Source organism: Pseudoliparis swirei, chromosome 1 (assembly GCF_029220125.1).
Source record: "Pseudoliparis swirei isolate HS2019 ecotype Mariana Trench chromosome 1, NWPU_hadal_v1, whole genome shotgun sequence".
In the NCBI taxonomy this organism is placed as follows: Eukaryota; Metazoa; Chordata; class Actinopteri; order Perciformes; family Liparidae; genus Pseudoliparis; species Pseudoliparis swirei.
The window spans coordinates 2906037-2978125 of NC_079388.1; the positions used below are offsets into that span (position 1 = coordinate 2906037).

At 46.1% G+C, this 72089-nt stretch overlaps 2 protein-coding genes and 1 long non-coding RNA gene across 4 annotated transcripts in view; 2 read left to right on the forward strand and 1 right to left on the reverse strand.

Annotated features, from left to right (window-relative positions):
- Positions 1–6689: 6689 nt before the first annotated feature.
- LOC130194740 (uncharacterized) lies at positions 6690–9286 on the reverse strand. Its single transcript, XR_008831948.1, has 3 exons — positions 9198–9286; positions 8277–8411; positions 6690–7211 (listed from the first exon to the last, which is right to left on the reverse strand). It is a non-coding gene; the product is annotated as an uncharacterized LOC130194740 (long non-coding RNA).
- Positions 9287–10112: 826 nt separating this feature from the next.
- On the forward strand, positions 10113–53669 carry erf (Ets2 repressor factor). Its single transcript, XM_056415693.1, has 5 exons — positions 10113–10756; positions 38507–38741; positions 45914–46026; positions 48962–49812; positions 49925–53669. The coding sequence occupies exons 1-5, from the start codon at positions 10735–10737 to the stop codon at positions 50591–50593; spliced, it is 1890 nt and encodes a 629-aa protein (XP_056271668.1). The 5' UTR covers positions 10113–10734; the 3' UTR covers positions 50594–53669.
- Positions 53670–61970: 8301 nt separating this feature from the next.
- cica (capicua transcriptional repressor a) overlaps positions 61971–72089 on the forward strand; it is a 47760-nt gene continuing 37641 nt past the window's right edge. For both annotated transcript variants that reach the window (XM_056424575.1, XM_056424656.1), the window contains exons 1-2: positions 61971–62107; positions 65700–69367. In XM_056424575.1, the coding sequence (XP_056280550.1) occupies positions 65906–69367 (3462 nt within the window). In that variant the 5' untranslated portion in view covers positions 61971–62107; positions 65700–65905. The remainder of the gene's footprint in view (positions 62108–65699; positions 69368–72089) is intronic.

Here is a 72089-nt window from a genome sequence, read left to right on the forward strand (position 1 = left end):
CAGTTGATCCAGAATGCTGCAGCTCGTGTTCTCACTAAAACTAAGAAAAGAGATCACATCACTCCTGCACTAGCTGCTCTGCACTGGCTCCCAGTAAAATCAAGAATCACTTTTAAAATTCTTCTCTTAACCTACAAAGCCTTGATTGGTGATGCTCCATCATATCTTAAGGAGCTTGTCGTACCATATTGCCCCACTAGAGAGCTACGCTCACTAAATGCGGGACTACTTGTAGTTCCTAGAGTCTTAAAAAGTAGAATGGGAGCCAGAGCCTTTAGTTATCAAGCTCCTCTTTTATGGAACCAGCTTCCAATTTCAGTCCGGGAGGCAGACACAGTCACCTCGTTTAAGAGTAGACTTAAGACCTTCCTCTTTGACAGAGCTTATAGTTAGGGCTGAATCAGGTTTGCCCTGGTCCAGCCCCTTGATATGCTGCTATAGGCTTATAGCTGCCGGGGGACGTTTTAGGATGCACTGAGTACCTATCTCCTCTTTTTTCTCTCCTTAAGGATGAATTTTCATCTCTCAATCACACGTTACTAACTCTGCTTTCTCCCCGGAAGTCCTTTTGACTTTACGTCTCATGGGGTCATCGGACCCTATGAGACGGCATAGATCCTATCTGCCTGATGGATCATCGAGGTCTGGGTCGTGGAATTCCTGCTCATGACTACGCCACTGTCCTGTTGAGACTCCGCCCACTCCTCCTCCCCACCGCCATCTGCCTGATGGATCGTGGAGGTCTCCATCGTGGAATATGCCTACTATGAACTATTCATACACTCTGTCATATTCATTGAATGTATTTTAACTCTAAATCTGTCCTTCTGTACACATTACATCTATTGCATCTGTCCATCCTAGGAGAGGGATCCTCCTCTGTTGCTCTCCTGCAGATTTCTTCCCTTTTTTTCCCCCCTGAAGGGTTATTTGGGAGTTTTTCCTGGTCCGATGTGAGGTTTTGGGGCAGGGATGTCTATGTGTACAGATTGTAAAGCACTCCGAGACAAATTTGTAATTTGTGAAATTGGGCTATACAAATAAACTGAATTGAATTGAATTGATTGGCTGCTGTCTGCTGACGGCGGTCATTACCACCTCATGACCCGGGGGCGACCCGGTGACCAGTTAGTCACGACCAGCCCACCCATTCACACGCACGTGGCCGTCAGCTCCCCCGCTGGGCCTTTGTTGCCGTGGTGTCTGCGTCACAGTCTGCCCGGCAACGCTCCTGTTGCATCAACAAGACGTGGTTTCCACTTTTAAAACGCGGCTCCACTTCCTGTGGTTATCCCCGCCATCATACAACTTAGTTTGTTTTCTCTATAAAACTGTGCTTTGTTGTTGCATTTTTATTTTTTATTGAATCAAACTTTTATTGATTTCTTTCATTTTTTTAAACACACAATAGGACAAATCCAAAAGGGCAGAACACACAACAGGATGCTTGTTCAGACGCATTCCCCCAGTGTGCTGGCCGAGAAGGGCGACCGTATGACATCACTATTATCTAAAGAGCCTTTATTAATTAATATTAAGGCCAACTATTCTTTCAAGTTTTCAAACCAGTCAATATAGAAGAGCAATGTTTCTGATTGGTGGAACTCGTACCGGATCAGTGTCATGATGAGTCTTTATCAATGAAGTTATATGTCCATTAAAGAATCTATACTTTTATTTCTGCACAAACCAAAAGTTTTATGATGCGGGTTTGGTGGGAAGATGGATTTTTATTTGTATCTCATTCATCTCACCTCCTACACAGCACCGCGTAAGACGAACATCTACCTGACGACAACCAGAAATGTGCATTATATTATAATTATATTATTACATTATTACAGTACATGTCTCAGAAAATTAGAATATTGTGATGAAGTTCTTTATTTTCTGAAATTAAAAAAAAAAACAAAAATGTCATGCATTCTGGATGCATACAAATTAAATCAAACGTTATATTGTTAATGTTACATTAAATTATGTTTAGCAGACAGCAGCCACCACACAAACACTTACACAAAAGGCTTTTGGTCTGAACGCTGAAATATATCAGAAGATAATTCACATAATGCACATTATTACAAACAGTTATAGGTTTAATGTTACATTAAAGAAGATAATACACATAATAACATTAATACAAACAGTTATAGGTTTAATGTTACATTAAAGAAGATAATACACATAACATTATTAAAAAGTTATTGGTTTAATGTTACATTAAAGAAGATAAGACACATAATAACATTATTACAAACAGTTATAGGTTTAATGTTACATTAAAGAAGATCATGGCACATGAGCCGCTCCCGCTTATTCTAAAATAAAAAATTAATAAGATGTGTGTGTGTGCCGGCCCATTCGGACACGAGGTTTTTTCTCTTTCTCTCTCCCTCATTTTTGCAGACGAGACGAATTGTTGGCGAATGTTTCAACTCAACTGACTGTCGAGGTGGTGTGCAGCGGCCAAAATATGTGAGCTACGTGGAAGACTGGAAGCTTTTCTGGGATCTGATGATCTGATGAGGAGAGACGGCATCCATCCCACGTTGGACGGAGCGCGTCTCGTTTCTGCAAACATGACCAAGTTGATCAACGGACAGCCATATCTGTGACAACGCAGGGTTCATGTCAGAAAGCAGAAACAGAGGAGCCCCACGCCCCTGTCATCCCTGTCACCCAGTGTCCCCCATAGCACATCCCTCCCCCGGGGCCTCCCCCCCTCACCCAGTCCCTCCCAGAGCTCCATAGAGACTGTGTCTGTCCCACGGCCACTTAAACTTCAATTAATTCTATCAAAAGAAAGCAGAAGAGGAGTCGTACACAATAACCTTATTCAAGTTAACACCATTATTTCAGCAGTGCAACAAAACAGGACTATTAAATGTGGTCTCCTAAATATTCGATCTGTCATCTAAAGGTGTGTTACTAAATGATTTAATATCAGATAATCACATTGATTTATGTTGTCTCACTGAAACCTGGCTGAGCCATGAAGAATATGTCTGCCTAAATGAATCGACTCCTCCAAGTCATATTAATACTCACATTCCTCGAGGCACCGGTCGAGGAGGTGGAGTAGCAGCCATCTTTGAATCAAGCCTATTAATTAATCCTAAACCTAAATTACACTACACCTCATTTGAAAGCCTTGTTCTTAGTCTTTCACATCCAACCTGGAAAACACTACAGCCAATTCTATTTGTGATTCTGTACCGGCCACCAGGTCCATATTCAGAGTTTATATCTGAATTCTCAGAATTTATATCAAGATTGGTTCTTAAAACTGATAAAGTTATTATTGTAGGAGATTTTAATATCCATGTGGATGTTGATAATGATTGCCTTAGTGCTGCATTCATCTCCTTGTTGGACTCGATTGGCTTCTGTCAGAGAGTACAGAAACCCACTCACAGCTTTGGCCACACGCTTGATCTTGTTCTTACTTATGGCGTTGACATTGAGCATTTGAACGTCTTCCCACAGAATCCTCTTCTGTCAGACCACAACCTCATAACTTTTGAATTTATACTACCGGAGTGTACTCCGTTAGTCAAAAGTTTCTACACCAGCTGTCTAACTGACAGTGCTGTAGTTAAATTTAAAGAAGCGATTCCTTCTGCATTTGATTCAATACCACGTCTCAATATAACAGAGGACTCCTGGTCTAACTTTAGTCCGTCCCAGATTGATCATCTTGTTGACAGTGCCACAGGCTCTCTGAGAATGACACTGGACTCGATAGCCCCTCTGAAGAAGAAGACAGTGAGGAAGAGGAGGTTTGCTCCCTGGTATAACCCTCAGACCCGCAAACTAAAGCAAACGTCACGAAAGCTTGAAAGCATATGGCGTTCAACTAATCTGGAAGAATCCCGCTTAGTTTGGCGAGATAGTCTTAAAACATATAAGAAGGCCCTCCGTAATGCCAGAGCAGCCTATTACTCATCAGTAATAGAGAAAATAAGAACAACCCCAGGTTTCTCTTCAGCACTGTAGCCAGGCTGACAGAGAGTCACAGCTCTGTGGAGCCAAGTATTCCTATAAACCTCAGTGGTAATGACTTCATGAACTTCTTTAATGAAAAGATTTTAACTATTAGGGACAAGATTAATAATCTCTTGCCCTTAACCAGTGCCAATCTGTCCTCAAGTGGAATGGCCTTGGAAACCGCTGTTTGCCCTGGTGTATATTTGGATGGCTTTTCTCCCATCAACCGTGACCAATTATCTTCAACGGTTTCTACTTCTAACACATCTACCTGTCTCTTGGACCCCATCCCGACGAGGCTGCTTAAAGACGTTTTGCCTTTAATTGGCGGCTCTCTATTAGATATTATCAATGTGTCTCTGCTAACAGGCCACGTACCACACTCCTTCAAAGTGGCTGTTATTAAACCTCTCCTGAAGAAGCCCACTCTGGATCCAGAGGTGTTGGCTAACTACAGACCGATCTCTAACCTCCCCTTCCTCTCCAAGATCCTTGAGAAAGTGGTCGCAAATCAGTTGTGTGACTTTCTACATCATAATAGTTTATTTGAGAAATTTCAATCAGGATTTAGAAAACACCACAGCACCGAGACGGCACTGGTGAAAATTACAAATGACCTCTTAATGGCATCAGATAAAGGACTCCTCTCTGTACTGGTTTTGTTAGACCTTAGTGCTGCATTCGACACCATTGACCATGACATCCTGTTACAGAGACTGGAGCAGTCGATTGGCATTTCAGGCACGGCACTAATTTGGTTTAAATCCTATTTATCAGATCGATCACAATTTGTATTTGTAAACAATGACGCCTCGATAACCACCAACGTTAATCACGGAGTTCCACAAGGTTCTGTGCTTGGACCAATTTTATTTACCTTATACATGCTGCCTTTGGGCAATATTATCAGGAAACACTCCATAAACTTTCATTGTTATGCAGATGATACTCAACTATATCTATCGATAAAACCAGAGGAGAGCAACCAACTCGATAAAATTCAAGCATGTCTTAAAGACATAAAAACATGGATGACCTGCAACTTCTTGATGTTAAACTCAGACAAAACCGAAGTAATTTTAATCGGCCCTGAGCACCTCAGAGATCAATTATCTGGTGATGTGGTTTCTGTAGACGGCATTGCCCTGGCATCCAACACCACTGTAAAGAATCTTGGCGTTATCTTTGATCGGGACTTGTCCTTTAACACCCACGTAAAGCAAATCTCAAGGACTGCATTCTTTCATCTGCGTAATATTTCAAAAATCAGGCACATCTTGTCTCAAAGAGATGCAGAAAAATTGGTTCACGCGTTCGTTACTTCGAGACTGGATTACTGCAACTCCTTATTATCAGGCTGCTCTAATAAATCTCTTAGGTCCCTCCAGTTGATCCAGAATGCTGCAGCTCGTGTTCTCACTAAAACTAAGAAAAGAGATCACATCACTCCTGCACTAGCTGCTCTGCACTGGCTCCCACTAAAATCAAGAATCACTTTTAAAATTCTTCTCTTAACGTACAAAGCCTTGATTGGTGATGCACCATCATATCTTAAGGAGCTTGTAGTACCATATTGCCCCACTAGAGAGCTACGCTCACTAAATGCGGGACTACTTGTAGTTCCTAGAGTCTTAAAAGTAGAATGGGAGCCAGAGCCTTTAGTTATCAAGCTCCTCTTCTATGGAACCAGCTTCCACCTTCAGTCCGGGAGGCAGACACAGTCACCTCGTTTAAGAGTCGACTGAAGACTTTCCTCTTTGACAGAGCTTATAGTTAGGACTGAATCAGGTTCACCTGGTCCAGCCCCTTGATATGCTGCTATAGGCTTATAGCTGCCGGGGGACGTTTTAGGATACACTGAGTACCTATCTCCTCTTTTTTCTCTCCTTAGGGATACATTTTCATCTCTCAATCACACGTTACTAACTCTGCTTTCTCCCCGGAGTCCTTTTGACTTCACGTCTCATGGGGTCATCGGACCCTATGAGACGGCATAGATCCTATCTGCTGATGGATCATCGAGGTCTGGGTCGTGGAATTCCTGCTCCTGACTACGCCACTGTCCTGTTGAGACTCCGCCCACTCCTCCTCCCCACCGCCATCTGCCTGATGGATCGTGGAGGTCGCCATCGTGGAATATGCCTACTATGAACTATTCATACACTCTGTCACATTCATTAAATGTATTTAAACTCTAAATCTGTCCTTCTGGTCACATGACATCTATTGTTCTGTCCATCCTGGAGAGGGATCCTCCTCTGTTGCTCTCCTGAAGGTTTCTTCCCTTTTTTTCCCCCTGAAGGGTTATTTGGGAGTTTTTCCTGGTCCGATGTGAGGTTTTGGGGCAGGGATGTCTATGTGTACAGATTGTAAAGCACTCCGAGACAAATTTGTAATTTGTGAAATTGGGCTATACAAATAAACTGAATTGAATTGAATTGAATTTACATAATACACATTATTATAAACAGTTCTAGGTTTAACGTTACATTAAAGAAGATAATTTACATTATGCATATTATTACAAACAGTTATAGGTTTAACGTTACATTAAAGAAGATAATACACATAATAACATTATTAAAAATGTATTGGTTTAACGTTACATTAAAGAAGATAATTCACATTATTATAAACAGTTATAGGTTTAATGTTACATTAAAGAAGATGATTCACATTATTATGAACAGTTATAGGTTTAATGTTACAATAAAGAATATAATTCACATAATGACATTATTAAACAGTTATAGGTTTAATGTTACATTAAAGAAGATAATTCACATTATTACAAACAGTTATAGGTTTAACGTTACAATAAAGAATATAATTCACATAATGACATTATAACGTGTCATCCAGCATAACGCTGTGATCCAAAGCGAGTTACACAATGTCTGTTGGTGTGAATGCAGCGCTGCTTGAGGCAGTGTGTGATGATGAGGTGTCCATACAGGTGGTCTTCAAGCTGCTTCACTATATTTAAATGCTTGTGTTTCAATGTGAAGTCCAAACATGTCGCATTTGTAAATAAGTGTTGGATTATAATCCAGTAGCAGTCCTCCCTGGTCGTCCGTGGGGACGTCCCCGGTGTCAACGCACTGAAGTGGTGGCGCTCGCTCACGCTTCACTTCCTCAGGGTGTGTGTGCCCGGCGCGTCCTCGTGGAGCCGCAGGTCGAGAGGGGAGGAGAGGACGACAACCAGTCGCCTTCACAGAGGACGTCTGGGGGAAATACACAGATATAACATTTACAACTAGAACGGGCACTCGGTAGAGCGCATACCTTCGCATATCACAAGATTGGGCATTGAATTATGAACATGTTGGCATTAGTTGCATGCCAATTGGATATAAATTGACCGTGCTATGGTAAAAAGAAGATTTTGACCTTTTCATGACCTTGACCTTTGACCCGATCGATCCCAAAATCTAATCAAATGGTCCCCGGATAATAACCAATCATCCCACTGAATTTCATGCGATTAGGTTTAGTATTTTTTGTGTTATGCGAATAACACGCATACAAATAATAAATGAATAAATAAATACACGGCGATCAAAACATAACCTTCCGCATTTTCAATGCGAAGGTAATAACTCTATAAACCTGTTCGCTGTCTCATTGTGCACCCTGAAGCAGCTCTACGTGATGTACATGTGCTGTTCATCCTGGGAGATTTAAACATGTCTTCCTCCTATTCATATTTGAGTTCATTTGTAATTTTGAAAAGGTAATAATTCTCCTCAGGTGTGAATGGTTGCTTGTGTTATTAGTCCGATAGTGAACTCAAAATGGGTTTTGGACTGTTGGTCCGACATTAAAAAATTATATATATTTTAAGACGCAATTTCTTCTAGTTTCTGAATGAATCTGATTAAAGGATGAAAAGGAACGTTGGACATTTTAGGAAATACATTTATTTGATTTCTTGCAGACAGCTGGATGAGAAGATCCATACAGCTTTCAGATTGGTGTGTTAGTTAGTTTAGTTTAGCACGAAGACTGGAAATGGAGGAAAACGAGGACATATGAGAAAAAGAGATGTAGCTTGTTAAATTAGTGAGCTGGTAGGCCTATTGTATTACCCATGGAAAGATCCAGGCTAGCTGTTTCCCTCTGCTTCCAGTCTTTGTGCTAAGCTAAGCTAATCAGACTTAAATTGAGGAGACGGACCGGTGCTCATCACACTCTTTGCAAAAAGGGAAAAATTCCCAAAATGTCAAACGATACTTATGATCTACAAACAACAGATGAAAACATAATGAACATAACACACACACACACACCTGTCGACTGCTTGTGGTGTAGTTGATGACGAGAAGCATCATGCGGGTCAACTGGTGAGGAGAGGAGGAAGTGAGGTACAGAGGATGGAGATGAGAGGCACAGGCCAAAAGAAAGTAGGAGGTGAAGTCACAGAGCTGAGGAGGAGGAGGAGGAGGAGGAGGAAGGATCCACGCAGAGCAGAGGAGTGAAAGAGCAGTAGGAGTGTGATGTATGGGGGCCGAGGAGGAGAAGAAGTGGAGGAGAGGAGTGACAGCAGAAAGAGATGTTTTTTATTCCTTTTTCTGTTGTATTGTTATCGTGCCTATCCGTATGTGTGTGTGTGTGTGTGTGTGTGTGTGCGCGTGACTATGTGACAATCGTATGAAATACTTCACCCACCGGCTGGCCTTCACCTCCCACACACTGCCACTCAAAGTAAATGAGCAGAGCAGAAGAGAGAGAGCGAGGGAGAGGTGGATGGATGGGGGAAAGAAAACAAGTGCGATGACTGATTGGGTAAGAAAGAAGGGGAAGAGGAGGAAAAAGGGAGGCGCAGCCTACAATCCACACTCATTCTCCTCCACTTCATTTCCTTCCAACACGCTCTTCAGCTCGGCCTGCTCCTCGCTCTCCAGCTCACACTCTTGAGTAATTACTGCTACTTTCTTTCTCTCTCTCTCCTTCGCTCTCTCTCTCTCTCTGTGCTGCCTCCTCAGAGCTAATACAAGTGCTGAAGGGCCTTTCATTAGGTGTGTGTGTGTGTGTGTGTGTGTGTGTGTGTGTGTGTGTGTGTGTGTGTGTGTGTGTGTGTGTGTGTGTGTGTGTGTGTGTGTGTGTGTGTGTGTGTGTGTGTGTGTGTGCCTGATGTCCTCTCATCATTTCAGTCGATGCAAATGTCTCACCCGGCCACCGTCCGTTCCTACAGGAACAAAATCACCCACCTGTTAATTGGCCCTTTCCTTCCCTTCCTTCCTTTCCTTCCCCTTGTGTACTTGACGGGTGGCATTGGCGGCTCCCTGGCAGCTTACAGGTAAACACGGCGCCTCTCTCGCGGCAGCGGGTCTCCACAGCAACGCCGTGACGCGCCAACCGGGAGCGAGCGGGGTGACGCGCTGCAGGCAGCGGCGGCGGCGATAACTCCGGGCGGCCGAGCCGCGACCGGTCGTGATCGAAGATCGTCTAATGAGATATTTACTCGGATTACACGATTTAAATATATGACCTGGTCTTAAAACTCTTAACAAGCATGTGTGAGTGTTAGACCTTCCATGTGTGATGCAATCCTAACAACCTTGGGATGTTTTAATAGTGGTTAGGCACTGTGGCATGTTGTGTTTTTACCGTGATATTTATTTTATAGTGTGTATTTTATATCCTGATTCTGACAAAAAACATGTTACAATCTCATCTGTTTTTTGTTTAATATTAAATGTAACCCCCCCCCCCCCCTCCCAAAATGCTCTAATCAAGAGTGTGTGTTGTTGTTTTGAAACATATTCTACTATACATTTATTACAAGAATCTTTGCACCTCTACCCTGATGATTTTCCACATGTACACGCACATAAACGATCTTTGGCAACAAGTGGGCGTTCGGTTCTTCACCCCTTCCCTCCCTCCGTGGGTCAGCGTGGGCGGCCCCGTGTGGCAGGAGGAGAGCGAAACACGACACCCGACAGAAGAAGAAGGACACGGGCGGCAGAGAGAGAGAGAGAGAGAGAGAGAGAGAGAGAGAGAGAGAGAGAGAGAGAGAGAGAGAGAGAGAGAGAGAGAGAGAGAGAGAGAGAGAGAGAGAGAGAGAGAGAGAGAGAGAGAGAGAGAGAGAGAGAGAGAGAGAGATGAATGCAGTGGAAAAAGAAAAAGTCTGCGGGAGATAGAAGCGAGGCGCAGAGAAACAAGAGGGTCGGCTCTGCTCGTTTCGGTTCCGTGGAGACGCGCCGCTGCGGGGGCTGCCGGTGAGGATGGTGATGTGGAGAGGACTCGACCCCGCGACATCGTCTCAACACCAGGGATGAATATTTAGACTTGTCGCATTCCGCTGCTCCTGCACGACCGACGGCAGCGCGACTCCTCCAAACTTCGACCTGCGCCATTCAGACCCGGGCGACCTCCTCCCTCCTCCCCTCAGAGGCTCGGGGGCAACTTTTTTTTTTTGGCATCAGACTGCTGCGTGAAAAATATTCCGGCACATAACTTTTTTTTTCTTCCAACAAGTGTGTCGAGATAAAAACGCGCGCGCCTCGGTGAAGTTTAGCCGCTTTCTCTTTTCAACTCCCACAAAACCGAGCCAACGGTCGGTCGGTCGGTGGGTCGGCGGGGGGGGGCAGGTTCTACCCTCACGCGCCGCTCGTGAGAACAACACCGGAGGAAGGAGTGGGGTGTCACTGCTAACGGCGCTAGCGCACTCGGCTACACGCGAGCTAACGAGAGTCCAAAGTTCCGAGAGTCGACGTGGAAAGTGACCGGAGCAGCGCGGAGATGAAGACCCCGGCGGACCCCGGTGAGTTTGACGCTTCCCGCGTACCGACTTCAACTTTCTGACCGTTTGTTCCTCCAACTGCAAACAACGGCGTTAGCTTCGGTGGCTAGCTGGTTAGCACGCTGACCAGAACTCGGCTCTCCGGGGAAAGTGAGACCGACTTATGGCGTTCGGGTGGATCCGTCCCGAGCCGCCGGTTATTGTTTAGGAAAGAGTACACAATAGAGGCGAGCTCACGTGCACGTTTATTTTCAGAGCCAACCATGCCATTGAAAAATAAAACTTTTAATGTCCACGATATTTAAGTTGAAGCTCCTGTGCGGAGCTATGTACATTAGAGTTAGCGTGGCGGTGCGGGTCAGTGAACGGACCGCGAGAGAGTTGCGTTCACGGTCTGTTTCATGTCCCTACTCAGACGACTCTTAATTCAGTGCAACAACTGCTTTAATTGAGCTTTTAGGCAACACCACATGGAGCAGCTCGTACGTGACATAAACTTTATGTAGTGCACGTACACGATGTAATTAAATCTGCAGGAGAAAACTGATGAACAAGGAATAAAAGAGATAACAGATTGTCTATAACAGATTTAAAAACATGTGGTAGCAAAGATACACAAATAAAAAGATTTAAAAAATAAAAGCTGAAAGAATTGATAGTTATTTTGAGAATAGATTTTATATTTTGTTCTATTTAACCAAGTGAATCCCATTGAGATTAACAATCTCTTTTTCGAGGGTGACCTGAACAATATGTGCAGCAACATATGAAACACAGTTACAAACAAAAAACACAGAACAGGACAAGTTGAAAGAAGATAATACTTTTCTGTGGTTGCAGTGTGTTGGCTGAAGCTGTTCTGTCAGCTATTTATTTTAAGGAAGTGACAAAGCAAAGTACACACACTTCATGATTTGTATTCACATTGGAGATTTTTTTATTTGCAAGCTGGCAATCTGACTTCATTCATCACTCCATCACAGCCCACTGCAGTGAGCCAGGTAGAAAGTGACTGTTTGATTGGGTCAGCGCTGATAAGTCTGAGGTTGAAGCGGAGGTTATCCGAGATCCTGGATAACACGCTGCCTGGGTCCTGGTGTGAGATCCTGAAATTCAATTAGGAAACATAGTGCGTCCCTTTGTTTACAAGAGTTCTGTGTTTTCTTTTGCACTTTGCTGGCGATCCCATTTGACCGCCTTGATGGAGGCAGAAGAAGCGTGTCCGGGTAGAAGGTTTCAGAAGTTTTTACATAGATTTTGAAGCTACTTTTTCAAATGCTGCTCGTTTTTCTTCAAGCCGTTCTCACTATCATTTAAATTATCATGATTGTTCCATCCACAGCTTTGATAAAACACTTCTACTAGATGTTTAAGAGGGGGAATGCCACTCTACATCATCAAGCATCACACACCTTTAGATCTATGGGCTTTTTCAGATTTTTTAATTTCACAAACAATTGTGGTAAAACTATCGCGAGCACCTTTTTTCCGAGGGATATGTTTTTGTCAGATCTGTAGCCATGTGGGAACGTGACTATCTCACACTTGGGGGAGGGCATGAAGTGGTGAAATGAGTTTAAGTGGTAAACGTCATCTGTTTGCTGCTGTATTTTTCTTCTTCTGGGCGCCTCATGTGTGGTAAATCCCCCGAAAATGTGACGGTAGAACTAAAGGTCATGACCCCTGGAAGGACTTAAAGAACATCTTGACCTCGAGCTCGCATGCAGAAAGCTCTCTGCAGGCCTGGAGCTGTTATACACTCCTGATGTGCATCCGATGCTAGACATACGTCTAGTTTTTTATATTTTTACCTTCGCATTCGAGAATGCGGAAGGTTATGTTTTGATCGCTGTGTATTTATTTGTATGCGTGTTATTCGCATAACTCAAAAAGTATTAAACCGAATCGCATGACATTTGGTGGGATGATTGGTTATTATCCGGGGAGCATTTGATTAGATTTTGGGATCGGTCGGGTCAAAGGTCAAGGTCATGAAAAGGTACCAAAAAAGTGGCTCCGGCTAAGGTATGCGCTCTACCGAGTGCCGTTCTAGTTCTTTCTTGCAGTCCGGCCGCAATCTTTACAAATAACATTTTAGGATGTTTCCGAATATGCAAAATTAATCGTAACCCTTTTTTTTAGCGCCGCAGTCCGACTAGCATTCCACCGCAGCCATCATCAAGCGTCTGAACATTGTATTCCTGCCTCATGACTCTCACCATCCAGAGGATCAAGGTTATGCTGCACTTTCATAGAGTTCTGAAAGTAGACAGTCTTGTTTTAGTCATGTGTCTTCCAGCGGAGTACAACTCCCTTTTGGCTATTTATAAATGGTTTTTCTGGTTTAGTAAATGCTGTTGAGCCAAAACAAACAATAACAGCAGCTTACAGAGATCAACTTGTTGGTGTCTGTTAAATGAAGGCTGGCCTGGCTTGTGGTGTTTTTTTGTGTCGGTCGTTCCCATTGTCGTTGTTTTGTGATTCCTACCAACTTCCTTTAATTTCTGGGGACTAAAACACAAATGACATGACATCGCTGGTGTTTTTGTAAGAAGGCCACGTCGATACCAAAGGATCCCATTGGGTCACCGTGCTGGGCCTCCACATTACATTATGCATGTGCTACAGACTCTGTGTCTGAGTGTCCCTCGCTGGAGCAGCCTGTTGACTATGTTATGTATATATGGGTCAACCCGCCACTCCTCCTATCAGGTGTGTGTGTGTGTGTGTGTGTGTGTGTGTGTGTGTGTGTGTGTGTGTGTGTGTGTGTGTGTGTGTGTGTGTGTGTGTGTGTGTGTGTGTGTGTGTGTGTGTGTGTGTGTGTGTGTGTGTGTGTGTGTGTGTGTGTGTGTGTGTGTGTGTGTGTGTGCGCCCCATATGTCCCGTCAAAGCGAGCTCTACCTGACGTTGACGTGGTCACAACAAAGCGAGTGTTTGACTTTTACCAGCGAGACCAAATTGCCCTTTTGAGAAGGATTATTCGGTTGTGGGCAGGTTGAGTCGGCCTGTTGTGATTGCAGGAAGAACGACGAGAGTTTTTTAATTTAATGCAGATTCAAATGGCTCTAATAACACCGGTGAGGTAACCGACTGACGCTGTTGGTTTCCTTTGGGAAGGACTCCGTTGCCTGACTGTCTCACCATTATACATACATTGACACACTTGCTGGCGGCTCAAGTGTTCAGGGATGTGGTTGTGCAGTGTCTGTGCTTCAGGACGGCCCGTCTGCTGCGTGATGAAGTTCACTCGCGTGCGGGGCCGTTGAAGACGAGCACGGCGCTCGGCCTGCGGCGTTGTCACTCGCACATTTCTCAAGGAACCGCTCATAGGATCCACTGAACACTGGGCCCTGGGCTTCCCAACTGAAGGGGCCCCAAACATCCATACAGCTAATGAAATCTTGAGATTAAAGCGTCTTTGTGTACTTAGAAAAGTGCTATAGAAGTCTGAATTATTATTGTTATTATTGCATGTTTTATTGTTACTATTCTAACTCATTGCACACCCAAAATAACTTGCAAAAGGCCCAGAAAGCACTTAAAAGGATTAAACTCACCTTTTATACTACGTACTGTGTACTTCTACTTCAGAAGAAATCATTGTACTGCTTAGTCTAAAGGTTTTACTGGTTATGTTGTAGATTTAGATTTAAATCTATTCAAAATACCATCCAGCATTAGAACTAAGAGCTCCATCTTTAAAAGACGTAAAGTACATTAAAGTGTGCTAAAATTGCCTCCTTGACTCTTCACTATAAAAGTGTAGCCTCCTCCTCCTCTCACTGCAAACACCAGCAGGCCCGGCGAGAGAGAGGGGAGGAAGGAAAAGGCAAGATGGCGCCAACTCTGGGCCCCAAATTCCTAAATCCTCCCCTGAAAAACAACTAGAGGTCATTTCCAAAAAGGAGTATCGGTAGCTTGCTTTGACAAAACTACTTCCGCTCATAAACAGGGTTCGTACGGTCATGGAAAACCTGGAAAAGTCATGGAATTTTAAAGTGGTCATTTCCAGGCCTGGAAAAGTCATGGAAAAAACGTAAATCATAAAAGTTTTGGAAAAGTCATGGAAATTTTTTATAATCACATGTTAATTTACACGGAGTTTAAAATAGTTGATATGTTTTTTAAAGAAAGACGCTCAAAATATAAGCCGGCGTACGCTCTCGATACGCAACATGTTCTAAATTGTTCATGTTTATACCGAGATTTCAGTTTGGTCATGGACATTTGTTTTAAAGTCCTGGAAATGCATCGGCCAACATGTGTCAGAACCCTGATGAAGTCGAGCACGGGTGTCGTTAGCGCAGGTGTTCTCTGGCGGTAACTTTATTCGGGTTAGTTTCACGTCTTTTACAGTCGGTAAACAGTCACACTGAATGACTCTGGGTTGCACTCTGCCTCCAGTTGGCGAGAGGGTTGTGTACCGGAAACCGGTGCCAATGTGGTACCGGTTCCAATACAACCGGTATCACCCGGACCGAAACGCAACGCACATTTCGGTGCTTCTTTCCGGTGCCTGAGCCGATTGAAATTGAAAAAAACTATTGTTGTGAACTTCTCAGGTGACTCCGCCCTGTCAGCAGGTTACGAGCCTCTCATATGTAACTCTGACAGCGGAGGCTGCGCCGTGTGTGACTAGTGAGCCGTGTGGAGCACACCAGCGTCAGGCTGGGCGCGACGGGGAGACCGTCATCGGTCCCCCTGAACACGGGGAGACCGATGATGACGAGCAGCCTGAACTCACATTAGTACCGTAACGTTGATTGCAAGTCTTGCATTCATAAAAGTAGCCCAAGAAATAATAAATTAGCCATTATAACCATGTTTAAGCTAGCTCGTAGCTAGCGCTAGCTACGAGCTACGAGCTACGAGCGTGACAGTCTGCTAGCAGATGTGTTGATGTCCAGCGGTCCCGGCTGTTTACCCGGTGTTACCGGGAATATAATGACGGAGGAATAAAGACCGCGGGGCGTCACTTTGTTTCAGTGTAACTCTCGCTGTCAGAAGCAACACTTTATGTGTCACATGTCATCTTCAGTCCCTCTGATTGGTTGTTCTCTTTGCCCATCAACACAGTGACAGGTTAACCCTATAAGGGCTGCACATGACGATACATATCACATCATATAATGGAGAACATATATTGTGTTTGTTAACAGTCTGATATCCGTTGTTTGTCAGTGCTCCATGATAACGGCTTCTACAGGGAATATGGCCAAAGAGGTTTTTAATGTCCTCATTGTGCGTTTAAAAAAAAGTATCGGTTCAGGCACCGTTTAGGCACCGGTATCGTTTTAAAAGTACCGGTTTAGCACCGGTATCGGAAAAAACCCAAACGATACCCATCCCTAGTTGGCGCTCCACTCGCGTTGACACCAGAGAAGTGACCAAGGGTTTTGGTCGTGAAGGGACCGGCTGTCCGCGATCTGCCCACGGCGGACGCCATGCGGCACTCTCGCTGCGTAGTCCTGAAGCTCCGCCCCCTTTTTGCAACACAAAGCGCTCTTTTCTTGTCGTTTCAACTAGGGCTGCAACTAACGATTATTTTGATAATCGATTAATCGGTTGATTATTTTATCGATTAATCGGATAAAAAAACAAAAAAACTTTCATTTTCAACCCTTTATTCAAAACAGGGTCCGTACGGTCATGGAAAACCTGGAAAAGTCATGGAATTTTTAAATGGCTATTAGCAGGCCTAGAAAAGTAATTGGAAAAAATAAAATCCCAAAATATTTGGAAAAGTAATGAAAATTTGTTTTATTCCAATTTTAATTTACACGGTATATATACGTTATGCTTTGGAATTCTCATTGTTAGTTTAAATACTACATCTTCTCACTTTGTCACGTATAGACAGAGTTTTCACAAAATGTTTAATCATGGAAATTTGGTTTAAAGTCATGGAAAGGTCCTGGAGATCCACTGGTCAGCATGTGGATGAACCTGTTCACTGGTCACCATGGTGATGAACCTGTTCACTGGTCAGCATGTGGATGAACCGTCACAAACAGACTGACAGCTTTCCTCTCCTGAGCAGTGGTCCCCATGTGGCCCCCTGAACAATATCAGAGACGCGTTCCGATTTATTATTTTTTTCACCTGGCCCGCTGCCGTTGAGATTGCAGTGAGACGCAGAAAAAATGTGAAGTGGTGCTCTTCTTCGCAATAAAACATCTTTGATGGACGTGTCGCGTCTCGGCCAATCAGCGTTCAGATGTCGACAGCGTTTGGGAAGTTAGGTTAGCTTGAATGTTAGTCCTCTACATCTGCTGCTGTCACGCTGCACGGTGTATCGATACTAACAAAGTACCCGTACGTTAAAAACGATGTGATTTAGCATATTTTTAGTATCGATACTTCATTAAAAGAGCGATCAGAGCGCACGCGCTGCTCCGCTCCGTTAAATGTCTGCACGCGCAGCGCACACAGCGAGTGGCGTCGTGGCTTATCTCCGTTGCCTTTCTCCGTGGAAAAATATTTTGCGCTATCCGCCACGGAATAAATAACCACGTTTTCTACGTTATACTCATGAGGAAATGCCACACACGTCGTGACATGTAGCACCCTGGTGTCTGGGTTCATAACGTCACCCGGAGGCGCACTCAGCTCCGTGAATGTCTCCGACTACGTGAAGGACTTCCGCATCCAGCGCCACGTGAGCAGCAGCAGCCAATTAGATTAATCAACAGCGGAGCAGCTCAGCGCTGATTGGCTCTCACAACGCAGCATTCTCTCCTCTCGCTCCGCTCTGATTTCTCCTGCGCCGCTCTGCGCTCAAATCTACTTTGTTTATACTCCGTGACTTATTGAGCGCCGTAATAATCGCGCGACACAACGAATCGATAATGAAATTCGTTGCCAACTATTTTAATAATCGATTTTTATCGATTTTATCGATTCGTTGTTGCAGCCCTAGTTTCAACGTTTATTCACATCGAGCGCCGAATTCAACCGAAGCGCGTTCAGGGATGCTCGGCAACACACACGCAGTGTGAAGTCGCTCGGCCGAGTGGGTTTGAGGTGTGTAGGACGACAGACGCACACCGGCGCCTCGCTTAGAAGTAGCGTGCGGCAAGTCTGCTGCCACCTGTGCAGCGTTTACGGTTTAACTGTCCTGCACATGACAGAATAATGGATTGTGATTACGATGAGTTGTGTTGTGCTACCGTGCGTTGGGCGAATAGATTTCATGGTGTTCTATTCAAAGTTTTATTTTGATATTTGTGGCAATGCAATTTTTAGTTGTAATATTTTTGTTTTGTTTTCTCCTTGTTTTTTATTTTATGATGTTAAAAAAACCATCATCCTTGTGTGGTGTTTTTATAAGGTTATACATGTGTATTTTCTTTTTGTAAAATAAGACTTTCAGTATAACAAACTGTAAATGCTTGCTTTTTCACCATAAATATCATGTAAAAAAAAAATTGTAACTAAGAATACATCTTTAAAAAAAGAAGCTATTTTTAGTTTTTCAAAAGCAAGTGCATATGTTTGCTTTTTAAATAACGACAACCAGATCCTGGGTCTCTTGAGTTTGCAGCACCAGTCTGGCAGGCCGTAAATATGCCGGTGCGGACCAGGTTTCAGGACGCTCCAATAGATGATAAATCCTGACAAATTCCATTGAGGTGGAAATCACCCCCCCCCCCCCCCCCAAAAAAACTAAATACCAGTGTCCCTCACAGGATGCACCACTTTCCCTGGTTTTCCCTCCCATTATGTGGTTTCTGTGAGCCACCGGGTCAAAGCGAGCGGTTGACCTGATGGCATTCCTAAATTACTGCCGAGCCCCGGGGCGAGCGGGCCCTGGAAAAAGTCTGGTCGCAGAGTGACGCCAGCATTTCTCTGGTGTGTTGTTAAGCGGCGGCCCGGGGCCGCGTTGCTAACGAGCGCCTCTTGACGTGTGCGTGTGTGTGTGTGTGTGTGTGCGTGTGTGTGTGTGTGTCCCACCCATACGAAGCGTAGAGAACAGACAACAGCTTGCACGGGCTGGGACATGCTGGCCAAACAAACACGGGGGCCTCACACAGGAAGGCCTGGCCGTCGGGCCGAGCGCTGACGGTGGTCTACGCCTGCCGCGATGTTTTTATTCAGATATAGACGCGGTCTGATTATCGCTCGCTGTCCTTCAAATTGCTGGATTGTTTTTTGTGCTATTCACCCGTTTGTGTAATGTGAGCGTCACTGATTTGATGTGAGGTGTTTCTATTGAACATGTCTCAAAAGATGCTCCAGTTTTTTCCCTCACGCTTCTCTTTCTGGTGGATACGTTTGGCACCATATTATGTTGACATGAAATCCATAAAGAAGGCGATATTTATATATATACAGGACTGTCTCAGAAAATTAGAATATTGTGATAAAGTTCTTTATTTTCTGTAATGCAATTAAAAAAACAAAAATGTCATGCATTCTGGATTCATTACAAATCAACTGAAATATTGCAAGCCTTTTATTCTTTTAATATTGCTGATTATGGCTTACAGCTTAAGAAAACTCTAAAATCCTATCTCATAAAATTTTAATATTTCCTCAGACCAAGTAAAAAAAGATTTATAACAGCTGAGTGTTTGTCAAGGCTCAGGAAACCCTTGCAGGTGTTTCGAGTTAATTAGACAATTCAAGTGATTTGTTTAATACCCTACTAGTATACTTTTTCATGATATTCTAATATTTAGAGATAGGATATTGGAGTTTTCTTAAGCTGTAAGCCATAATCAGCAATATTAAAAGAATAAAAGGCTTGCAATATTTCAGTTGATTTGTAATGAATCCAGAATGCATGACATTTTTGTTTATTTAATTGCATTACAGAAAATAAAGAACTTCATCACAATATTCTAATTTTCTGAGACAGTCCTGTATATAATATCTCTATCCGAGCAACTCGTTCACAGGCTGTGTTTGAGGCTTTATTTTAACGGGTATTTCAGCAGGCACACATGATTTGAATCGAGTGTAAAACCATGAGGAATTATCAATTTGCGACGTTGCGTTTTTCTTTTATTGCATCCACATGCATCGTCGGCTGCGACCGCGATCGGGACGGCTGCTGATGAAATGTTGCTCCACGGTGGCGACCACTGGGACCATCAATCACTCTCTACTTTGTCCCCTTTTCATAAACAAATACATCACTGTGGATCTACATGTTGCCAAGACAACTTTGAGCAAAATGCACACAGACTGCCTGAACGTGATCAGTCCAGCTGTGGGGCAGGATGCAGATGGAACGTCAGCATACTTTTTTTTCCGCTGGAGAACAAATGATTTGTTGCACCCCCTCCTCGTATTGAGATATCTCTGTACACCAGGGCATCGGGCCGACTACCGAACGGCTCTCTGAAGGGTTTGAGTTGAGAGGAGAAGCTCTCGCTCTTTGATTTTGAGGGGCTGAATGAAGACCTGACATTTATGTTGTTGATACTGAAGTTGACCGAATCCTATTTTATTGTGTTATTAGCAGGAATGGTAAAACTACAGGAGGTGACCCCGAGTCGTCAGCTGTTTGATCTGAGCCAGATCCCACTGGCCAGCTCCCAGTGGGATTAACACACCAGAAAGGCCTAAGAGCAACACGATCAAAGTATCCTGTTAATTATCAAAGCACTTCAGTATCTATGAGCGATCCCTTTATTCTCACAACTCTTACAGTCACATATCTCGGCCAATAGTTTTTCCACGGATCAATAAGCAAAAAGGAAAAATCCAGAAATGCACATACATATATATATATATTTGTGCATTTCTGGATTTTTTAAAATTTATATATATGTATTATATATATTTGTGCATTTCTGGATTTTTCTTTTATATATATATATATATGCATGGCTTAGAATAAGTGCTTTTTATTTATCTCACCACTTTTTTTTGTCCAAAGATTGTCCTCATGGTCTTAAATGTCTGTCGGCCACCCTGCTCACATTGGTATCTGTAGGCATTTACGATTCAGTAACCCCCCCCCCCAGGTCAAGTGGAGCCCACGACTCGGTCAGAAAAGGACGGCTTCTGCAGCGCGGCAGATATCTGTTTTCTGGCGTGAGCAGTTTAAAATCCCTTTTAAGTAAACGTGCCTGCTTTAATCTGGCGTTTCATCGATATCTGGAGCCTAAACAAAGTGATGACGCGAGGAATAAAGCTCTGTCCTCCACCGCGTTCTCAGGAAGTGACTCATCACGTCTGCGTAAAGCTCTGAAAGCCACCGTTCATCCAAAAAATAATGCTGACGGGCCTTTTTGTGCCCTTGGAGCTCCTTTTCTCTATTTATTTATTTTTTGACTTTAAAAACAAAAATCAAATAAAGGCCGTGCTTTCTTTCTCCGTAGCTGTTTTGACTGGAGTCATCCGAACCCAGAGAGGTGCGCCCGTGTGTTATGGCTGTCGCCCTCGCGGGGAACACGTCTGTCTGGCGCTGTTTTAACGGCCGCGCGGTTCGAGGTGGGTCTCCGCGAGCGAGTCTGTGGGTCTGCAGAGAGGATAAGTGGACCGACCGGGTGTGGCCGCATAGCGCCGCCCACGTCACTCTGGTCGCCGCCAGCTTTTCGGGGAGTCTGTTTTAGCTCAGAGGGGCGGCGAGGTGTCGTCTGCCAGGTTGTGTTCTGGCAATGAAGAGCGCTCCGGTCGGCGGCGACCTCTCGGTCACGACGTGTTTTCACAATGAAATGGAAGCATCGCGCTGAAATCCAACTGTGGCGTTCGTTGCGACATCAGTGGAAAGACTTCAGTCCGAAAACAAATCTGTTGATCTGGAAACCAGTTGTAAAATGATCAGGGTCCGTACGCTCATGGAAAACCTGGAAAAGTCATGGAATTTTAAAATGGTCATTTCCAGGCCTGGAAAAGTCCTGGAAAAAACCTCAAATCATAAAAGTTTTGGAAAAGTCATGGACATTTTTTATAATCAGGTGTTCATTTACTCTGAGTTTAAAATAATTAATATGTTTTTTAAAGAAAGACGCTCAAAATACAAGCCAGCGTACGCTCTCGATACGCAACATGTTCTAAATTGTTCATGTTTATACCGAGATTTCAGTTTGGTCATGGAAATTTAGTTAAAAGTCATGGTAAAGTCCTGGAAATGCATCGGTCAACATGTGTAAGAACCCTGAATGATGTCAAATAAATTGGATGTGTTTTTCTTTTTTAAAAGAAGAAAAAAGGACCACCTCAAGAGCCACGGAGGGAGAAGGGAGCTCTGCCAGCAGGTCGCAGGGAGGAAAACATTTTGGGTGTTTTGCGGTTGTTTGGACGAAGTTGATCCAACCCAGACTTCTCCTGCCCGGTACACTTGTTGGCGGTGCACCTGCATTTTTTTTTACGCCCACACTGCCCGATTTGTAAAATGTGAGACGTACAGCTTTCAGACACGCCAATTTGAATTAATATTCTCATAAATGTGAATCTCGGTAGTTCTCCAAAGAACACTGTTAAACTGTGAGGGGCTGTGGTGCTTCGCTGGGGTTCGTTCAGTAGTGCTGGCCAAAGGCCGCAGTGCAAATAAAAAAAAGTTTGGCACCTGATTTCTGCCGAGGTGCCTCGCTTCACCGGACAACGACGCGCTTAATGGAGTTTCTTCAAGAGGCTTTTTGCATGAAAGCGGGAGGGAAGAGACGCGGCGCGGCTGCAAGGAAAGACCTGTGCTTGTGAGAGTGCCCTCGTATTCCAAGTGTATTAAACCCAAAGCTGACACACATCTGGGTGGGCTCGGGGATAGTTCTCATCTATGAAACCAACACCTCCAGCTGATTTTGAAAGCACAGATGAATCTGGCAGCACAAGGACTCACCCAGAATCCCACTGTGTGCCCAAGACGAGAGGCAGCTGCTGGACGGGGCCTTGAGATGACGCTTCATCCGATCCCACGCGCTGGGGATCGAACCAATAACCGTCTCCTCTGGGTTGTAAATTGTTACTAGATTTACAAAAAGGTGCCCAGAGTCTGATTTTAAATAAGTACATTAATGGCCGATTTTATACAGTTAACGTGAATTAATATTAATATATTTTTTGAGTGCTTTAGTCATTTTCTCGTGATCAATGTAATGCAAAATTAGCCGTTACAGTTCCCCCCCTTTCTGTGGTGCTATACGTCTAGTTGGTGACCGGTGCAGAAGACGGAGATGAAATGCAATGAAGCAGATGGGTATCATAGTTCCATGATGGTGCGTTCAAACTCTATCCAGTAAAAATGATGTCCGGTCATTGATGAAGAGGGGATTATGACCCGTTTGACTCTGGAATACTAGCTCTAATCAGATGGTCTGACGTGCTACTAATGCAGAGCTTCTTTTAGAAGAATTTGTTTTATTTAGTTGTGCCAACTTGAATGAAGTGCGTTGAACAACGATCAGCGGGTAAAATATGTTGTCATTGTCATCTGGAGGCTTTGAGGAGAGCATATTATTTGTTTGTTAATAAATTACAATAATTGTCAAAATCCCACTTGATTAGAAAGAAAAAAAGTCTTGGCCTACATTCTTTATTTCAAACCGTTTGCCCGTCAAGTGAAACGGCGACTTGCCCGAAGCCTTTCTGGGGATAAAACACAACCCATGCAGTGTTGAGCTGCGTGCTTATCTTCTAATTGTTTTTGCAGTTTAAATGCCTCGAATGAAAACAATATATAGACAAATGATGTTGTGTTTTGACTCATCAGTCCAAACGAGCCGAAGAAGGAATTTGTCTAGTCTGGGACCTTCAGAGTGGAAACGGCAGGCGAGCGATGGACCCGGCAGAGCTCGTTATCTGTTGTTGGTACGGCCACCGGCCCTCGAGAGAACCCTCGGTCTCCTCTGGCTGTCTCCACTTGTCCTGGGACTCTGTGCTTATTCAATTTAAGTTTATTTTATATAGCCCAATATCACAAATTTATTTTCAGAGGGCCTTACAATATGTACACATATGACACCCCTGACCTTTGACCTCACATTGGATCAGGGAAATTTTTTTAATATATTTTTTATTTGTGTGTATAATTTTATATATTTAATTGTTATGTATATAATGTGTGTGTGTGTATATATACATTTTATATATATATATATATATATATACACATATATTTATATATACACATTTGATATATATTATACACACACACACCTCATTGTTGACCAGTTGCAGAAGGTTATGTGGACCAACTGCATTGATCAAATAACTTTGCCAGTTCACTCTTGAGATCAGCCTCAAACAGTTGCCTTCGCCGCTGTGGGGTTGGTGTTGTAGCCGCTTCAAAGGTGGGCCATGAATGAAACGAGTGATAAGAAACACCATCTTTTGATCAGCACCACCACCCGGTCATAAAGTTGCAATTTCTCCTTGTGTGACCCCCCCCCCCCCCCTTCCTTATTTTTCTTTTATCACCAAAAACGCTGCTGAAGTTCTTTAATTTTGACGGCAATGTAATTGGAGTCTAACCGCTTTGTGTATACTTTAGGGATATGACGGAGGATCACTTCACATGTTGACTTAATTACGTTCAAGGCTCCGCCCGTGTTCATTATTTACCCCACGAGACGGAGATTTGTGGCCCGGTGACGAACGAGTCTGTTTTTATTGAAACGTGAAAGTCCGTTGGTCCCTTCAGACACTCACTCGTTCATCTCGCCCACTCGCAGCACTCACACTTTTTATTAGGGGGCCCCCCGGACCCCCCACGCGCAACGGGGGCGCCGTCTGTCTCGCGTTAACGCTCGCCCGTAGACACGCTCTTTTAATTTTCTCGCTGCAGCGAGCGAGCGCTGCCTGGCTCGTTTCGGGGGCTGCCGTCTCCCTGCGGTGACGCCGCTTTGACTCCCGCCTTTTGATGTGTTTAACACGCGGGGAGCGAGCCGCTCAGTCTGGAGGCCGGAGTATCCAGCTTTAATGCTTTAATGCCACCGACTCAGGAATTAAGACTGCAGGGGCGGCGCTGCCAACGAGGAAAGGCTGACTAACGCGCCCAGACATCACACGTGTAGAAAGTCCCTCGAAAGGCTGTTTTACATTTGGCCGCGTCATCCTGAACGCACCGCTGCGGTCGTACTGGAGGCCGGAGCACCAACGACACCGAGAGCGCAGAACCACAGCGTTCCTGCAGAAAGGACGCATATTCATATTTTGATTTCAGCAGAAAATGAAGAGACGGCGCTTTTTTTATTCATTGAAAGCAGATGTCGAGCAGCAGTTTGAGGTCAAACGGGTTTGGGCTACTTCCAGTTCGAGTGTCCGTCTAATCGAAAGCAATTCCCCATAAAAGAGTTCATCTGACGTGCATTTAAAGTGCGTCTCCGTTGCGATGCGATTGAAACGTCTGATAGTTCTCGCAGATGTTACGTCATCTGATCGGCCGTTTTGAGAACGCCGGTCAAAACCGATAATGGGAATATCGGCCGATATGGATCGGCGCCGATCAGATCGGTGCATCCCTAATATATATATATATATATATGATATTAATGTATGAACCCAAACACGAGGCGTTAGATGTTCAGACGTTTGTGGGACGTCCTCAACACGTATGAAGCGGAACTAGAGGTTAGTTCTTCATCGTGGATGAAGGAGATGATAACCGTTTCCACAGAGATAAGCCCCGCCCCCTCGAAGGCGCGAACAAAGCGAAAAGCCACAAAGTCAAGCGAGTAAACTCACGCCAGTAAAGCGTTGGGAATATTCACAGCGCTTTTGGTGTGAGCGCGGCTTAATGAAGTGCACACGACGCTCCAAAGAGACATCAAATTGTTCCTGAAGCATTGATCTGCACTTCGTCTTTGGCCCACTGGGCGTCGGCCCTCGTCAGAACCACATTGGTTTGGTCTCAGTGGGCCGTTCACTGGGTTTGTCTGCTCGGCTGTCCCTGAGCCATCAGGGCGCTTGTTGTACGGATTGAAGCTGAGGCAGAAACTACTCGTGTTTATCATACGAACATTCCTGTCTGATATTTGCTCTTGACAGACTCTTCCCTTTTTGCCCTGTGAAAGGGTTTTATCTATTTCTTGGGAGTTGTTCCTGATCCGATGTGAGGTCAAAGGTCAGGGAAGTCGTATGTGTACGGATTGTAAAGCACTCCGAGGCAAATTTGTGATTTAGGGCTATATGAAATAAACTGAATTGAATTGATACGACTGAAGTTTTCTTAACTTCGGGAGAATTTAACTTTAAATGTTAATGGATTAGAGTCTACTTCTTTTATCCCTTCCCCGTCGTTGTCGTCATTAACTCGTTGCAATCAACAGCGGAGCCTCTTTGTCTGCGTGGAAAGATGCTGAAAGGGAAAGCGGCATTCTTGGGGGAGGGGGAGGGAGGTGAAGTTTGATTGGCAGGCAGCGGGAGGATGAGTCACTCGGCCGGCTCCCCGGGTTCGGAGCGACGGGCCTATTCTGAGCTGCGGCTGCCGTGTGTGCGCGTGCGTCTGCGTGTGGTTCGTGTCCGTAGGACGGTGTGCAAACCATCCGTCACGCGGCCCAACCCAACAGTCACCAGATTCTTGTCGGCGGCCACCGCACCGCTCTACGCGCCGAAGGAAAATGAAAGTCGTCTGGCAACTAAACCACAACACAGAAGCCAAAGTTATATGCAAATATTTTGTTTCTGTGCTCTGAAGTCTCCTCACCACCGCTCTGCAAAGCGCTCCAGTTTCACAGCGGCGGACGACTTCTCCTCAGGAGGGGTGGTTCTTCTCTCAGGAATCCTCTCTGTCCGTCACGTCGTCTTCATGCAGGACGTCTGGTGAGAAGAGTTTCACTCGGGGTCTTGGTTCCTCTTCCCAGATCAACTCGTCTTTCCCCTGAAGCGAGAGCTCCACCAACAAGTTCCCCCTCACTCTAGTCCAGGGACGACTGGAACAAATTAAATGGAGTTTTTTTTCTTCCTTTAAAAAAAATATTTATTTAAAAGATACCATGTTCACTTAAAATATAAATGTCACCATGTGATGCTCCGTACCCGATTGTAGCTTCAGCTCATTTGCATCTGTCGTCCCTTGACAGACCATAATAAACATAAAACAATAACAAACAGGATGAGACTCACTACCACAGTATATGTGGTAACAAGAACACTAAATACACACAATGCAAAGCTGCAGTAGAACACTTTAAAAGTAAGTAATACAAACTATTAAAAGTAAGTAATAAAACCTGTTGGAGCTTCTCACTTGTCTGTGTTTCCACAGTGAAGACTGGCGAGGGCTCTGCTGGCCACGGAGCTTCTTCTCAAAAGTAAAAAGCGCCGCCTCTTTCAGTTCCACCGCTTCCCTCTCAGCTTGAGCAACCTTTTCTTTTTCTTTTTTACTTTTAATGTCATCAAACCATCATAAACGCCCTCCCCTCGATCCAAAAACGGTCCTGAATCTTCCAAGGAATCTGTACGCAAGTTGAAGCAGCAGTCTCACGAAATCGTGATTTTCAACCCTGCTCCCTGTGGTCAAAGCGAGGTTCTTCGTGCCCGGCTGAACGTTCCTGCGATTTGAACCTCACGTCCCACATCAGCACAACAGCTGCCGGATCACGGAGCCGGCCGGTTTGTTGTCAATGCGCCGCGTTCGTGTCAACAGATCGGCGCTGCGCGGAGACCGCAGAGTTGCGTCTCTTTCCCGTCGTCACTTCTGCCGGCCCGTCTCTATTTCCCCGTCCGCCATCCTCACACTCTCAGATATGGAGGACTTAAAATGACTTAAGTATAAATAAATAAATAAATGCATGAATAAATACAAGAATAAATGCTTAAATAAATGTATAAATAAATACAGGTCACAAGACCAGAAAGACCGTCCTGCGTCCTCGATAGTCTGGACTCCCAAGACCAGACTCCCAAGACCGGACTCCCAAGACCAGACTCCAAGAAAACACGAGTCTGTACTCAGTGTACTTGGAATTGATAAACGGCTGAAGTCAAAAAACTGTCTAGGCTAACTTCTGCTAACGGTTAGCTGAGCGAGCCAACTTCAGCTTCATGTGCCAGGCAGAAGTAGTAGAGCACAACACACCAGGTGCATCACACTCCTGTGACCAATCATGCTTTAGACAGAGGTTCGGACCGCCCCAGCTCATTTGAATATACGGACACGTAAATGTCACACGTGAATAAATGAAGAAATACGTGTGGACACGTAAATAGAGAAATAAATAAATGAAGAAATACAGAAATGTAGAGATATATTTGTTTAATGATGTCCTGTTGATTTATAACTTATATTTATTGATTCCTATATTTATTTATTTCTACATTTATTTAAGCATTTATTTATTTATTTCTACATTTATTTAAGCATTTATTTATTTATTCCTATATTTATTCATTTATTTATTTATTTATACTTAAGTCATTTTGAGTCCTCCATACTCAGAAGCGTCTCCTGGCCAAAGAGAGATGTCTCCGGCGAGGCCGTCGGGGAGCCGGCGGCTCATTACGGCTGAATGTTTTACGCGGTTGTCATTTTCTGAAAAGGAAAGTGTGCTCGGGCGAGTTTCAGAGCACGAGTATGTGCACGTCTATGTGGCCCCCCCCCCCCCCCCCCAAATTCCAATGTTGAGAAACTCTACGTGCGGTATGGACTGAAACCATTTCAATGTTTTAAACCTGTTCTTACGACCTCTTCTCTCTGTTCAGCCTGCAGCTTGTTTCATTGTCACATCGTCTTCATCATGTGACTGCTGGTCTCGGCTGGATCCATCACGGCTTCCTCGTTGCAGCATTTATTGTTGTTCACAGGATCTGGTTTCATCAAACGGTTTATTTGGGGCAAGATTTTAGATGAGGCACGTAGAAAATAATGTTTTTGCTGAAATATCACAATTTGAAGCTTAGTTCCGGTTAATCTATCTGACTAAAGCCTGAGTCACACTAGATGTGTTCAAAGACCGTGGGAAAGATGACAATCTGACAATTACGAGTCTGGCTGTGGCAGACGGTCTAGTTTTGATGTGCCTTTTCTACTCAACTAATTATTGGCCTGGATGATTATCAACCGTTAATTTCTACTTTCATCATATAGATATTTCCATGGTAATTCCGCTAAAAGTCTATTGATTATTAGCAGAGAAGCTCACCTGCGTGTAGATCACCGTGTGCCTCGGGCCACACTGTGATCACGGTACACAGCCTGTTTTCTAGTACATTAATATATACTCTTCATCCGATAGCCACACGGTGTTATATACAAACTACCTGATGGATGCACTGCTGCAAAAATAACTCGTGCAGAATTTATTTTTATATTTTTATATATGATTTATTTGTAGAAATTACAAAACAAGACTTAAAGTACAATATACCTCACAAATAAGGAGTGAAAGGACAACATATCACAGTCAAATGGTGAGGATACACATTACAGTCCCCCCTCCCCTCCCTTTCCCAAAACAAATAGACAACACGACAATTTGATAGACAAACAGAAAATAAAGTTATAAACGCAACCAAAACCCAACATCAACAACTGGCTGTGGAATGCTTGGAGTGACAGATAATATTTTGGCCACCTTCTCTGACCTTCAACTCTCTCACATCTATAGATACATGCACTCACACACACTTATCCACTTGCATTAATTGAGCAGTGTAAAGACTGTAAATGAGAAAAAATAAATAAACAATAACTAAAATAAACAGAAACAAAAGACATACACATAAAAATAAACAATAAATAAAAACAAACAAAAAAGGTATTGAAAACAACTTAAAGAAAAATGCTGCATGCTGCGAGTGTGCTACTAATTAAGCTAGTTAAAACAGGGCACTGGTGCGTTGTTGGGGCGAATTAATCAATGGCGGCGATATCTAGTTGGGTAGACCTGACGTGCTCTAAGAATGGTTCCCAGACCTTACAGAACTTAGTGGAAGTGCCTCGTAAAGAGTACTTAATTTTTTCTAGTGACATGAAACGAAGGGCATCTCTAAGCCATTGAGAGTGGGAGGGGGGGTGGGAGTTCTTCCAATGTAGCAGGATAAGACGCCTCGCTAAGAGTGACAGAAAGGCCACAAGTTCACAGAAGTAAGACGGTAGTGAGTTCCCAGAAGGTAGAACACCAAACAGGGCAACTAATGGTGAGGGACAGATTTTGGTAGAAGTTACGGCTGAAAGAGTGTCAAAGACACCCTTCCAGAACGGCACGAGTACAGGACAATCCCAGAACATGTGGCCAAGACTGGCAGGTCCTAAATGGCACCGATCACAGCGTGAGTCAGTACCTGGGAATATACGAGCCAGTTTACTCTTGGACCAATGAACCCTGTGCACTACTTTGCACTGTAAGATTCCATGCCGGGCACAGACAGAGGATGAGTGGACCCATTTCAAAGCCTTCTCCCACACCTCAGGGTCTATCTCTATATTAAGATCAGCCGACCATGCAGTACACAAGGCATCAGAGGTTGAGGATTGGTGCGCAAGAAGAGTGTAGTAAATCCTTGATATAGTACCTTTCCGGTAAGGGTTAATTTTAAGGATGGTGTCTATAAGTGTGGGAGACGGTATGGAGGGAAAGTTGGGAAAGCGGTTGCGGACAAAATCTCTTATGTGCAGAATTTGATTAAACAAATATACGTCTTTAGTTTAGTGTTGGAGTTTGTACACATCTGTACTCGAAGATTTTCTTTTCTACTGCTAAAGTCCATCCAGCGTTATTCATCGTCTGCACCGACACGGCGTTAATAACAAGTCGTCTCCTGCAGCTCGTAGAAGTCTTGAGGCCTCAGACTCCAGTAGAGCAACGTTCTGTCTCCCCACCGCTGGGAGGAGGATCATATTGATGTCCTCTCCTCACACACTCCTCCGTTCCTCATTCAGACCTTTCTCTCTCTGTGTGGAGCTTTCTCTTTCGCTCTGGCCTCGTGGAACTCTGGCTAACGCGAGCACACAGTTCAGTCTTTCTCTCGTCGCTCCGGCATACGGATCTTTTTTTTAATTTGAGCAAGACGCTCGTATCCGTCTGTGTGTCTTCATCCCTCCAGCCGTCCACGCGTCTCTGGCTGCGGTCGAATAGTCCATAACGAGGCAGGTAGACGGAGAAAATAAAAAATATATGTGCGAGGGATTGTCGGAGAGAACAAAGCAACTAAACTGTCTCATTGTTCATTCTCAGACATGCTGAATTAAAGGCAGTATCCCACTAACGATGTCTCATCCCTTTTATGTTCTCAAGCTTTATATGCAGATTATAATCTGATCCTAAAAATATGCACACAGTTTATGAACACCTCGTAACTTTTAAAATTGTAATGTGACAAAATAGTTTATTCAGAAGATGAAAACATGACGGACTAACGAGCTCGTCCGGTTCAGCCCTGTCATCCGAGCGTCTGTAACTGATAGAATAATAAGTGAGGACTGAGGCTGCAGCACGACAACAAAGAGACTGCATCAATATGTAGTTTACAGCAGCTTTAAAGCTTGTGAACCTTTTGTTCTCGTAAATCTTGCCGCCGCGAGGAATTATGGGGCAGAATTATCTCTTTTCCTCCAGGTCCAGTGTTTCCTACGCTGAAGGAGCCAGGTAAGGAAGCATTGAAGCTCCTTTTCCTTTGCATTTAGAAAGTTTGACCGGCCCTTATGACGGCCACTTGGATACTTCCATTTCACCTTCCTAACCAAAAAGGACTATTCGACCTCATGTCTTATGTAACGGAGGAGGGGTCATGTGAGCACCGAGGTCGGGGGTCATCCCTTTGTTCTCTGCTTTTCTGTTCTTCTCCTCCACTGTTTCTTCCACCTTTCCACCTGATTTCCTCCTCGTCCCGTCTGCTCCTCTGACTCCTCCCTGGCTCTAAGCCACCGGCTCCTCGAATCTGAACTCCATCCCGTTGAGTGTAATTATGAGATCAGCTCAATGGGGAGCGGAGGCTCTTTAAACGGTAGTTTGAGGCTCAATGAAGCCTTGTGTGATTGTCTGCTGGAGACAGAGAGGCGAGAAGGGAAACCCAGAGGGGCACCATCAACACTGGATCATGACCTTCCATTATATATATATATATATATATATATATATATATATGAGAGAAATTGTGTACGTTCGGGATTTCAGCAGGAATTAAGTTCTGAAACTATTTATTCTTTTAGAAGCTACTGCAAAAATGTGTCTGAGTGGTGCTGCCCCCCCCCCCCTCCCCCAGAGTCGGGGGGAGGCAGGGGGGCAGCACATCATGTTTTCCATTTGTTTTTGTGTTTTTCACTCTGCACACGCCCAGTGGAGATTCCCCTCTTCCTGCCCTCTGCCCATTTATTTCCTGCTTTTCCTTGTTGTCCAGATCCCGTCCCCGATAAAGCCCACTTCAGGAGTCGGACAGCCCCCCCCGGCCAGCCAGTAGCCGAATCCTGACCACGCAGAAACACACGCACCGACCTTTTGGCATGGCTAAATATAAACCCACCGAAGAATATGAGGAAGGGAGGTAAAAAATAAACGAGGGGGGAGGAGATAAATGGAACAGCATGTTAAAGAAAGTTGCTGGCGGCGGGGGGAGCACGTAGAGTAGGAGGCCGTTTAGTGTTCTGGACAATACCCCGATGATGGCTATCGGGTTATTAAGAGCGCCGGCACAACTGCGGTGACGTCAGCGCCCCCTGAAGAGAGCCAGACCCTCGTGTTGAACCTCCCCCCCGTCCGCAGACCGGGCCGCAGGGGGCCCGTGTTTCTCTTGGAAAGGAGAACACAGGTGGTTTTGGGCCTGCGGACTAATAGTAAATGAGTTTTCCTTCCCTGCTCCTGGCTATATATAGACTCCAATGAGGCTGAAACGCTGTGTTTCGCCTCGCCTGACGATCAGAACGTCTTCCTGTCTGCAGTGGCGCTCGCCAGATGGTCCAAAGGGCTTTGGGTTTGTTTGTCTGCTTCGGTTTGACCTGCCGTGCAGCGCTGCATCCAGGTCTCTGGGACCAGTGCCGGCAACTGATTATAATGAACAGCTAAACCAGCATTGATCAGTGTTTTATATGCTGATAGGGACCAATTAGTTTGTTGGCGCTCTGCCAGTTTTACAGGTTGGCAATACGTTTGGTTTTTAAAGACCTCGGATCCTTTTTTTTCCTAACCCCTGCAGGCGGGATTAAAAAAGCATGTTTTCTTTAAAACAATCGCCAGAACTACTCTGTTGATCCGAGCCAGAAGCTGTAACAACATCATTATCGTGAGATTTTCACCGGCCCTTGGAACACAAGGAAAAAGTTATAATTAAAGCTTAACGTTTTTTATATTTATTTTTACGTGAAGTCAATCTTTTGTTTTTAATCAGATCTTTCTCTCCAGAAATAAAACTTTAAATTCTAGGAATTGTCTCGAACATTGTTGGATTTATATTTATAAATATATATTTATATTATCTATATATTTATATATGGGTTTTTTTTCCATAGATTTATATTTATAAAACGTGTTGGATTTATAAATTCATTATTTTAAACTTTTTGTCAAAGATATTCAACTTTTTTTTTCTTTTCTATGATTTATGGCATAGCTTTTATTCAGACATTTTGTTTGCGTCCTCTTCTTCAAGCCGTGGTTCTGTTGTTTTCACATTATATTACAGTCACAAACGAGGACACAGATAAAAATGTGACGGGATTTTTAAAAAATGGGGTTACAAGTGAAATCACTCAAAAGATCAATAATAGTTGATGCTATTTCATACTTGTGTTTTTTTCTTTTTCATGCAGACCTAATACAATAACCTAGAAATACTCGTGTGCCCTCGTCTCCGGGCGGTTTCCCTTTGAAGCTGCGGTTGGAAGGCCTGCCATGCTTTATGTTCCACAATGAAGGCTGATGGACAGAAGAAGCTGCAGACATTTCACTACAGGAGGATTTCTGGCTGAACGTCTCAGTTTACGCAAAATAATAAAACAGAAACGCAGCTATAGGTCGTGAAAGGCTTGCGGTGTAAACACCCGGAGGGGTGTGAGGTCTCTCTGGCTTGCAGGTCCCCGTGGTCGGGCCCCCTCAGACGGGCCACACGCCCTCACCCTGTGGCCCTCTGGACCGCCGCCCCAGCCCTATACTCTTTTGGCAATTTCTTTTTATATAGGTTGTCATATTTTGTCGTGTCCGTCGTGACTCGGACTTTTTATTTTTAGAGCTTTTGTTGCTAGGCGACGGCGGCGTGTATTAGGAGAGGCGGAGCGAGGGAGGGAAGAAATGAAAGGGGAGAGAAAAGAAAGAGGTGGCGGTGGTGTTGAGGGGGAGAAAGGCGGAATCTGTGAAGGCTGAACGGCGAACGCACAAAGCGATGAGTCAGTAGGGACATCTGCAGCGTGCACACACACACACACACGTGGTGGGCATGGCTGCTATTCCTGCGTTCTTTGTCTGTGCTCTGTGCACCCACGTATGAACCCACTTACCTCTCCCCACTATCCTGTGTGTGTGTGTACTTTGTGTGGGTGTGAGGGAGATATTAGCTCGCCAACTTTGACTGTATGTGTGTGTGTCCAACGATCGCCAGTGTACAGCGTGTTGCGTGCCTGTCCCCACGAGAGCCTCATTGTCAGGCTTATGAATCATAGGAATGAATCACTCATGAGTAAAATGTCTCTCAGCTCTCTCGGCCAGCTCGTCCGTCTTCTGGCTCTGGAGCGCCGCGGGGGGTCAGATGACAGCGTGGGGTTCATCAGTCTGTGTTCTGGATGTTCTTTTCGCCTCCGGAGGACTGACTTCATGTCGGTGCTGAACGGGCAGCAGCCTCCACGTCCGAAAAGAGATGGAGCGTGTTAACGCTGCATTCTCTCGTCTGGCCACCAGGGGGCTGCAAATGTATACAAGTCTATGACAGACTTCTCTCTTTATTGATTCCCATCAGTAAACATTGTAAACATGAGTTTATGGTCTCATTCTTCTTCAATGAAGCATGATGTTCATTTACTCTACTTCACTCCTCTGCAGTCCAAATATGGTCACTTCCGTTTACTGGTTGCGAGACGCCAAGATGGCGACGGACGAAATGCAGAACTCGAGTCTCTTAAACAGCAAAGCAATGGGTGACGTCCCAGAGGCGACGTCCACTTCTTTCACAGTCTGTAGGCTTGAAGTCTTTTCAGGCGCCAGACTCCTTCTTTTAGAAAAAACCTTGATTCGCTGCAGCGGGGGTCTGACGGTTTCCCGAGCGCATTCCGGGTTTGGCCTCGCGCTCGGGCCTCCGGCGGCGCGGTTGCTGCTGATCTCGGCCGTTTCTAGGAGAAACTCGACATTTTAGAAAATCATATATTTCCTTCCAACGTCTCCGGGTAACGAGTATCGGTGTTGCGCAACGTTTAACCGCAACCGACTCCAAACCCGCCGAGAAATGGAAGACGATCTGAGTCTATGGAGCAGTTACACAACCTGTGTCTCGCAATGCTGACGATATAGACTGATTTTCATGCTGTGTGTGTGTGTGTGTGTGTGTGTGAGAGAGATGGGGGAACAAAAGAAGGGGGAAAACAAACATTCCTTCATCATCTAAACCAGTGGTCCCCAAACTACGGCCCGCGGGCCGAATTCGGCCCGCCTCCACATGTGGACCGGCCCCCTGAACAATACCAGAGACGGGTTCCGATTTATTATTATTTTTTTCACCTGGCCCGCTGCCGTTGAGATTGCAGTGAGACGCGGAGAAAATGTGAAGTGGTGCTCTTCACAATAAAACATCTTTGATGGACGTGTCGCGTCTCGGCCAATCAGCGTTCAGATGTCGACATCGTTTGGGAAGTTAGGTTAGCTTGAATGTTAGTCCGCTACATCTGCTGCTGTCACGCTGCACGGTGTAGCGATGCTAACGAAGTACCCGTACGTTAAAAAAGATGTGATTTAGCATATTTTTTTGTGTCGATAATTCATTAAAAGAGCGATCAGAGCGCACGCAATGCTCCGCTCCGTTAAATGTTGTCTGCACGCGCAGCGCTCACAGCGAGTGGCGCGCGCAGCGCTCAGCCGTGATGCGCGCACACAGGTGAGCACACTCCCCCGGCCCTCCAGCAGGCAAGGGAAACGTTATGTGGCCCTCTCAGGAAAAAGTTTGGGGACCCCTGATCTAAACAGACACTTGGATGTATATGAACTTTATCTCCCCACACACACACACATGTAGGTGTTACATTTGGAAGTGCGTTGTGTGGCTTTCTCTCTCCACAGTGTGTTCTCACAGGTCTTAGTCCCGTTCAGACAGTTATCCATCACTTCTTCTTCTTCTTCTCAGGATTAATGACATTTTCCAACACGCAGCTGCCCTTTGCTCACCTGACGGCAGCCTTCAATCCTCCCTGACTTGGTTGGTTTTTCCATGCCTCACGCCATTTACATGCTATTAAAATGTCGTCTATATCTAGGTTAGCGTTAGGCGTGTAGCGGCCTGCCGGCGCCGCTCAGATCACTGCGGTCCAATCTGAACTTCAGACTCGGTCGAGTGTAAGTCAGTCGGCATTATTCTTTTGAGAAAGCACCGCGCATGTCGGCAGGAAGGCAGCGGCTCAGGAGTTTGTCAGCTTCACAAAAGAGGCCGACTGTTACCACCAGTTGTTGTTGTTGATTGCTGTGAGGAAGCAGTCGAGGCCAGAAGGACATAAATAAACTGTAAAAGGACTAGTTGAAAAGTAAACATCCCGCCTCGCGTCGTTGTTCAACGTGTTTTACGACAGTATTTCTAAGTGCAGATGTTGAGAGCAAATATTTATCCAATAAAGAAGTCACTATTGATTTTAATGGCCATCTGGGCAACATGTTCAGAAGCAGTTCTCTCTACTCATTCAGTTGCCAGCTGTCTGTTCTCATCCCCACATTTGAACAACTCTTCTCAGGGTTCGTACGCTCATGGAAAACCTGGAAAAGTCATGGAATTTTAAAATGGTCATTTCCAGGCCTGGAAAAGTCATGGAAAAAACTTAAATCATAAAAGTTTTGGAAAAGTCATGGAAATGTGTTATAATCACGTGTTCATTTACGCCGAGTTTAAAATAATTAATATGTTTTTTAAAGAAAGACGCTCAAAATATAAGCCGGCGTACGCTCTCAATACACACAATGTTCCACATTTTTCATGTTTTTACCGAGATTTCAGTTTGGTCCTTGAAATTTGGTTTAAAGTCCTGGAAAAATCATGGAAATCCATCGGTCAAAATGTGTAAGAACCCTGTCTTCTTCTCCTGGTTCCGTGATGTTGGCTCTGATATTTCCATGAGTCGTCAGTGTGTCTGATTCCACGTCAGCATCCCGTCTCTCTCTCCACGGCCTCCTGGAGAGAACTCAAACGTGTCTTTTGTCGGTATAACACTATTACAATGCCACCAATCATCCAAACGGAACACTTTAACACCGTAATTAACACAACTTGTCAAACAATGGAATATATATCTCTACAACGTGGTGCCAATATGATTTCCAGCTTTGTTGTCGTTGCTCCGGGGACTTCGTCAAACAAATCCGACGTGAAGGACGACCGCGTGCATCTTCAGACATCCGACATGCAGAACGATGCGACGCCGTGTGGGTCCTGACTGAAAGCCCCCCGTCACCGTGCTATAGATACGACTGTCGAGTGTGGGAACGCGATTGTAACCTTTGGTATTTAGGATTCTGAGTTTCTTCACACTTGCATAAACACACGCAGCCACAAAATTGTGCATTGTTGCATTGTGCCCACATGTTTCCCACCATTTGCTTTTCTCAGCCTGATTGTGTGTGTGTGTGTGTGTGTGTGTGTGTGTGTGTGTGTGTGTGTGTGTGTGTGTGTGTGTGTGTGTGTGTGTGTGTGTGTGTGTGTGTGTGTGTGTGTGTGTGTGTGTGTGTGTGTGTGTGTGTGTGTGTGTGTGTGTGTGTGTGTGTGTGTGTGTGTGTGTGTGTGTGTGTGTGTGTGTGTGTGTGTGTGTGTGTGTGTTATGCAGTCTCAGTCGGGCCTTGTGTTGAGTCTTTTACTGCCACCCACTGCTTTACAACTCTCAGCCTATAGTGTGTGTGTGTCCTGATAGCAGTTTTTAAAGCATCGCTCGTGTTGTGTCTGCACACATCTCAAGGCTTCTTAATCTGCTCCACCAGCTGATCCTCCACCTTTGAAGGCGATAGCGGTGGAGGTTCGGCGTGGCGGCGGTCTCTGGGAACAGTTCAGTGTGAAGCGCTCACGAGCAGCTTTGACTTTTTCCGACTCCGCGACGGAGAGAAATGCGACGAGGATTTCAACGTCGGCCTTTTCATCCTTGAAGCCGGCGTTTCCCAACATTCTGGCGTCTCGTGTCTTCTCACGAACGCTCGGCCGCCGCCGGAATGTGCGCCGCGTGGACGAAACGCAACGTTACATTGTTTTGGTTAAAAGAGGTAAACGAGGTCAAGAGGAACAAACGACAACAAAGCGTCTACCATGAAATCACTGAAGTGTGTTTTCATGCCAAACACGATGCAAAGCCCTGACTAGTCGCTGTTAACTAGGTCAGGGTTAGTCAGTTAACCTTTTGAAGAGTTACCGGCATACTTTGGTGATTTTCGGGATATCGTTGTCGATCTAAATCAGACACAATAAACAACGTTGGAAGGTTAATGGACAATCATAGAGATGCTCATCCAGAGAAATAATTTAGATTGACCCGGAGTTGGTGGTAACCATCGAATGACTTGTGTTCAGCTCTGAGGCGGTACTGAGTTTAAGGAAATGGTCGTCGTGTTTATAACCAGCTGCTGTGACCCCAACAACTGAGGAACATACCAAACTGGTAGTTGTGCGTACGAGGCAGGGTCAAAGGGTCAAAGGTCACCCCGCTCTGATTGCGCCCCTCCTGTCCTCTCTCGATGAGGACCTGGCCGTGACGCCCCCCTTCTCTCCCGTCTGCTCCCCCAGGGTTCGCCTTCCCGGACTGGGCCTACAAGCCCGAGTCGAGCCCGGGCTCCCGGCAGATCCAGCTGTGGCACTTCATCCTGGAGCTGCTGAGGAAAGAGGAGTACCACGACGTCATCGCCTGGCAGGGAGACTACGGCGAGTTCGTCATCAAGGACCCGGACGAGGTGGCCCGGCTCTGGGGGGCCCGCAAGTGCAAACCGCAGATGAACTACGACAAGCTCAGCCGAGCTCTCAGGTGAGAATGGAACAGAAGGACACTTTATTATTATATGTCACACATGTCAAGTGGGCTTTACACAGAAACCAAGCTTCACACTCAACCTTTCAAAGCCCGATTTAACAGAACCGCCGGCTCGGATCTGCCGACACTTGTTGATTTATTCACACCGACGGCGAAAACCGGCGTTTCTTGGGTTCTTGATTCCGTCTGGACCGGTGCCAATATCATCCTTCATATTGAGGTCCCATATTCTGGATCCCAGAGGAGTCGGATGATGGCAAACAGCCAGACGGCTCGATCTGGAATCACATGAACAAAGCCGGTGAACCATTTAGGAGAGAGTCTTAAATTAAATCAATGTCTTTTTAGTAAGATAACCGACTAGTGGGGGTTAAAGACATAAGTGTCTGTCCACACACACACAGGAATAAAATCAGCTGCTTTAAAATGATTCTCAGCTTTAAGCTGTTTGAATTAATCTTAGTATTTCTGCATTTTACACGGTGTAAAAGGTGTTTTTTAGTTGTTTTTTTCAACTGAATATTAGGAGGAGGAAAGTATTTATTGGTTCTTTTCAGCTTGAGAAAAACAACTATAACCTGGGAAAAGAAGCTCTAATCTCTATTATTCTATGTTCTACTCTTTGCTAAGGAACCACAGGTCACATTGTTTGGAGCGTTTTCAGGACACTCGATCTTCCAGGCGTCCGCTCTCGGTTGCCGAAACTGAAGAAATTGTTTCCATTTTTATTCGTCGCTTTCATTTTGAGCGATGAAGATCCTCCGCAGTCTCGGGGTCGGGTCGCGTCGGAGACTTTGCCGTTTAAAATCTCTCATTTCTCTGATAACGTGTCAGGTAAAAGAAAAACAAGAAGAGGATTGTGTTCAGTCGTGCACCTGAGCGTCGTGCTGGAGCTCGAGGGCGAAGGTCGATTTAGAAACGCACATGTGGGACGCTGAGGATCTTTATTTAGCTGCCAGTCTGTTCTCACACACACACACACACACACACTGCTAGTCATCGATGTCGCCTCCTGTTTTGTAGGTTGGTGTGGGTTATAGTTTGCCATGGTGATGACTAGTTGCAGTGCCTCATCACACACACACACACACACACCCACGTGTGCACACACACTGCTGACACCTCGGTGTATGTCAGCCCTCCTCCAGCCCATCTGTGTCTTGTTTGTTGTTTCAACCTTTTTTTGTCTCCGACTTCATGCGACGGCGTATTTAAAGACGCACGACTTTCTCTGGAACCATTTCCTAACACGAGTCGTTTTAACGCTTTGATTTAGCTGTGTTGTTTATTTGTTTACAGATAATCGTTGTTCCACAGGGAGAAGCTATGCAACAGGTGTGTGTGTGTGTGTGTGTGTAATCCAACACATCCTCGTGCGACGGTTGGTATGATACCCTATGTGTTTTCCTCCCGCCGTGCTCGTGAATTTACCCACTTGTTGCAGACGCTCTTTTCCAAATGAAGTTCTCAAGAACCCGGGTTAGGTTTTAGGCAACAAAACAACTGAGAAAAGATCTTCGATTGGGTTAGAATGACAACGGAAGTTCCGAGACACGTTGACTTTCACCCGGCGGCCTCCTGGGTAAAAGATGTCCGTTCGTTGGACCCGTCCATCCATCACACCTCCCGTCGCCCCGGTGTGTGAGATTCAGGGATAAAAGATTTGCGATATTCTCTTGGACGATTTGGGCTCGATACAAAAAACTCAATGACAGGGTTCTTACGGTCATGGAAAACCTGGAAATGTCATGGAATTTTAAAATTGTCATTTCCAGTCCTGGAAACGTCATGGAAAAAACTTAAATCAAAAAAGTTTTGGAAAAGTCATGGAAATTTGTTGTATTCACATGTTCATTTACGACGAGTTTGAAATAATGAATATGTTTTAGAAAGAAAGCGACCAAAATATTAGCCGGCATACGCTCTCATACTGGCGGCGCAATTTTCTTTTTTTTTCTCGCGCAAGTGAACGCACCTTAACTGGAAAGTTCGCTGGCCATAGCTCGGGAAGCAAATGTTTATTTATTTAATCAAAATATTGTCTCTTATTCATTTGTTTCATTTAATGTATACTCTATGCTTAGGAATTCACATTGTTTAAAAACTAAATGTGCTCACTTTTTCATGTATAAACCGAGACTTCAGTTTGGTCATGGAAATGTGGTTTAAAGTCATGGAAAAGTCCTGGAAATCCATTGGTCAACATGTGTAAGAACCCTGCAATAACCTAAACATTTCAACCGCAACGCTGTGATCACCTGAAACCATTCCGTGTCCCCTTCTCACCGCCGAGCCCGAACTCGACCGACTCCGCTCCGCCAGGCAGAAGAGGAGTTCTGGTTTGAGAAGCAGAGAATGGATCTGATACGAGCAGCCGGTGGAGTCACATGACTCTGAAGACGCTGAGGTCTGGTTTACTACGACGGGCCCGGTTTCATTATTGTCCGGGATGTGACCCATCTCTTCGATTTGTTAGGAATGTTGAATGAATACAAAACAATGGAGGTGAATGATTCTGTTCATCCGTATGCGGTGTTTAAACGCATCAGTCACAGTAAGATGATCAAAGATGTAGAGAAACCTGTCGCTGCTTCAAAAAGAATGGTTCCTCTTTGAATGAAGGCATCGTCGCCACCAGAACCAGAACCACGAGGCGGCTGCAGACGTATAGAACACATAGAGGGATGAAAAGTGTTGGATCAAAGTTCTTCATCCACAACATGTTGAGGGTAAACAGTCCGTTCGTAGCAGGAGAAGCTCCCTCTGGTCTCTTCTCTGGGTTCACATAAAACAGCTCCATGTGACCCAGCGGCGGGTCATCACTTCAGAGGTTCTGTTGGACGTGTTTGATGTCTTTCCATGTATTGATGTTTCTCCAGCGCGCTCACACAGGCCTTTTCTTTATTGTTAACACGCTCTCTAATATTTCCGTTGTTGTGATTGTTCCCCCGTCGGTGTGTGTTTCTCATCGTGGATTTGAGGGTTTGGCCCTTTTCTTCCTTTTCTTCAAACTTTTAGTGAGACTTTCCGTACATTCTTCATGTCAACTCTGTATTCCAGAAGGAAATAATGTTCCTCTTCTAAAGCCATTTGCCTCGGGATAGATAAAATAATATGTAGTAGTCATCTGTATCAAGAGGCCCTTCACTGCTTGAGTCATTGAGGAGCTGGTTGAGCTCCTGACACACACACACACACACACACACCAGGTTGTTGTACTGCCCTCCCCTCTGACGCAGTGGAGCAGGAGTCGGGCCCACGGCTTCATCTGTGTCATTGTTGTGGTTTTTATTCTTTCTATTAATTTGACTGCGAGTGTGACTGATTGTAGGAAACTAATGTCGTACTATACTATAAGAATCTTATCTTATTTACATCGTGGCCATTTCCTCGGGCGGGGATTTAACCTTTCCAAAGTTCCAGAGCGTTTAGAAAGTTTCCCCTTGAGCTGGTTCTCACACGGGGTTCAGATACTGGGTTCTGAGCGTGAACATTACTCCACCTCACACATGTCCTCTTTGATAAGGTTGTACATTTGTAACAATGCATCTTATTTGTGTGTCTCTATATGACGCCAACATGAGCCGGATGGCTTTATAAAGACTGAGTCACATGGAGACCGGCAGCAGACCTCTGAGCTCCTCCAGCTCCTCTGCAGATGAAGCACAATGCAGACGCTCCGCTTTACGAGGCATGAATGTGGTTCTGTCCCCGAGGCCGTCGTGAGTCACAGGGAGACGCTTCATCTCTGGGATGAGCTGTCGGCGGCTCGCCGTTCGCCCCCCTCCACGATGACTAATGGAGGAAGGTCACGACACTTCTGAGCGGCCGTCTCGCTTCCTTAAGGAATCGGGGAGATTTAGAATAGAAGCACGAGTTCACACTGCGAGCCGCTTGTTAGGCGACGTAATGATGAGCAGGTAGCGCTGTGCTTTCTGTCCTCCGACAGGTGTTGGTCTTATTATACCGTCTCCTCCTGTCTCCACGTGGAACACACTTCAACTAGAACGGGCACTCGGTAGAGCGCATACCTTCGCCGCAGCCACTTTTTTGGTACCTTTTCATGACCTTGACCTTTGACCCGATCGATCCCAAAATCTAATGAAATGGTCCCCGGATAATAACCAATCATCCCACCAAATGTCATGCGATTCGGTTTAATACTTTTTGAGTTATGTGAATAACACGCATACAAATAAATACACAGCGATCAAAACATAACCTTCCACATTCTCGAATGCGAAGGTAAAAACATTGACCCTAAACGTCTCGCTAGGGGAGATCTCAGGATTCAATATGATTTGATTCTTTGTGTCACAATTCAGAATATATTCTTAATTCAATACAAACATTTGCATGTTGCATTTAAATGCACTTTAAAACCATCGACTCCTTGTCTTGCATACCAGGGGGAGGAGGGACACATCAGGGTCAAATCCAACATGGCTGTCTATTGAAGGAGTGACTGAGGTTCACTCATCTCGTTCCCTTTGTTTCTTTTAATGTATTTTATTGTGTTTTATTCTTTCTCCTGTCCCAGTACCAGCATCTGTCGTTAAAAAGTAAAATCCCTCAAGAACAATCTCCACCTGCTTCCTTTCCCCTGGTGAGCACGTGAACATCGGTCCATCTGCTCTGCAGGCCGCAGACGTGGAACCTTGGAAGAAGTTTGGGGGAAATAAATCTCCCCGATCTTTATCGGTGAAACAAAACACGCCGATCACGTTCTGGCCAATCGGTTGCCTGTCTTGACGTTGGGATTTTCTCTGTATGGGGAACATCAGACTTTTTTTGTACGCACAGTATTAAACGCTTCGTCGTGTCGTACCTTAAAGAAACTCCTACGGATGGATTGGTGAAACATTTTGTGAACCCTGTATAGAAAAGACTTCATGCTGATGCTCTCGGGGGCTTATGTCCATCATATGGAGGCACACGGAGTGTCAGAACTTTATATATATAAAACTTCTAAGGAGAGCTCTCACACCTGGCCCATTAGAGATGGGACTCGGGTCTGTTTGCCTGGTTACTCTGGGCTGGAGTGACAGCTGTCAATCAAACCCTTGTGCCAAAAGCGCTGTATGGGCGCCTTGCTTTTGAGATGAAACATCTATATATTTATATTATATCTCGAGTCATTGCCCCACCAGAGGTGGTGGATGATGCTCCTTTACCCATTGAAACAAAAGCTCCATTTTAACGCGTGAGAAGCCTCTAATGGCTCTCAGTCTCTTTTCATCCATCTATGCCAGGGGTGTCCAAACTTTTTGCAATGAGGGCCAATTGTGATAAAGTCAAGATGCCCGAGCACCAATAGTTCATTTAAACATTTTTTTAAACCACAAAAGTTACATGAATATAGACTGTTGTAAAACAATGTATTTTAACTGTCACAATTACTTTTATTTTTTAAATGACAATGTAACCACATATAATAGAACCAAGTCTGCCTTTCATTCAGTCAGATAACAATGAAAACGCTGGATATAGAATACCTTACATTTCTATGAGTTACATAACGTTGCTTAATGAACATTTTAAACAGGAGTTATAAGTAATGCAAAGTGGTCTGTTATCGTTACACTTACAAACTAATTAATTTTGCCCTTATCTTTGACTAGATCTTTTCAGAAACACAATAGTTTGTCACATCTACAGGTTTTTCACTGTTAATGACATATGTTACCGTTCAACACACTTCACATTTAGCTTATTGTGGTTGCAATTAACCTGTTTTGCACTGAATACCTTTTCAAGATAATATCAATAAAGTGCAACCTGTGACAAATTAGACCAAATAAGATCAAGAATTTGGGCATAAAGAGTTTTACTGAGTGTTAGTTACACTGCATATATTTTCAAAATAACAAAAACGCGCAACCTTTGAAAAACAAAACAAGTGCAGATATGTTTGAGTCATCACGTTTTACTCTGTGTGATAAAATGGGCTTTCCACTTCACCTCTTTTTAAAACGGGGTTGCAGGCTTGATACGGCCACTCTCAATAATGCTCAATGTTGAGCTCTTGTTTTGAAGGGCAACAGCTGGAACGCTGAGAGGTAACACCTGGCAAGTCTCCAATAATCTAGTCTGTCGCGCATGCGCAGCGTAACCGGTTAACGCTGTAACGTACACATTTACACGAAAGTAGGCGACAGGCATTTCGCTCTTTATTTATTAATGATTTAGTTTTATGTCCGTGTAGTTTGTAATATGTGAAGTTCTCAGACAAGGTCTTGAAATAAAAGAATCAGCATTTCCCCTCGCGCCCCACCTCGTCTCTGCTCTAGCAGAGAGCTACTCTGAGACGACGTGTCTTCACCACCGTGGGAACGCAGAGGCGTCGGTTTGTTGTTCCCGCGACATATTGGACGCTCTCTGCCGGCTGGTTGGAGCGCGCTCACCTGTATGTGCGCACCTGTCTGTGCGCATGGGGGCGGAGCTCCGCCGGGATACCGAGAGCCAGGAGAAGTGTGAACGCCACCACGTAGAGACAGAAATGACATGCCGCTGTGTCGATACGATCAATAATATACGACCGTTTAGTTGAATAAAACAACCTGACATTACTTATGTTGTAATCTGGCGCTATAGAGAACATGTCAGTGGGGCGGACCCCCACCCTGTTCTCATGGTATGGGAAACACTCGTAATTCCCACCGCTCCTGAAAGCGGCGGCCCTCACTGTCAACTTTTCTCCTTTTTTGTGTGCCGTCGCCATGGCAAATAGGCTTCGAGAAGGGTTCACGCCACAGATGCAGAGCCAGATACATTAGAAAGGAGGAATTACGTCTTTCAAGTTTTTATGATTTATTTATTCTGACAGATCTGGCGGGCCACAAATAACACATTATATGACCGATGTCGCGGGCCGTATGAAATCTGACCGCGGGCCGGACTTTGGACACCCCTGATCTATGCAGAACTGTTCAGTCCAGTAATGGCCTCCCATTGGTCGAGAGCAGATTGGATGTCCCGTCAATGACGATGGAGACGACATGTCAGCACATGTGCTCCCCGCTCGCAGTTTACTCTGCTTTAGGAAAGACGAGTAGACCTCTGATTGAGCTGTGAGGTTGTGTTGATGAATGCTTCCTGGAGAAGAGACCAGGTGGGCACCGTGTGTACTCCTGGTAACCCCCTCTTGTCTGTGCTCCCCTCTCTAGATACTACTACAACAAGAGGATCCTCCACAAGACCAAAGGGAAGAGGTTCACCTACAAGTTCAACTTCAACAAGCTGGTGCTGGTCAACTACCCCTTCATCGACATGGGCTCCGGTACGGCCGCCGCCTGGTGTTGTGTCTAACCCGGTTCTGTCTGGTTCTGCCCTGATAACTCCTCCTGGGAACTAACAGCCAGGTTTATTTATGTTTTGGAGGAACAGAATGACACGCTGCACTTGAACGTGAGCTCAAGGGCAGACGCATTGTTGCTGTTCTTCAGCTGCTGATGCGTTTGAGGTCCTTGTGTTGAGATTGCAGAGCTTGACTTTTAGATTGAAGGGCCGCAATCAGAATAACTGCTGAACACAAGGGAGCCAACAGAACTTATAGAGACCAGAAAGCACCAGAAATAGTTTTTACTTTGTAAAGAAATAAAGGATTGTGTCTTTAGGAATTAAAACCAATCTTTTCATGAGTAGTTAGTGATGCTTAGAGCGAGTGTAAACGGGTCATAATAAATATATATATATATATATGCGTGTGTATATATATATATATGTATGTATATATTGGTCCTTCAAACTTCTGCATTTAATAAAGTTCCTCCCTACATTTACTTTTACGAGATTACAAGAGGACCTTTACATTCACCCAAAATATTTATTTTTACTGAACAGAGCCTGAACGCATCACAAGGTAATTGTTGGCGGTGCTGCCAACGTCACCGGCTACATTTAAACATGGATGGGTTGTTTATGATGTCGCATCATATCAGCAGTGAAGCATCCTTTATGTCCTCATTGCATATTTTACTGAATATCCAGCTCCACTCTCAGTAAAGTTTATTTATTTTCACTTATCACAGACAAAGTGCAGTACAGCAGTCAATTAACACAATGTGGCAACAACAGGGGCCAAAACATGTCAACGAGAGATGCACCGATCAGGTTTTTGGTGCCGATCACCGAAATCAGTATCTGCCGATCCGATAATACCAATCACCGATCACGGTGTCGATTGAAGCATTCTATTTATTGTGTAGCATTATTGCCTAGGACTATGAGGAAATACATATATAAAGCAACTCAAACATTAAAGAAATTACAGATTTCTTTAAACATTTAGGACTTTTACTATGAAAAATGTCCTAATTGATACATTAAAATTGATTGATTGCCAGTGATGGGGATTTCAGATATGTATGGAACACATCTGCATCATTCATTTCCTGGAACTCTTGGGGAAATCTATTTACAGGACTTTGTTTAACATACAAAAGTCTGACTTTTTTTTATAAACTCTTCCTTGGTCCAGTAAAAATGTTTTAATGTTCGCATAATTTAAGCTAAATCTCAGAAACGATCTCTAAAGATACAAAATCAGTTCATTGTTTACTTGTATATGTTAGTGTTTGATTTGTCGACATCTTATTTTGATAAACGGATGTTGTTTCACGTGGTTCTTTCCGCTAACGTTATCAAAACCCTCTTTGCTCCCGATGGAATGTGTTTAGCGTGAGCATCAGTCTCTAGGGGCAGACATGTGAGAGTCGGCTGAGTCGACCCAGAGATTCAACTCGGGGGACGGGGACGCCGCTCGGTGGTGAGGATCCCCTCGTTGACCTCTGACCTCTGCAGGGCGTATCGTCTCTGTTGCGGTGCGCGGCGATTGAAACGTCTGATAGTTCTCACAGATGTTACGTCATCTGATCGGCCGTTTTGAGAACGCCGGTCAAAACCGATAATGGGAATATCGGCCGATATGGATCTGCGCCGATCAGATCGGTGCATCCCTAATGTCAACGGTTAAAGAGCAAAGTACAAATACACTGACAGATGGTCAACACAATAAATATACAGAGCAGATAAAAGCCCAGAGCCGGTTCTGACTTTACAGAGATCCAACAGGATCTGGGACATTCCCACGTTTGTTGATGTAGTTTAACGGGGAGCAACCGGTTTACATGCTGGATAAATCTCAAGGAACAATGTTCATATACTGCATTTAACATGATGCAATCATTCAGAGACCCAGAAGTTGGCGTCACACTGGGAACCTCGACGCGCTCTCAAACACGAGCTCGATACCCCCGATATCCCGGGGCGCCTGAACACACCGCGGCGAGACCGGTGACCGCCTTTTTAAAGTTATGTACCGACGTGTTTTATATCGCAGATCAAGACGTGAAATGCCTTCCGCTCGTGTGGAACGCAGATCTTTTTCTTAGACATCTTACCAAAATAAAACCAACGGTTCAGAGTTGAGGGAACCAGAAATGCTGAAATCCTTTCCTGGTTTTAGGACTTCATATCTAGTTCACCCCAAGGAGCTCGATCAGAGACCTCCCTACAGACGGGCCATTATGGTGCAGTGTGTGCCACGTCCCAGATTATTCCTCCTCCTCCTCCTCCTCCTCCTCCTCTCCTCCCGTTCTGGTCCCGGCCACCCTGTGTAAACACGGCCCATATGGCAGCGTTGGATGGCGGCTGACATGAGTGCGGCACGAAGCTTCAATTACAGCCTCCGTGTGATGTGGCCCACACGCATGACATGTTGTGATATGACGGTTTGGTACGACGCATCGCACACACACACATGCCCACGTCAATCTGGACACACACACACACACACACATCATCGTCTGTGACACACATGCACTCAGCGGTACTGAAAAAGAAACCCATAGGAACCCAACCCCATGTTTGTGATGGCAGGTCGACTTTTCCAATATTTAGTTCTGGCACGTGTGCAGATGCCAAGAATTTATTGCTGTGCCACAGACTCCCTGGCAGGAGAGAGAGGAGGGTGGGGGGGGGGAAGGGACCTTGTGGCTTTGAGTGAGCCAGTGTTTTCTTTCAGTGTGCCTGGGACCCTCTGGGGGAACTAGTTTAGAGTTATGAGACACCCACTCTCACTAGTTTTCCCTTTCCTCCTCCGTCTTAAAGGGCCAGTACGCCTGCTTTCTTTTTCCACCGTCCTCTTAATTGATTTTTTTTCCATTCCATTATTGATTTGTAACGCATGGCCCCTCCCCCTCTCCTCCTCGCAGGCCGTGTCCCTCACAGCGCCCCCCCGGCGCCGACCGGCGGCAGCCACTTCCGCTTCCCGCCCTCCACGCCGTCGGACGTGCTCTCCTCCAGCGAGGAGCTGCGCAGCCCGGGCCTGTTCAGCAGCGTGGCCCGCCGCATGGCCCGCGGCTCCGTGAGCGACTGCAGCGACGGCACCTCCACCAACTCTGAGCTGGAGGAGGCCGTGGGCGCCGAGGAGCGCGGCGCGGGGCCCTACCGGGGCCTGCTGCCCCCCCGCCTGCCCCACGAGTCTCTCTTCAGGATCTACCCCAACCCGGGGCTGTCGCGCCACGGGCCCCGGGGCCACCCCGACTCGCTGTCTCCGTTCCCGGGGTCCCCGCTGCCCGGCCCCGGGGGCCTCCTGGCCCCGACTCTGTCCCCGGCCCTGTCGATGACGCCCACCCCGCACCTGCCCTACACCCCCTCCCCCTCCCTCTCCTCCCCCATGCTGGGCTCCCACTTCTCCTTCAACCCGGAGGACATGAAGCACTACCTGCAGGCCCACAACCAGTCGGTCTACAACTACCACCTCAGCCCGCGGGCCTTCCTCCACTACCCCAACATCATCATCCCTCAGCCGCACCGCCCCACCCTGGAGAAGCCGGCCGTCCATCACCTCCACCCGCCCCTGCCGCCGCTCTCTCATTCGCTCGGCGGCGGCGAGGAGCAGCATCCCTCGCCGTTCAAGTTCAAGCTGCAGCCGCCGCCGCTCGGCCGCAAGCAGAGGGAGTCCGAGAGCTCGCTGGCCTCCTCCTCCTGCTCCTCCTCCAGCCAGTCGGCGTCGTACACGGGGACCAGTCACATCGTGACCTCGGGGCCGCCCACGATTAAGGTGAGCCTGCTCACACACACACACACACACAGGAGGCCTCTCATACAGCTGGAGCGTGCCGATGAACATCTGGCCGCAGTCGCACACTCGATGTAACGCGTGTCCTCTGCAGGTGGAGCCTGTCTCCGACATTGAGTCTGAGGAAGAGGTGGAGGTGACGGACATCAGCGAGGAAGACGACCTCAACCAGAACGACCGCGACGACGAGAGAGACATCTTCTCCCCGACGGCTCACCACCACCAGCTCAACAACCACCACCGGGCCCACGGCCTCCCCGCCCCCCCGCACCCTGACGATGACGACGACGACGTCTTCAAGACCCCCGCCACCCCGACCATCGGTGGTAGCGGTGGTAGCGGCGGTGGCGGCAGTAGTGGTGGCGGTGGCGGTAGCGGTGGCGGTAGCGGCGGCGGCGGTGGCCTAGCCGTCCTCCCCCCGGTCCTCCTTAAGAGCGAGCCGGGCCAGGCGGCGCCCATCAGCCCCGGCGGCACGCTGTGCATCCCGCTCAAGCTGCGCTTCAAGCGCCGCTGGAGCGAGGACCAGAAGATGGAGGCGGGCGGCGAGCGGGACGAGGCGGAGGACAAGAAAGTGAGGGCCGAGGAGGAGCGGGAGGGGAGGAGAGAGGGCACGGGGGAGGTGGCAAATGGAGGAGGAGGAGGAGGAGGAGGAGGAGGAGGAATCTTGGGCTTGATGCTGCCGCCGCCGCCCACCCAGCGCAGAGCGAGCTCTGAGCTGCAGAGAGCCACCGCACAGCTGTCTCTGGAGAACACTGGCTGCTGAGCATCACACACACACACGCACACACACACACACACACACACACGCACACACACACGCACACACACACGCACACACACTCTACTTGGATACTAAACACACGACTCCGAGTCTACAGACCTAACAGTTTCAGACCATCATGCCTTGTAGCTTTTTGACAGCGCCGGTGACCGCCGTGGGTTTCGTGTGCCGGTACCTGAGCGGCGGTCATGTGACCTCGTCTCTGACCTCACGGCGCTCCAACAATGTTTCCCTGCTCGTGTTCCAGGTGCTCACAGTAGAGGAGAACAAGAGGGTGCCACCGCCTCTCAGGTTCTGTCCTTCTTTCCTCCTCCTCAGTGAGTTCTGACAGCGTCAGACACCAAGACCCGATAGAACCACGAGAACACAGAGTGGTGGGTTCTGATGAGCTGCAGACCCGTCACGCCCCCTAGGACACCAAGAGGGGACCGGCCTCCCCCTTGTTTCCACATGAGAACAATCAAATAACAAAATGACAAAGATTCTCACCCGAAAGTGGTCAGCCCTCCTCCTCCTCTTCTTCACATCATCACCCCTCCCCAATGACAGACGAGCAGATACTAACGTTACTACAACAACACTTTCAGCCCCGATGGAGATGACTGAAGTGGCCCTCGGTCCAAGATGGAGGCCAGTGAGGGGAGAAGAACAGCGACCTCTGACCTCTCAGACTGAAGAGCTCTGGGACACGGAGAGGCTGCATCCAGGTCTCTTCGACCTCCTCGTCCTCCTCCGCTCGTTCACGACACTGTACAAAGACATGACACGGGGGCGGAGTCTGGAGGACCTCTGGACCCGCCCCCCCCCCTCTCCTCCTGTCGAGGAAGCCGACTCGGTTCTGTGTGCGCTGGACCCGAAGCTGGAGGACACCGACCCAGCAGCTCACCGAGCGTCCTCTCTCCCTGTTGTTCCGGAAGCTCCCGGATCAGCAGATCTCCTCTGCATTCCCCTTGTTGTTGTTGTTTGTTGTTGTTTTTTTAAGACTGTATTATTACATGGGACAGTATTTTAGGGGCATTCTCAGTGATGACAGATAAGCAACGCTTGGAGCTGATTGGTTTATATGGGGGGGGGGGGGGGGTCGAGGTTAAACTCGGATGAACTTTCACTGAGATGTTAAAAAAAAAAAAAACTTGTATTTTCATGATGTTTTACTCAAAGTTAGAGGGGGGGGGGGGCGCTGCGCTCATTTTAACGAACAATTCCAAATAATATTGTGCCTTTAATAAGCCAACAAGAGTTTTATCACGTTACCCTCACCATGTTCTATCACACACACACACACACACACAGTACCGCCATGCCTTCTGGGTTTTTTTTTACAAAAGAGAGATACAGAATAATTAAATCTACACATATATTTTATTCAAATATATATATTGAATTCAAATATTATATTTCACTACGGTCATTTGATACAAATCAGGAACGTCCTATTTCTAACGGTGAGATGTGTGTGTGTTGTGCGTATCGGTGTCCTTCTTCTCCCGGCCGCCGGCATCAGAGTTTATATTTATATTCTCCACGCTCTAATTCTTCTCTTTTTTAAAAGCAGTGGTTGTGTATTCGGGGCGTGGCGAGCGAGTCTCCTGGGGTCACACGTGTGTGTTCTTTACATCGCCGGAGTAGCCGATGGGCGGGGTCTTACCACACACACACACACAGAGACAGACCGGGTGATTCTGATTGGTCGACAGCGGGTCTTTCCAGCTCTGCTCACCTCGTCTCACAGCGGGCGATACCAACAGACTTTGGGTCGAGTGCGAACTCTGGACTCGACACGCTTTGTGTGATCAGAGTGTGTACGGGCTGAACCCTACACACACACACACACACACACTGTCCTGGTTACACTGAGGCTTTACTGTGGCTAGAATAAAGGGAAACATGACATCACATGTGACTTCAGAAACCCCCACAGTCTTTCTGGAGTAGACGGCAAACCATAGAAACTACACACATAAACACACACAGAGACACTGACACACACACACACACACACACGGAGGAAATGGCGTCATAAAACCTCCCCATGGAGAGGGAGAAGGACTTCCCGACTCACATAGCTCTTTCTGCTTGGTGTGTGTGTGCGTGCACGTGTGGTTGCCATAGTTATGCCTTAATGCACACACACACACACACACACACAACTCATCCCCTCAGATGAAGTCTCAGTTTTGGGTTATTAAGTCCTTTTCTAGTCCAGGTTGTCCAAAATACACACGGTCTTGTGTGTGTTTTATTTTGAAACTATTTTCCTTCACCACACACACACACACAGCAAACGCTCGTACGTAAGTTTTAATTGGCTTGTTTTACGTGGTCAGTGGAGGTCACTAACAGCTCCATCGACTAATCAAGTTAACTTTCGGGACTTTGAAGGAGAGTCGAGTGTAGAGAAGAACATGAGCTGGTCTGTTACACACACACACACACGCCAGCATCACCGGTTTCTCGCCCCACGCCCGATTATTGTCGTTCTGTATTATTTGCTGCCGTATTCCTGTAACTCTTGTAATTCTCTTATTAACATGTTTATGATTATTCTGAGCCCTCCTGCCGTGGCCCCGCCCCTCTCGCTCCCTCCTGCTCGTGGCCCGCCCCTTTCTCTTCTTCATGTATTTCCTGTACGTCTTCGTTCCAGTCGTGCACTCTGTACCATGAACTTCGGCGCGTTTGGCGTCGGTGCATTTTATCATGTATTAATTTTATTTTATTTTGTGTTGATTTTATAACCACGTGAACCCGGACAGGAGGAGGTCACATGACCCCACGTGACACACGGCAGGGGAGAGGAGACGTTTCTATGTTGTACATATCTACTACTCTTCCCCTCTCGGTGGGTTCTGTAAGAAAAACAAGCTTTGTACTGTTTACCTTTGTATTATTTGACATGTGACCCCCCCCCCCTCCCTCTGTCCTCGTTGTCAGAGACCTTTTTCCAGTTCTGTTCCCATCATGGAGGATCCACCTGTACTGAGTTTCTCTTCTGTCTGTTCCTCTTCATTTGTAATTAAACAATAATCAGGGTTCATTAAAAAAAGGTTTAAAAAAACAAGCCGGTCGTAGTCTTCTTTCTTTCCGTTTACGTTCTTCTTTGTTTATGCGCTCACGTTCTGCACCCCGTACAATCTGTTTAAATACACATGTTGGGTTTTTGACTGATGCAATTATTTGATAATTTAAATTGCGTTGCCAATTTTAAGTTATCAACCCAGTGCAGCTAAACAAACACAGGACAAGTTGTAACCAGTTAGACGACTGGGAGAACTCCAGGGTCCTGGTCCTGGTCCGGGAGCTCGTGAGACGGCCGTCAGCTTCAGGTGGGAGAGATTCTGTCTTGTTGAACATTTTTCTATTTGTGTAGATAAGAACTGTTACGTTTTTTATATTTTGTTCACTTTTAATTGATATTCTTTCATATTTTTAACCAGATTTGTCTTCGGCGACACGCCAACTGGGGCTTTCCCTTCAGCCCAAATGGAAGTTTTAATTACCAGACAACAGCCGCCACAGACAGAAAATCATTTCCAGGCCCCATGTGGGTTTATTCTGCTTCATCTCATTGGATCCGACCCACTGATGGGATTTTTTTGTAAGGGTTGCAATTAAAACTTATGTTCCTTTTTAATAAAGTCAACTAATTGTTTGTTCTATAAAACGCGTCTGCAGTAGTGGAAGATTCCCCTCACAACCTCCCACACGCCTGTTTATGTATAATTATCACTGAAGCCTCCTTTGTATTTCTCCCTGGTGTCTGGCTGGAACGCTGGCTCCCCCTGCTGTCAGGTTCTAGTAGTACACCTACCTCCTGCTCTGGGAAACTCTCGCGAGACTTGTGAGGAAATCTTGGGATAGCGTTTTAAAATCCGTGAAACCACAATGTCTCGATAATTGAGTGTTTGACTGAAGTTTATTGACATACAAATGAAACGGTCATTATGTGTAGAGGAATGAAGAGGCTGAGAGGAGAACAGGGAACACGGAGGAACCAGAGAGACTGGAGGCTTCAGGACTAGAGGCCTCATTCCTTTGAATGTTTCTGAAGCTGAGACCACTGGAAACACAATGTGTGCTTCATGCTGACAACAACATTGAGACGACAACTGCTTCTACTACCACAACCACTACTACTACTATACTACTACAACCACTACTACGACTACTACAACAACAACCACTACTACTACAACCACTACTACTACTACAACAACAATCACTACTACTACCACTACTACTATTACTGCAACAACAACAACCACTACTACTACTACTACACTACAACAACAACCACTACGACTATTACTGCAACAACTACTACCACTACTACTATTACTGCAACAACAACAACCACTACTACTACTACAACCACTACTACTACAACTACTACCACTACTACTATTACTGCAACAACAACAACCACTACTACTATTACTGCAACAACAACAACTACTACTACTATTACTACACTACTACAACTACTACCACTACTACTATTACTGCAACAACAACAACCACTACTACTATTACTGCAACAACAACAACAACCACTACTACTATTACTGCAACAACAACAACCACTACTACTACTACTACACTACTACTACAACAACAACCACTACTACTATTACTACAACAACAACAACAACCACTACTACTATTACAACAACAACCACTACTACTACAACACTACAACAACAACCACTACTACTACTACACTACTACTACAACAACAACCACTACTACTACAACAACAACCACTACTACTACTACACTACTACTACAACAACAACCACTACTACGACTACTATTACTGCAACAACAACCACTACTACTATTACTACTACAACCCCCCCCACCTCACCTCTACACTTTCTTTACCTTCACAGTCTTGCTGTGTTCTCAAAGTCCTGTTAATCATTCCAGAGCTTGTTTCATGTCGTCCCCCCCCCCCCCCCGTCCCCCCCTCGCAATCTGATTTGAAGCATTCACCGGCAGCTGATCTCAGCAGGGGGGCGGGTCCTATTAATGGGCGGCTGATTGACGGGCTGTTTGGCCTCCAGCCAGGAGGATTGTGGTCTGGCTGTGTGACGGGGTCAGAGGTCGCGGTCCGGAGAGGCCGAGACAGAAACCAGACCCGTCAGAAGGCCAGTCATCATGCCCGGCTGCTCCTGCTGGTCACCAGCAGCAGGTACCGGCGAGCGGACCGCCTACACTCAGACATGATCAATACATCAGCTGTCATGAAGTCATATGTGGGATTATGAGTGTAGAGGGGGGGGGGATAAATACAAATTCATGTTGAATTTATTTGTTTCAAGTTTTAATGATGAACTAATTAGCATAATTGTTCATTTTTAAGCCATTGATGTCTGTGTTTATGCTTTATTTATTCTTAAATGTCCTATTTTAAATGAGAAATGTTTTAATGTTTTTAGACATGTTTTCACTGTTTCACTTCATCTCGTAGATTTTTTACAATGACAACGAACATCGTTCTTTAATCTGGGATTATAAACATAATTAATTTACTGAATACTTGTTCTGCTAAACTTTAATAATATTGAAGCTTTTATGACATCGTTTCCTTTCCATGTTTTACTTGGAGTTGATTTCCCTCATTGATCACAGCTGTGAGGACTCACTCATGAAGAACAGGCAGTCATCAGTCAGTCAGTCAGTTAGTTGGTTAATTAGTTAGTTAGTTAGTCATCGTCAGTTAGTTGGTTAATTAGTTAGTTAGTTAGTCATCAGTCAGTTAGTTAGTCAGTTAGTCATCAGTTAGTTAGTCAGTTAGTTAGTTAATTAGTTAGTTAGTTAGTTAGTTAGTCATCAGTCATCATTCAGCAGCCTGTGAGTGTATTCCTGGAGGTGGGTGGCGTCGTCCTCTCTAATCATCAACATGCAGCAGCGTCGTCGTGGAGACGCTCCGTGGTCAACATGTCTCCTCCATCAGCTCCACCCTGAGGACCAGGAACACCAGCAGGTCATCTCATATGGAATCATCTGCTGCTTTGCGGGCGCTGCTCCTGATTGGACGATGTTGAGAGAACATAAGTCTCTGCGTCCTCATCACTCACTTTACAGAATTCACACTATGATTAAAACGATTCTTCTGGTGACCAAATGTATCGTCATCATAAAACCTGAAGTTAACTACATTATTTACGAGGTGGAAATGAGCTGTGAATTTAAATCTGAGTGAAGCTGACGTACGCATGTGTCCAATATATCAATATTGACTTGATTATAGATCAAGATGATCGGTTTACAGGTCAGAGCAGTTCAGTTTGAGGACACAGCGCCATCTAGTGGGCAACAGAGACGGTTGCAGATATAGAAGATTGAATGAAACTGGAGAACTCTTTTTAGAAATACTCTATATCAGCGGTTCCCAAACTCAAGAATGCCGCGGCCCAACTCTAAAATCCTATCTCATAAAATTTGAATATTTCCTCAGACCAAGTAAAAAAAAAGATTTATAACAGCAAAACAAAATCAAACATTTGAAAATGTGTTTCCAGGTGTTTCGAGTTAATTAGACGATTCAAGTGATTTGTTTAATACCCTACTAGTATACTTTTTCATGATATTCTAATATTTAGAGATAGGATATTTGAGTTTTCTTAAGCTGTAAGCCATAATCAGCAATATTAAAAGAATAAAAGGCTTGCAATATTTCAGTTGATTTTTAATGAATCCAGAATGCATGACATTTTTGTTTTTTTAATTGCATTACAGAAAATAAAGAACTTTATCACAATATTCTAATTTTCTGAGACAGTCCTGTACATGCCTAAAAGGCGCCTAATATTTCTAGACTGAAATAATATCGGCATTATAATTATTATAACTATGAGGATTTTTTAGTTGCCTATTTTGTGGAGCCCCCTCAGGACTTGGTGCCCTACGCGTAGTGCGTTATGGGAGCGGCGGCGCTGATCACAACTCTGATCAAAACATAAACTAATCCTACAAGAGGGCGCCCCATTTGACATTGTTTTGTTTGGCGGTCAGAAAAATAGGTCAGATAAAAGAATAACACGTAATTTAAATCATAAATATTTTTATATTAATTTCAAACTTTTCAAAATTGCTCTATATCATAATATATTTTTAAATGTCAGCATGAGTAAGTCATCTATCTGTTGAGTACGGGTGTCACAAGTCGCTTGGTTCAGTTCTGATACCGATACTGAGGAGTGGAGACACTTTATTTGTGGAGCACTTTTGAAAATGTTCAAATCTTTTTAAACATCATGGTCCTCAATGAGAAATATGTAAAGTTAGGTAAATACATGTGTGTGGGTAACATCCCACAGGAAGTGTCCGTTAGTTTATTGATGTTGCATGTAAAGGCCTCTCTTTTATATTTATTTATTTTCTTTGGTAATTGTTTGCTAATTGACAATGATGTCAAAGTGAGACACAATACACAGCAGGAGGAACAACACAGTCGCTCAGTCATATGTTGCATATTGCAGTGAACATAACCCCAGAATAAAAATATATAAGTACGAGTTTTAAAAATATTTCTATATATATATATCAAGAAGAGGAAAAAAAATATCAAGAAAGAAGATATATATATATATATATGTATATATATATCAAGAAGAGGAATATACTGTATATATATATATCAAGAAGAGGAAAATATATATATATATATTTATATCAAGAAAAGGAAAATATATATATAAATATATATATATCAAGAAGAGGAATATATATTATATATATATATTTCTATATATATATTTCGCGGACGAGTTAACGCGCTGACCCGGGCGGTTTCTGAGCAGCGTGTTTCAGTTTAACGAGCGACCGTGTTAACTGGAGACTAAGTCCATTGCGCGTGTTCACTTACTAAAGTCTCCGCACAGATAATAAACTCACACGAGTCTGTATTTAGAACGGGTCGACAGCTTCTGGTTCTGTGTGTTGTCTGCAGCTGGCTGATGTCTTCCACCCACACACTAACAGACGATCTGGGGAGTCCATTGGTTGAGCTTGCGTCGGCGACCTTTGGTGGTTAATGCTCGCGCGGCCTGATCGGCTGCTGCGGTCGGCGATGCTTCTCACGTGCACACGCACTTACGTCATCGTTGCATACAAACAGTAAAGAGGGTTTATATAATCCAGGTAATTGCGAGCCGGGACGTGTCTTAGAAAGCCAGGTGACGTAGTGTAGGTGGATGTAACGAGGTGGAGGGGTCAAATGCACACAGGCCTTTTCCCAGGAGGCCGCTGCTCGGGTCCCTTATGAATTGATTTGTATTCAGGAGGCAACCTCCAGTTCTGCAGAGTGAAGCCGATGGGAAAGTGTCTTACTTGCATTCTCTCTAATGTCCATCAGGTGGCGACTCCTCTGGTTGTTTAGAAGTCTATGCTTCATGTGTTAAAGCTGCATTCTCTCTCCTGACCACCAGGGGGCGACTCCTCTGGTTGTTTAGAAGTCTATGCTTCATGTGTTAAAGCTGCATTCTCTCTCCTGACCACCAGGGGGCGACTCCTCTGGTTGTTTAGAAGTCTATGCTTCATGTGGTAAAGCTGCATTCTCTCTCCTGACCACCAGGGGGCGACTCTGGTTGTATAGAAGTCTATATCGTGACTCTACTTCTCTTGATGTATTCCCTCAGTAAACATTGTAAACACGAGTTCATAAAACATAAATAATTAGCCGCGGCCCTCCGACCTCATTCTTAGACGGCGCTCAGAGGTGCTAACGCCAGCTGGATTTGTAGCACTCATTCACAAGCTGTCTGTCTACCTCTCAGACCATTTCTCTCTGTTTCTCTCTTTCATAACTGTCCTCACCATCTGTCTCTCGTCTCCTACCTTCTACCACCAAAGTCTCCCTCGCTATACTCACATCATCCCCCCCCCCCCCCCCCCCCCCCCGAGGCCTTCAATCTCGGGCACCTTTTCATGTCTCTTTAGGCTGAAAACCAGACCCCCCTCAAAGTTGTGTGCCCTACATTGAGCAGAGCGTCTCCTGTGAGAGGCAGACTGCAGTGGGGGGGGGGGGGAACCCACTCGCCACTCAGATGCTGTCTGCACGCCTGTTTGCAGAGTCGCTCTGTCAGGGCCATGAAACGGGTCCAGGAAATGCTGTGTGTGTGTGTAGGTGTGTGTGTGTAGGTGTGTGTGTGTGTAGGTGTGTGCGTGTAGGTGTGTGTGTGTAGGTGTGTGTGTGTGTGTGTGTAGGTGTGTGTGTGTGTGTGTGTAGGTGTGTGTGTGTGTAGGTGTGTGAGTGTGTAGGTGTGTGTGTCTGTGTGTGTAGGTGTGTGTGAGTGTGTAGGTGTGTGTGTGTGTGTGTGTAGGTGTGTGTGTGTGTGTGTGTGTGTGTGTAGGTGTGTGTGTGTGTGTGTGTGTGTGTGTGTGTGTGTGTGTGTGTGTGTGTGTGTGAGTGTGTGTGTGTCTGTGTGTAGGTGTGTGTGTGTGTCTGTGTGTGTAGGTGTGTGTGAGTGTGTAGGTGTGTGTGTCTGTGTGTGTAGGTGTGTGTGTGTGAGTGTGTAGGTGTGTTGCCTGTGCATTCATTTGCAAACTAAATACTAACAATAAACCTGACTGTACTTTGTTGTGTGTGCAACAGTGCATGTCTGTATGTTTGAATGCTCAAAGAGGTTGTACGATACGCGTGTGTGTATATGCATGTGTGATTGCGCTGGGTGCAGTGTGTGTGTGTGTATGTGTGTGTGTGTGCTCCTGCACACGTACAGCTTATGTAACACCAAGGCATAACTCCACTGCGCCTGCCATCCTGCTGTGTGTGTGTGTGTGTGTGTGTGTGTGTGTGTGTGTGTGTGTGTGTGTGTGTGTGTGTGTGTAGGTGCTGGCTTGTACGCGTTCGCCCAATTTTGTGTGTAACTGTGACAAGTGTACCCGCTCATGTATGTATGTGTGTGTGTGTGTGTGTGTGTGTGTGTGTGTGTGTGTGTGTTTGTGCATCACGCCATCTGTGCCCGTAAGCTATAGAAACAGCGAGACACATTGCTACACAGAAATCCACATACACCATTAGTGACTTGTGGAATAGCAGCAGAATGTGTGTGTGTGTATGTGTGCGTGCGTATGTGAGTGTGTGTGTGTATGTTTGTGTGTCTACGCATGTGTGTGTATGTATGTGTGTGTTTGTATGTGTGTCTACGCGTGTGTGTGTCTGTGTGTGTTTGTGTGTGTATGTATGTATGCGTGTGTTTGTATGTGTGTGTGCGTGTGTGCACGTGTGTCTCCTGTTCTTCTTGAGTGTGTCACAGCCTGCACGTGCACAGCGTGGTGCTCGCGCGCGGGGAAGGCCCGCGCTGTAAGTGGGTCACTCTCTGAGGACCCAACTCACTCACTCCGGGGTTCACTCTTCCTGTTGGGCCGGGCTGATGGCAACAAGCACCGATGACCTCACCGCAGCATTCGGCCATTGGCCTGCAGACTTCGGGCCTCTCGGCCAATCGCGCGCTGCTCCGGTGACGCGCAGCCAGTCTGCGGCCGCCCTGGTTGGTGGGTTGGCGGGGGGGAGGCGGGACTAAGAGACGCGGAGCGCCTCCTGATTAGCTGGGAGGGTGAGAGCGAGTCGGGGAGTTTGCGAGAGGGGATGGAGAGAAAGAGAGCAGGAGAACTTGGGAGTTGGTGTTCTCTGCGGTTCCCCTGAAACTACACTCAACCTGTGGATCACAGAGGAGGAAAATATAACGCACAGAGAGGAGAGAGTCTCTTTAAAGCGGCGATATCAACGTGTAGTTATAATACGTGAGACAGCTTGAGCCGTAACATATATACATATATATATATATATATACATATACATATATACATATATGCATATATATATACATATATATATACATATATACATATACATATATATATACATCTACATATATATATATACATTCAATTTTATAATATCAGGTCGGTGTGTTTAGTCTTACGAAACAAGTCCAACCCGTTTAAAAAAAAGAAACAGACAGACAGCGTCTCCTCCGTGTCTGTGCCCGTGTCCCATGTGTGTAAACAAGTGAAGGGGGGATGAAAAGAAGAGAGGAGAGAGAAGAGATCTCACTCCCGTCCTGCGTGCCCGACTAAGTCGTAGACATGCCCACACAGGAGCCCCATTGGCCGCCGCAGCCTCGCTCTCCCAACAGCTGTTCTGTGTTTTCCCACACTGTGATTGGCTGCGGCGCGCCTTCCATCACGTTCCATTTGACGCGTGGCCCCGCCTCCTCTCCCCTTCCGCGGCATCCCATTGGCTACTGTACGCGTTCGTGCCCCGCGATTGGCCTCGCCGGCTGGTTGTCAAGGCTTCGGGGCTTCATTCACCATTTTGCGACTGTAGTGTAGAATGCACAGGGCAGTAGTTGTTTTCCTCCCTTTAAGTTGCTTTGCTGGAGAAACATGGATCCACGCTGATTGGCAGCTGCGGACCAGCGGCCGACCTGCCCTATTTTACCCCGCGGACTCACCGGAGAACCACCCCGGGGTGCTATATGAGCTCTGGTGAGTATTAGCTGCCCACAAATATGTCCCCTGCAGCACTGCAGTGGGGCTGGTGGGCTCTCGCGGAGCCGCTGACGCTGCCCGTGTTTACCGGGGCTGTAGCCCGTGTTAGCGGGGGAGCCGGTCACCGTGTCCCCCCGGTGTCTGGGTGAGCCCACGGAGAGGAGCGGACTGCGGATTGAGTGTCTTGTGCGAGGAGGAGGAGGAGGAGAGAGAAAAAAGGGAGCGGTGCTGAGAGACATAGTGAGCGTGAAACTTTTCCACTAGAAATAAATTCAACGCCATAACTGCCGCCGGACTTCCTATAACAACTATTATTGCGCGGTATCCAAAACCTCCCGAAAAGTCGCTTGTCATTCCCTCCGCCGCTGTCTCCGTGACATTGTTCTTCTTCTTCTTCTTCTCTTTTTTCTCTCCACGAATCAACGTGGCTGTTTGAATTAACGTGTTGTGCTCCCGGGGCTAGAGGGCCTTCTCCCGGGGACTACTTCGCGGCCACATATTGACACTTTCCCCTCCTCGTATCTCGGCGGTAATTACGCAAAAGACGACGGGGGTCGTCACAAAGTTACCGGGCCGGTTGTCGCGACCCTTTGGACCGACTGTCACTGTCGGATGGGCCGGAGCCGGCCCACTTTAGTCCGCGGGCTCGTGACCGTGGAGCGGCTGCACAAAGTGAACGCGCCCGTCGCGTCGGGACATTTCACGCAGCGCGGGCCCGTAATACGCGCTATTAAGTGGTTAATGTGGCTGTTAAACCGGTTATTTCCCGGTGACAGTGAGTTGAGGATTTCTAAGCGGCCTTGTGTGTGTGTGCGCGCGCGCGTATGTGTGTGTGTGTGTGTGTGTAGTTGAGGCCTGGCCGCTGCACGCCACGGCCTGCCGTGTTGTGGAGTACACACTGGTAGTACTCGCGGTACTACGAGGCATTGACACATACACGGTACTATCCAGATAACCAGAGGTGACGTCATCGCCTCCCGGAGTCTTCAGACTTGTGCTGTGCACCTTGTGTGGACAAGTGACCGTGTGTGCACTCCTAATAATAAAGCCCTGTAGTGATCCTGTTTGACACTTTTCAAGAGCTGCTCTGCTATTGACCAAACTTTTGACTCTACAGAAATATATAATAATAACATGATTATTTCGGTCCATAAAGGACTGAAACGTCATATTTTAGTAAATTATAAGGAATGTACGGCAGCATGTTGCCCAAAGTGTGTTGGGCATATGCAGTTTTATTCAATTTTATTCAGTTTATATCACAAATTCAAAATGTGCCTCAGTTTCATAGCATAAATATGAAGAAGTGATGACATCATACTCAATATTATACCCCGTTGCATTTCACTTTAAGTGGTTATTAGGTGCTCGTATGCCGAGTTGCTGCCGTTCATGTTATTGTCACCGACGTGTGACTTGCATCGGCTCCATGTTGCCATAGAGTTATGGATCACCATGTATAAGAGAAGGGAAACACCGTTTCTGGACGTTCACCATGACTGTGCGGTCCAATCCGAGTGCACCGATGAGCAGATAGCGCGTGGAGCGTAGGAGGCCCACTATAGCTCCCATACGGGGCTCTCCTCGCCGCGTGGAGAGCGAGTTGCGTCAGTTTGTCTTTAAGCTGTTATCACCAGGACGCCGACGCCAGCTGTTGTGCACGGCGCACTACTGAGTGAACACACGTAGCATAACTCCACCGTGACCAAGTAAGGCCGCCTGCCAAATAATTTTTATGGTGGCTGCTCTACGGTTGTCTGTCCTAAATAGGGATTTGCATAGAGCACAGTGACGGCTATTAGCTCCCTGTGTGCACTCTCAACTATCATCACATAGGCGTGTGTGTGTGTGTGTGTGTGTGGCCTTGAGACAGGCGGCACTTATCTCTGAAAATTGATGTGGCAGACATTAAAAGGGCCTGAATGAATGCGCTGACAAGCGGGGAGGCAGCGGAGGAGGCGGGTGGGAGGATGGACGTGGAGGTGGGGGACAGATGGGAGAGACATGGAAGTTAACAGACAGCCAAACCGCCACTGACAAGTAGATGTGTCTCGCGGTGCATGATAGACATCGACGATAGAACATTCTGACAGTGAACATCGGTTGTGCGAATATTTCAGAAAAGGCGACAGGGCTTATTGGGGGGGGGGGGGGGGGGGGTGTTTAGATTCTCGGTCTGGCTCCGGTAGCTCTGTGGAAACTCTCGCGTTGGAAAAGAAACGAGGCCGAGCGCACGGCAGCGAGGACCCGAGGCGAGTCCCACGCGTATCGGCCGCACGGCAGACACACCAGTTAAATGACAAAAGCCTCCCCATTCAACAAGTCAGCAGAATCAATCAGTTTTACTTTGTAACTGAGGGCAGAGGACCGTGAGTCCGGAGAGGGAATGGAAGGTACTCTGACCGACTGGAGCAGCCACACTCAATGACTCTGGCTAGAGCAGCCACACTCAATGACTGGAGCAGCCACGCTCAATGACTCTGGCTAGAGCAGCCACACTCAATGACTCTGGAGCAGCCACGCTCAATGACTCTGGAGCAGCCACGCTCAATGACTCTGGCTAGAGCAGCCACACTCAATGACTGGAGCAGCCACGCTCAATGACTCTGGCTAGAGCAGCCACGCTCAATGACTGGAGCAGCCACGCTCAATGACTCTGGAGCGGAATGACAATTAATCAGAAACAACTCCAGTCTTTTTCTGGGTGACTGCAGAGCACAAAATGAGCATCGAGACTTCAGCGGAAAGGAGAGGAGAGAGAAAAAGAGCGAGGAAGAGGTGGGAATCGATACATAGGAGAGAGAAGAAGAGGCAGCCGGAGGAGAAGGATGCAAAGTGTAATAGTAGCAAAGAGAGAGAGAGTGAGAGAGAGAGAAGGAGGAATAAAGTAACGGGAAGTTAGGTAATGGTCTTCCACAGGAAATTGAGTTTGTAGGGGCGGATTGACTCGTGCTTTAAAATACATAGATAAAGGTCGAGAGAGAGAGAGAGAGAGAGAAGAAAAGAAAAAAAGAGAAGGGTTTCACTATGCGAGCGAAGAAGGAATTCCCCCGCCTCTACTGCCCCGGCCAAGAAGTAGTGTGTGTGAGAGTGCATGTGCATGCAGAAAGGCTTGTCTGGGCAAATTGCAAAGTGCTCCTCACTATTTCCATACCGTGTTGTGAGGCTGCTTTGTGTTTACCCGACAATATGGCCTCCTGTTTTCAATATGTACCTGGTGTATGGATGCAGGCCTTTTTGCAATGTGAGTAGAACCTGTTATGTAATGAATTAATGTGTAATGAGTTTGTAAATGAGTCATTTTCATTATTACTCTAATACGATGGTGCATTATTTAGCGCGGAATACATTTCTTTTAGAATTTTTGTTGATATTTAACTGGTTATTACGCTTGTTTTTTTGTGACCATAAAGTCCCACTTTGCTTTTATTTTGAATGACTTTGTAATGTCTGTTTTTGATCCAGTCGGTGCCTTTTCTGGTCCGAGCCAGGCAGTCGGCGGCTATCTGTCGTGGTGAATGGGCTTTTTTGCATTTCTGAATGTGTTTGCCACATGAGTAAACCACACTCCCTGTTCCCTTTCTTTTAGAGTCACTGGAATAAAGTGGGCAAGTGCCGAAGTCGCGCAACAAAGACGAGACGATGAGAGAGAGAGGCCCCGGCAGAGGAGGAAAATAGAGCTAATAGAAAGGAGGTGGAAGAAGGAAAAAAAAACAAGAGAGGAACGCCAAAGAGAATCTCTGGGATAAATAAATAAAAATAATTGTTTAGAGAAAAAGCAAGCTAGATGAAAACATGAAGCCGATAAAGAAGCAGGGCCGGCGCTCTCCCCCCTCCACCCGGGCCAAGGGGGGGAAGCGTCGGGGAGCCGGGGACGCCCCCGAAGGAGGGGAGAAGAGAGACTCAGATGAGAACAGAGACAGAAGCAGATCCCCGCAAAGCAGAACACCCTCCTCCTCGTTTTCTTCTAATTCACTTTTTGAGTCGTCCCAGACGGACCCGACCAGAGCACGGGGCGAGGGAGAGGGCGTCCACCGGCTGTCGGAAACGACAGTAGCACTCGTGATGGATTCTGGGAAATTTGTGACATCCTCGGATGACAGATCAGGGAGGCCAGCTGTGAGCGTGAGCTGCCACGGTGACAGCGGTGGTGGCAGTAGTTGTAGTAACAGTAGTACGCCGAGCACCAACAACAGCCCAAACCCCGCCTCCAGCCGCAAAACGGCCACCTTCAAGTCCCGCGTTCCCAAGAAGAAGTACACCTCCGAACACTGCTTGTCTGCTACTGGTAACCACAGCAACGCTTCCTCCAGCACGCCCCCGCATCTTCCTCTTAGTGGTGGGGTCATCAACCACGGGTCAACGGGTTCGGGTAAAGACATCGGTGTCCCTCACCCCGATGGCAACGGTCAAAGCACGAGCCTGATTAACGACTTCCACAGCAGGACCGCTGGCCGGGAGGGGCCTCAGGACGGCTCCCCAGGACCCCCGACGCTGACGCTGGCAGGGGACAGGGAAAGGCCCGGGGGAGTGGAAGGGGCGAGAGATGTGGAGCGAACGTCGCCCGTCCTCTTACCCCGCTGCTCCTCAACGGACACCGCCAGCGAGCACTCGGCCGACCTGGAGGGCGTCGGCGACCCGCGCGCCCTCACACAGATGTCTACGCACGCGCTGCCCGGTCTCCCCGATGCTGACGCCCTCGCCAAAGGAATGAAGAATCAGCGCGTCCTCGCCCGACAGCGCCGGAGAAAAAGTGACGAGGTGGGAGGAGGCGAGAGGAGGGACGAAGGGGGGATTTCAGACTTGGTGTTCCGGGCGGGCGTGGTGCGTAAGGTCAGCGGTGAATTTGGAAGCCTGGAGGTTCAGCTGAATGGTGAGAAGACGCTGTGCCGTTATCCGTACCAACACGACAGCCCCCCAGGGGTGGTGGACATTATCTTAGACGCCCCACCGCCTGGTGTCCATCCAATAGCTATTGGCACCCGTGTCTGCGTGCCGTTTGGAAATGAGGAGGGCAGCGAGGGCCAGTGGCAGTGGTACCGAGAAGGTGTGGTGACCCAGGTGGACACGCACCCTGCGGTGGCCAACCGCTACCGCGTCCTGCTGTCTGAGGAAAGACCTGATTCCGTGGGCGAGGAAGAGGACGGCAGAGGGACAGCTGGTGGGACCCAGGCAGTGTGGGTCTCCAGACAGACACTCCGGCTTCTGGTGCCGCCTTGGGACCTGGATCTGCCGTCTGGAGGGGGGCGGGACGGAGAGGAGGGATTCAGTGACAAGGAACTGGAACGGGACGACAGGGAGGAGATCGATGTGGAGCAGGAGGTGTGTCGTTTGAGCCGGGGGATGACGCCCGGCGCGGGAAGAGGAATACCTTACCCCGGTATGGTGCCTGTTTCCTCCACATCAGGCCACAGCATTACCTCCCCAGTTACCACAGCTTCTGTCCTCAGCCTGGCTCCTGGCCGAGAGTGGGAGATTGAGAAAGACTTAGAGAGGGAGAGGGACCTCCAGAGAATGCAGGAAAGAGAGAGGGAAAGAGAGAACAGTGTGAAGCAGCAACAGCACCAACAACAGCAGCAGCAACACCACCCATACATGCCACTCACCCCCGAAGAAGACATGGAGGTATCTCACTTTAACATGCTTCCAATAGGGGCGATCATACCGGGGGCCCAAACGATGGCACTTCCCCTGCACCGCCACATCATCTCGAAGCCCCCGCCTGGCTACCTCAATCCCCACCTTTCTGTGGTGCGAGGCGTCGAGGTCCCCTCTACCCACCTTGCCTTGAACCCTCACCCTCCTCCTTCACCTGTCCTACTAGGCCTTGACCCAGCAACTGCAACAGCTGCAGCTGTCATTACCATCCCTCAACTTCCCCCTCTCCCTCCCATCTCCTCTTCCACCGCCTCCTCCTCTAGAGTCGAGAAGGCCCAAGGAGGAAGTTCTTCCAGTGGAGGAGCCGGTGGTGGCGGTGGATCCGGATCAGGTTCAACCTCCTCCTCACGTTCCCGCACCCCACTGACAGCTGCCCAGCAAAAGTACACGAAGGGAGATGTGGTGTGCACGCCAACAGGCATCCGCAAGAAGTTCAACGGGAAGCAATGGAGGAGGTTGTGCTCCAGGGAAGGCTGCTCAAAAGAGTCCCAGCGCCGAGGATACTGCTCCAGACACCTCTCGATGAGGACCAAGGAAATGGAAGCCAGCGGAGGTAGCCGGGAACGGGGCGGAGCCAGCAGCACAGGGACCCTGACGCCCTCTGACCTTCGAATGAGCGGTGGAAGAGCCAGCTCGGAGTTTGACTGGGATGAGACGTCGCGCGAAAGCAGCGAGGCCAGCAGCCGTGGAGGAGACTCCCGCCCCCGCCTGGTCCTTCCCTCTCTGCTCCCCCAGGACCTCTCTCGTTTTGACTTTGATGAGTGTGAGGCCGCGACCATGCTGGTCTCCCTAGGGGGCTCCCGCTCAGGCACGCCCTCATACTCGCCTATCTCTAACCAATCGCCCTTCTCCCCTACCCCATCGCCCTCGCCCTCTCCGCTCTTCGGCTTTCGTCCTGCCAATTTCAGCCCCATCACTGCTCCCGCCTCGCTTACTCCACGCCGGCATCGCCAGCTTAGCGGCACTAAGATCGGTACACTGGGTCTCGATCGAGAGCGCAACCTGTCGGGCATCGTGCCCACGTTTCAGACCAATCTCACCTTCACGGTCCCCATGAGCCCCAGCAAAAGGAAGCTCGACACCCATCCGCCCCCTCCGCTGCCTGCAATCCAGGACTACCAGATCAAACCTGAGCAACAGCAGCTGGTGGGCATGATGGGAGACCCAACCCTGGGCCACAACCCTGCCGCCTTCAGAGTCCTCTCCCCCCAGAGTCAGCCCACCACCCCCTCCTCACTTTCCTTTCCCCGGCCTCGTAGCGCCTCCAGCAGGCCACCGTCCTCCGCTGCCTCCACGCCACCGCCCATGCTGGTCTCTCCCACTCCCCCCTCCCCGCTGCCCCAGGAGCCCTCCCCACGCTGCATCGTGCCGCTCCGCGATTCCCCAGTTATCGTCCGCAACCCAGATGTCCCCCTGGCCAAGTTCTCTGATGGCCCATTGGGGAGGAGAGAGAGGAGCAGGTCTCGAGAGCACAGCCTGCCCCAGCACACAACTCTCTCAGGCCTCCAGGTCCCCGTTCCCATCAACGGGGCAACCACCAACGGTGCAGTTCTCCTGCGCAACCCCACACCCACACTGGTCCTGGTCACTTCCAGCTCGGTAAGTTTTGTTTTTGTGGAATATGATCACATGCAGTATAGAGATTGGCCATGTGGATAAAGTCCTATCGCAATATCCTTGCATTATCATATCTTGGTATACAATATAATTTTATTTGAGATATAAATATATAAGAAATGGGAGAGCAGCGTAGTTCTTTCACTTGACCTCTTATATTTTGTGTTTTTTTTTATTTTTATTCTTGTGTGTTGCTGCTACTGACTCGACAAATTTCCCCTTGGGGATTAATAAAGTATATATCTATCTATCTATCTAAATGGCTCCCGATAGCTGCACCATTGGTGCATGAATGGGTGTGACGGAATTTCTTATATCCTGATGGGTAGGTGGCACCGTGGCAGCCCCGAACATCAGTGTATGAAGAGGTGAATGAGGGCACGTGGTGTAAAGTGGTCGGAAGACTCAAATAGTGCTAAACAAGTACAAGTCCATTTTAACTTCCAAGTCCATTTGGTCAAAATATGCTGATCTTGCAAAAGTGTCTATTCCACTGATACAGAATGCTGTGTGGACATCATAACCTCGGCGATGTAACATCTATAATTTTGTCAGTGACTAAGAAACTCCACCTTGAAAGTGAATGAAAAGAATACTTGACTGAAAATCTGTATTATTAGGATCAAATATAAAATGTGTAGAGCTTGGATTCACAGCAGAGTCCAGTCATCAAAAGGATCTTTCGAAACCGTGAAACCCTTTTGCACTGAGGGCAACAGCGTGACATTGAAGTCGTGTTATTTACCGTGTTGTGTTGTGTGAGGACTCTCTTGAGTGTTGGGAACATACTGAACAAATTGATTTACACCTTAGTCGCAACCTTTTAGTTTAATTATCAAAGGAGAGAATTTATATCAGAACAGAGCACCAATAAAGCACATTAAAAGTAAGTAATGCATACTATTAAAAGTAAGTAATAAAAACCATTACAATTACTGTATACTGTAAAAAAAATATATGTCACTGATTCTTGAGATAAGGGACAAAACTACTTTTGAAACCTAAAAAACTAAAATGGGCAGCACATTCATTTGGAATAGATTTTCTTATAAACACAGGTCTGACCTAACAAACCCTGTAAAGGAACAAGTTTTTTATTAAATCACTTTTTATAAAAAATGACATTTATCCAATTTGTGTGTTGACATTTGTCAACTCCGTCAGATGCATTAGAAATCATTTTATTTTTATTTAAATGATTCAGTGACACTTTTGTATTTAAATATATAATAATAGTGTGCCTACTCCCAGTTAAGTGATACAAAAAACATTGTATTCCCTTTTTTTAATTTTACACAGTTGAGGAAAAACGCTGTTGGTAAAAAACTTAATTTTGTTATTTATTTTTAAAATTTTACATATTTAATCTGTGGTTATATGCAGTTAAGACACCACTGCATGTAGTCCATGCAATGTTTTAGTGAATTAACTCTATAAAATAAACAGACACATCTTAGGGTGGGACAAAACTGACGGTGTTGACGGACTGATGTAAAATCACAGCAAACAAGGTTAACAAGGCCGTAAAGCTCACATGAGACATTCATGTGTTTTCAGTCCCTCTGTGCTTGGATTATAAGTGTATTTAACTGTTTAAGGACAAACTTAAAACTTATTAGCAAAGTCAATGAACGATGCTGGATCCTGAATCCTCTGTGTGTTACGAGACCATCACTTTAGAGAAATGGCACGCATAACAAACAGGCCAAGAAAATGGGGGCGGTGAAAGGTAAAGATCTTTAATGACCAAGAATTAACTCAATACACAACCAACTCTATACTATAAATAAAGTAAAAGGTTAACTTTAAACTAAACACATCCTGGTTCGGTTGAGCACGTCTACTGGAAGTTGGCTCCTCCATACTCTGCTCTAGTGGACTATCTGGAGGGGTGTCTACTTTCTGCCTAAAAGCAATAAATCTAAATTAACATTTGTGTTGATCATTTATTTTTTGCCAGTCAGTCAGTTTTGTATAAGTATTATGCCAATATTAAATCATAAACACAATCTGTGTTTAGTATGCATCCAACAATGAGGTTTTGGAGCATTTGTCAACGCCGTCAGCTTGAACGTCAACAGTCAGACAGCCATTCTGACGGAGTTGACGCCTGACGGAGTTGACGAAATTAAAGTTTTTATTGTCTGAATCGTATCCAGTACACTGGAGCCATTTAGATTCTTCCCAGTTGCTAGCTGCCTACATAAATTCACCAAAAACACCTCCATTTATTTCACAATTCTTATTTAAAATAATCATTCTTGGATGACAAAGTTCACATAATAAACCTGTGACGACAGTTATATCAACTTAGTTTGCTAAACATATATATAAATGTTAAACTTCCGAGACCATGTGCTGTACTGATGCCTCCATCAAGAGAAGAAGCATGTACAAGGGGTCCTCAGGGTTAAAGTTCAGACCATAATATGCCAGATTTTTTTAATTTGTAAAAATTCTGACGGAGTTGCCATGAACTGAGGACACTACTTTGAGCGGCAATTTTTAATGTATAATTTAATGGGTATTTTGCTTTATGCATTCGGTTACATTCTATAAAGCCATGCAATTAATTTCATATTGATATTTATGTATTTATTACATTTTTAATGACTTTTCTTTGCAATTAGAACCTGTGACCTCTTGCAGAGGACATGTTAATTTGCATGTACTTTCTAGGGCAATGCTTGCTCTTGGTCAAATT

Coding starts and splice junctions, on each gene's coding strand:
- erf (XM_056415693.1), top strand. CDS start 10,735: ATGAAGACCCCGGCGGACCCCG. Junction 38,742..45,913: donor AAGCTCAGCCGAGCTCTCAG/GTGAGAATGGAA, acceptor TCCCCTCTCTAG/ATACTACTACAACAAGAGGA. Junction 46,027..48,961: donor CTTCATCGACATGGGCTCCG/GTACGGCCGCCG, acceptor TCCTCCTCGCAG/GCCGTGTCCCTCACAGCGCC.